This window comes from Malus sylvestris, chromosome 16 (assembly GCF_916048215.2).
Source record: "Malus sylvestris chromosome 16, drMalSylv7.2, whole genome shotgun sequence".
Lineage (NCBI taxonomy): Eukaryota > Viridiplantae > Streptophyta > Magnoliopsida > Rosales > Rosaceae > Malus > Malus sylvestris.
Genome location: NC_062275.1, coordinates 15,267,665 through 15,338,038, shown reverse-complemented (window position 1 = coordinate 15,338,038; position 70,374 = coordinate 15,267,665). Strand labels below are relative to the sequence as shown.

The window sequence follows — 70,374 nt, the reverse complement described above, 5'->3', positions numbered from 1 at the left end:
CTCTTCTTCAAGTTGATGACTTGATCTTTAAGGATTATCGAGACTTTGCTCTTTGGCGATAGTGCCAGCGAAAGATTGTTAAAGCTTCTCGAGCTCTTTGATTATAGCAACGATGGCAGGCTTGGATTTGACTTAGACCCTTCCGTCTGGATTATACAGTTCTGCCAAGAAGGGTGTTCTACCATAATGATTTGTTCCGGCTCATCGTGCTGCGTTTTTTCTTTGCTTGTTTCTTTCGCCTAGCCGAAGTGGTGCACAACCTTTTGCCTTTAAATGGTCCTTCAGAGCATCACTTTTCAGCCACTCATCCATGCTTGGCAGCTTCAGTGTAAAGAGCCAACACCATATCAACTGTTTTAAAATATTTGCTAAGGAAATTCGAGATCCGTCAACAGTTGAAGATGAGTACTTGAGAGCAACGCTAGGTAAGCAACCAGGCAAAGGTTCCGGGCAATCAGTTCCTGATCGGTCGTTTAATTTCAGGTTCCGACTGATTGCTTCCTTTCTCCTTGTTCTGCAGGCAAGAACAAGGGCAAATGAAAGGATAGGGAAAACGCATGATATGAGATACCTTTGCTTTCAACCCCGATGATATAAGATACTTTTGCTTTTGAAGAAGTAGCGGATGATCAGCACATGTATTTGTTGAGCTTGTCTCCACATGCTTCGATGCATCATTTTCACTCGTCTCTTCTGTTCTCCCGGCAGATGTGGTATCTTCTCTAGAAGCATAAGATGTTAAGATAATGGGTACTTCGAGAGCAATGCTAGGTGAGCAATCAGGAAAGGTTTCAAGCTGTCGGTTCCTTACCAGGAGCTTGAGTGGAGGTTCCGACATATTGCTTTCTTTATCCTTGTCTTTGTAGGTAAGAACAAGGACAAAGGAAAGGACAGGGAGAAAGCATGCTATGAGAAACTCTTGCTCTCAACCCCAGTGATATGAGATACCTTTGCTTCGGTGTGACTTGGTTGAAGAGGCGTTTCCAGGGAGGAAGAAAACTGAGTTTTGGTTGCAGATACATTCGGCAAGGAAGAAGAGAAGTTGGATATGTGTCTTGCTATAGAGGATGGAGGTCGAATTATATGGTGAGCTCTCAATGGCAAGTGGCAGGGTGGATGTGGCCTTGTCTCCCATGCTTTGTCGGCCAAAAGTCGGGTAGGTGGGTATGATGGACTCCACACGTTTTCAACTTTGTCAGTGATCTCTGGCAAAGTTGCACGTGATAGCCGAAAGCTGAAACTGCGTCTGAAAAGTGTTAACGGATTTTACGCAGGAAAAACCGGGTTTTGAAATTCGAAGAGCGGTGTCTCTTCGATATTTTTTTTTTTGAACAAGTGGTTGTGTTGCCTCTTCTTTTTAAAGAGGTGTCAATCGTTTTCAACCTGCACACTTTTAAGATTGCCCGCCTTTGAAAATTGTCTTTGCTGTATTTCTGAGATTTTTACTCACTCCAACCCTTTTCTTTTACCATCTTTTTGGAAATGGCTAACCCATCTAACATTTGTTTAGATTTGAGTCTCAGTAGTGACGTAGGTGCACCGCGTCAGGGTAATATATGGCGCCCGTCCTTCTCATCTTCTAATGGCCCTCTTACAGTTGAAGACTCTGTAATGAGGGATGCAGCAATGGCTACGGTTGTAGCTAGGAACCTTATCACTCCTAAAGATAATAGGATACTTTCACGACGGTCCGATGAATTAGCTGTTCGAGAGTCCCAGGCTCTCAGTGTCCAGTGTGCGAACTTTGTTTCCAACATGGGCCAACCCTTACTTGTTCGAACTCGCCAGGTTGAATCATTGACAGCCGAGGTGGTAGCTCTTAATCAAGTGATCAGACAGCTGAAGCACGAGAATAGAGAGTTGCACGTGCTTGCAAATAATTATTCGACGAGCATGAAGAGGAAGCTTGATCAGTTGCTGGACTCCGAAGGTCGGATTCAAAGTGACAATCGGAGATTTATGGATGTATTCCAGAGGCACCTTTTGCCTTCGTCATCTGGAGTTCGACCAAGTATTGCGACCCCGAATAATCCATCACCAGTGCCTCCCTCTTCCAGGGTTCCGCCGAGTACTAAGGCTTCAAGTACTGAGGCTTCACATAAGTGACATTTGTGAAGGCTTCCTTTTTTTTTTTTTTTTTTTTGCGCACTTGTAATTTCTTAGAGATATCAATGGACATGCTTTATTTTATTCAGTATGTTGTGCTAAAACGTATATCTGACTAAGATGTGTTACTCCTTTTTTTATTTTTTTTATTTTTTATTTAGATGGTGCCTGATGCACACTATTCTTTTACCCCCTATTATGTCTCCACCACCCTTTTCACTTTTTTATTTTTATTTATTTATTTTTTAATTTATTTTTTATTTTTTATTTTTTTATTAGACGGAAAACCTTCTTCCTTTCAATCATTATGTCTCCACCATTTTTCACTTTTTTTTTAATGACGGAAACCTTTCTTCCTTTCAATCATTATGTCTCCACCTTCCTTTCAATCATTATGTCTCCACCATTTTCACTTTTTTTTTTTTTTTTTTTAGATGGTGCATGCATCCATTTCTCCATTCTTGACTTGCTAATAGTAGCATGCATCATGACCTGTCTTTCTTGCTTATTATCATTTCCTTTGGATGGTGCTTGTCAATCACTTCTTTTCTTTGCTTTCGGTGATGTTGGCATCCATTTCTCCATTCTTGACTTGCTTGCTTATTATCATTTCCTTTGGATGGTGCTTGTCAATCACTTCTTTTCTTTGCTTTCGGTGATGCTGGCACAATCATTACTTCTCATTCTGGTTTTCTTTTCCAAGCACGGGTGGTCATTTGCACAGTCACGGACCTGCGTTTTGAATAGCCACAGCATTTCATTTGCTTCTCCGGGGACCTTTATATATATATATATATAGGATTGCTCCTTTGCTTGTACACTCATTATACCGCTTCAACCACTGCGTTGCTTGCTGCCTTGTATCGCCACTACACCATTGTCTAGCAATCCTGCGCTGCTGCTTTTACTTGGTGAGTCACATGAGTATATACATACATACATATATATACGGAAAGCTGCTGTTGTAGTTTGCTTTATCACCGTGCATACATACATATATGTAATATAATGTGCTTTGCCCTCTGCAATTCCTTCATGCTGCTTTTACTTGGTGAGTCACATGTGTGTATATATATATATATATTTATGTCTTTTGAGCCGTGCATACCATTTTCATCTTTTGTGCCATGCATATATGTATATATATATTTGTCCCATCACCATCACCATTTGCGTCTTTTCAAGCCATATATATATATATATGGAAGTTGATCGTCCCGTGACCATCTCCATTCCGTGCACTTGTCCCATCACCAAACCGTGCACACATATGTCTATATATAACATAATATAATGTGTTTTTTTTTTTTACACAATGTGTGTGTCCCCACTGATGGATTTATTTGTTTGTAATGTCAGGAATCTTTAATCTTGAGAAGGCAGAGCTTGACGCCAGGATCTTCGCGAAGCTTTTAGAGCCGTGGTAGCAGGCAGTGGGTGTGCTTATGCAAGAGACTGCAACGAGGTTTCGCTGTGTAGTGCCTTTTGACCACAGTTTTCCCTTGGTGGCGCACTGTGGTGTTATGCAAGAGACTGCAATGAGGTTTCGTTGTGTAGTGCCTTTTGACCACAGTTTTCTCTTGGCGGTAACGTCGATATGCGGTGCAAGAAACTGTTTGCGTAATCGCTGCGGGTTTACGTAGTGCGATTGCGTAGCATTTTGGTTTCCTTTGCCATTGTAGCGTGCCTTGAAGGACCATCATGTAGCTGCCATCTTTATCGTGCTGCTCAAATTTTGTGGCTGATTTGCGGTCATGGTATTTTTCAAATGTTTTAGGAACAACACCATCACCATTCTTGCGAAGGAAGGCGATTCACAAGATGAGGGAACAACGTTGAAGCTTTACTCGCCACTAACTGGTCCTAAGGCGCTTGCTTTTCTTGTGAAAGACAATTCCATGCATATTAAGTCGTGGTCTTCTGAAGTATTTTAGGAGGTGGTAGACACTGTTAAACCAAATACGAAGAAAAAGGCGTGCACATTGAGGGTTCTTATTTTGAACCATTCGCACCATGCTCGTGACCATCATCCGGCCTCGTTTAAGCTTCTTGGTGATCACATTCGCAGCGGAGCCATGGCTTGGAATGGTACCCTGTCGACTACTGGAGAAGTCGTCTTTGATGAGTTTTATTGGGAGTGGCTTGAAGATGTCCTAAGCCGATCTAAAGATGTGCTTACTAAAGCGGGCCTTTACCACGCTGTGTACGTATCTTTGTTTAGTTATGATCGTCACCCTTCCATCATTCGTGCGTTCTTTGAGTATTGGTGTTCAGCGACCAACACACTTCACACGGTGCAAGGGGAGATGTCAATTTCACTTTGGGATCTTCACAAGATAGGAGGCTTGCCGATCCAAGGTAAGTTTTATGACGAGGTCGTTCCCAGCGCGGAGGAACTTTCTCTTTGCAATAGCCGAAGATTGCCTGCGAGTTGCCGCTGTTTGTTTTGGGCGTATCACAAGCTTTTCCAGGACGCTCAAGGTAAATCAGGCGTGAGGATTTCCTCATGGATCCGATTTTGGTACTGGGAGGCCATGAGGTATAAGAAGTCTTTGAACAAAAATGGCCGTAACAAAACCACTAGGCCAAAGGGAGACTCAAACCCGTCTGGTGTTATTGGCTCAACCAGGCGCCGCTCTTCTGACGAGTTGAGAGCGTTTGAGGATCTTGGCATAGCATTAGAGCATGTGGATGAGTCTTACTTAGCTGCTTTCTTAGCTTGCTGGCTTTGTAAGTTTGTTTTCCCGACAGGTGACGTCAACTTAATTCGTCCTGGAGTTTTCAAAATTGCTAGCAAGATGGCTGCATGTGAGTCTTTTAGCATTGCTATTCCGGTTTTAGCCAACATTTACAATGGCTTGAGCATTGTTTCGAACTCGGCAAGCACTGAAGATCGTGCTGCGGTGCTTCCCTACCACTATGTGTATGGTTGGTTGGGTGAATATTTTGGCACTCACTTTTCTTTGACGACTCTAGACAAGTCAAGGCCTTCTTCATCGACTGCAGCCAAGATGGGGCCTTTGATGGCGAAGTATTCTGGCGTGCTCTCCGTGAAGAGCCTTGATGATTTGCAGGCACGAGCACTATTTGAAAGTTGTGAAGATTTGAGGATGGACCCCTTAGCGAGAGTTGGCTTGGTGCGGCGAGGCATTATAGACAACTCGCATCTCCGCTCGTCAGACTTGTCTTATCTTATAAGTCTTCGTTCGGGGTTTGTTTCTTTGCAGCAAGAAGACCGATGCATTGTTCAGCCATATAGTCCCCACCGTTTCAGCAGGCAATTTGGTTTTGTCCAAAACTTGCCAGGCAAGTTGAAGGAAAAGAACCAATCAGCATCCTTGCAAGCCGTGTATATGCATTGGGAGTCTTGTACCCGTGCATGTACAAATGCTGTTATCACGATGCCAGCCAAGGACGAGTTCAAGAGTAATCCAGTGACCCGCGTTTATGCTCGTTGGTGGTCAAAGGTATATTATAAGAACTTGGGGATGGCAAGTGGTACCAAGTCTTCTCACTCGGGCAATGATATGTCGAGAGAGGGCTGTCATGTGGTTCCTATGCAAGTGGTAGCTCTTGATTGCACCAGTGTGGCTCCCTTACAAGATAGACCTGTAGCTTTAGCTCCTCAACGCCCATGCTTGTCTCCTCGACATCCAGATGCTTCTGAAGAGGTGGGAGATGAAGTTGACTCGCACGAAGATGGATTTATTTTGCAACAGTGTCAACAAGTTTCAAACAAGCGACTACTTGAGGATGCTCAGGTTGACAGCGATGTCAATTTTCGTCATAAGAGGAAAGAAGTGTTTAGACCTCCTCTACTCGATGACCGTGTGCCATTTGAGAGAGATGTACGTACTTCATTTTCTCTCGTGATTTCTTATGCTTTCATTATTTTGGCTTTCGTTTCTAACATCTTTCTTTGTCTTCTTTAGGTTGGGCCTTCTTATTCTTTTGATTTGGCAACTGCAGATGTTTATTCCTATACAAAGATGCTATTTGCGGGTGAACTACCTACAGACAGGGAGATCGGGGATCCGCCTGGTGCAGAGCTTGTTCCAAATCCGCCGAACTTCCCAAGTTTGCCATGTGTAGGTGAAGGTATGCAAGAACCCGTCATGCGTCCAACACCTTTGCCAGCTAGCTCTAAGATCTTTTTTAGAGGGCCGAACCTTAACGGTACTAGCAAGTTATCCATCGCATCAGTCTTGGTGCGACAATGGATATCAAGAGCCATATAGAGAAGAGGATTTCTAATTGCCCGTTGGAAGACCTTACGTTGCTCAATGAGGATTTGTCGAAGTTTGTTTCTGTGATTGAGAACCTTAACGTTGATTGTTCATCCTTGAAGATCAAGATTGTCGAACTTATGGCCGCCTCGACTGAGTATTCTTCCTTGCGTGCTATTTCCTTGGAGAAGTTGAGTCCAGATGTTAGAGTTCATCAGCTAGCAACAATAAACTCGTCACTGGCTCAAGTCCAGTCTTTTCAGCAAGCTGCTTCGGGAAATTATCAAGTTATAGAGACTTCTTTAACTTCTGTCCAAGAGCGTCTAGATACGTTGGCGAGAGAGCGAAAACAGTTGGTAATCGAAGCATCGCAACTTAAAAGTGTTCTCGCGGAGCAGAGAACTACACTTTCTTAGTACCAGGAGGAGATTTCACGCCTAGAACGAGAGAAATGCATGACTATGGAGTTGCCCATCTTGTCTCCCACCGAGGCAGAGACTTTGAAGACTTTGGAAGGCTTGCTTGAAGATCGTCTTCGTAGTTTTGGGTAGTAGTGCTTCAAGAATCTTCCATTGATAGGGCCAATCTTCAAGCCGTCTTCTGCCATGATTAAGTAGTCGCTGTTGGTGTAGACTTCTTGTATTACGTATGGTCCATCCCACTTTGATGTGAACTTGCTTTTCGTCTTGTGAGTTGTGATGATAGGCATACGCAATGCGAGGACGAGATCTCTAGTTTGGAAAGACCTTGGGCGGACCTTTTTGTTGAATGCCTTGGATAGCCGTGCTTGGTAGCATTCCAAGTGTTGTTGAGCTTCGAACCTTCTTTCGTCGAGTGCTTCCAACTCTTGAAGGCGCAACTTTGCATTCTCTTCATCAGTCAAGCCTTCTTGTATAGCCATTCTCAGTTAGAGGATTTGACTTTCGAGCGGTAGAACAGCTTCCACGCCATATACAAGAGAATAAGGCGTAGCTTGGGTAGGAGTCCTATGTGTCGTCCGATATGCCCAAAGTGCTTCGCTTATTCTTTCATGCCAGTCTCTCTTTGTTCGGCCGATCACCTTCTTTAAGAGATTGCACAATGTTTTGTTGAATGCTTCTGCAAGACCGTTGGCCGGGGCATGATACATGGAAGACTTGTGTTGCTTGAACTTGTATTTCTCACAGAGCTCATCCACGAGTCGGTTGGAGAATTGCTTTCCGTTGTCAGTGATGATGTAGCGAGGTACCCCATATCGGTGGATGATGTGCTCCTTGATAAAACGGACGACAGTTTCCTTCTTTACTTCTCTTAGGGGTATGGCTTCAGCCCACTTGGAGAAGTAATCTGTTGCAGCTAGGATGTAAGCTTCTCCTGCAGATGATTTCAGAGTAATTGGTCCTACGACCTCCAATCCCCATGCATCAAATGGCCATGAAGCAGCTGTAGGGTGTAATGGCTCAGGTGGTTAGTGTATGAAGTTGGCGTGGAATTGGCAGGCTTGGCACATTTTGGCATGTTCCAGATAGTCATTCACCATGCTTGGCCAGTAGTAACCCATTCTTTTGAGCTGGAAATGTAGCTTTGGTCCAGATTGATGCGCCTCGCATACGCCTGAGTGTGCTTCTTCCATGGCTTGATTAACTTCTTCCTCACCTAGGCATCTCAGAAGTACTCATTCGAAAGAACGTCGGTAGAGTGTTTCTTTGTAATAAAGAAAGCGCGGTGCTTGTCGACGTATTTCGGAGCGGTGTCTAGGATCGTCTGGAAGTTTTCCATGCTCTAAGTAATCGATCAGTGGTTGTCTCCACTCTTCAACATCGACTGGAAGTACTAAGATAACATTTGTATCATCCAGTAGCATTTTGGTGACGAGGGGGATCACCCATCTTTGGCAAACTAGCACGTCTGCAGCTTCGTCTTCTCCTAATGTCATGCTTAAGGCTAGGTTGGCAAGAGCGTCTGCCATTTGGTTTTCTTTTCTTGGCACATGTTCTAGTGTCACAGTCTCAAACTCTTGTAGCAGTTGAGTTGCCAGCTGGAAGTATGGGACGAGATCATCTTTCCTCACCTCATATTCAGTTAAGAGTTGATTGATTATGAGTTTGGAGTCGCCAAATACCTCAAGGGCTGTGATTCCCATGTTGATCGCCATTTGGAGTCTGATGATCAGTGCTTGGTACTCAGCGACGTTGTTGGAGCATAATTCACTTAGTTGAAAGGAATAAGGTAATACCTGCCTTTGGGGCGACATGAATACTACTCCTGCCATTGCTCCGTCTACTCGTGCAGATCCGTCGAAGAACATCGTCCATGTCGGGAAGATGTCGATGTAGAACACTTCCTCGTCAGGCAAGTCGTCTGAGATTTTCCAATCAGCTGGGATTGGGTGATCGGCAAGAAAGTCTGCTAGCGCTTGTCCCTTTACGGCTTTAGCTGGGACGTAGATGATCTCATATTGGTTAAGCAGCAGCGCCCATTTAGCAAGTCGCCCTGTCAAGACTGGTTTGGACATGACGTATTTGACCAGGTCAGCTTTAGCAACCAAGTGGATGGTGTAAGCATGCATGTAATGCCTGAGTTTCTGGATGGCGAACACTAAGGCAAGGCACATTTTTTCTATTAGGGAGTAGTTTAACTCGGCGCCGGTGAGGGTTCAGCTGAGGTAGTAGAGCGCTCCTTCTTTCTGGGATTCATTCTCTTGCGCCAAGAGTGCTCCAACTGAACTTTCCTGAGCGACGATGTATAATATGAGTGGTTTCCCGGGCATAGGCGCACCCAAGACAGGTGGACTTGACAAATACTTTTTTATGCTTTCAAAAGCATTGTGGCATGCTTCGTCCCATACAAACGGAACATCCTTCTTCATGAGTCGGCTAAACGGGACGCCCTGCAAGGTTAGAGATGAAGCATCTGATGAAGGCTAGCCGTCCTTATAGACTTTTCAGCTCGTGCAGGTTTCTTGGCTCAGGCATGTTTTGAATGGCCTTGATTTTTTATTGGTCCACTTCAATACCACGGTGCTTGACGATGAAGCCTAGGAACTTTCCGGAGGTGACACCAAACGCACATTTTAACGGGTTCATCTTGAGGTTGTATTTTCGCAGCCTTTCAAACACTACTCGCAAATCCTTCAAGTGATCTGATCTTTTCTTTGTTTTGACTACCACATCGTCCACATAACATTCTACGTTCTTGTGTAGCATGTCATTGAAGATTTTCTGCATTGCGCGTTGATAAGTAGCTCCAGCTTTCTTTAGACCAAAGGGCATCACCTTGTAACAGTAGATACCTTTTAGAGTGCGGAATGCTGTTAGTTCCTCGTCTTCAAGAGCCATATGAATTTGATTGTATCCAGAAGAGCCGTCCATGAATGACAGTGCCTCGTGGCCAGTGGTTGCGTCCACCATAATTTCGATGATTAGCAAGGGGAAGTCGTCCTTCGGGCAAGCGTCGTTGAGGTCCCGGAAGTCTACGCAAACACGTATTTGTCCAGATTTCTTAAGGACGATGACGATGTTGGAGATCCACTTGGGGTATTGCACTTCTCGAATGAATCCTGCGTCGATTAGCTTGTCAATCTCTACCTCAATTTGTGGAATGAGCTCAGATCGATAACGCCTTTGAGTTTGCTTTATTGGTCGCGTTCCAAGCTTAACTGCAAGATGATGCACAGTGATGATAAGGTCAAGGCTGGGCATTTCTTTGTAAATCCAAGCAAAGACGTCTTTGTACTATGATAGCAGTTGGTAGTACTCCTCTATCTCGTCTGCTCTTAGCAGTGCACTTACAAACATAGGTTTTTGCTCATCTTTTGTGCCCAAGTTGAGCTCCTTGAGATCGTCAACCGTGGCTTGCCCCCCATCCTCAAGTTGCGGTGGTGTAACAGTGACATCTTCTTCGAGGATCTCGTCTTCTTTGCCTTCTTGGATCGTGATGGGGAAGACATCTTGGACTTCCTCTTTAGTGTCGTCCTCTTGGGCTTGTTGGTATGAAGATTATCCAGTATGGATGATGGTGCGCATTCTCACTATCAGCGGTCCATTTGCATCAACCTCCAAGATTGATTGGCGTTTCATCCTTGAATGAATTGAGCTTCGAATGTCGCTTTTTTCTGCTAGCCTGTCGAGCTTTTCTTCCTTTGACGTTGTCTTCCTATTTCTAGAAAACTTCCTGTTGTCTTCAAGTCTTTCCAAAGCTGACTGACGAGGAGGAGAGCTAGCCTTGTTGCTTTGCTTCTTAGGTTTTGACAACCTTTCAAAAATAGAGCTTCGGGAGGTTGGCCTGTTAAGCCTCTTGAAGACGGAGGTTCGGTTTTGACCACCAATGTGATCAAGGGTTGACGTTCTGGGTCTTGAACGATTCATCCTATCGAAGACTGGCGTTCGAAGGGTGGATTTAGGCTCCTCTTGATCTTGTTCAATGCTCACGCTGATATGTTGAGTGCTAGCATTTTTTACTTGGCTTGAAATCTTCACGGGTGCATTTGGTGTGAAGCTAAGTCTAGCTTTGTTGTTGTTAACTCCGTAACCATGCTTCTTCAACTTCTTTTGAGTCTCGGTGAGGTCACGTTCTTTATTGTTGACGGTGTTTGAAACCTTTTTCCCAGGATTCGAAGAAGAAGCGAAGTCGTATCCAGCTTTTGACATGAGTTTGTAGGCGTTCGGATCAAAACCTTCTTCGGTCCTCTTGGTTGGGAGAAAACTTAGTTCCGCCCTCTTTGGTAGAGCTTTTACGAAGCCTTGTGGTAATCTTGCAACCTTAACGTTGCTTAGCTGTGTCAGAGGTAGAACTGCATTCGTCTTGAGCAACTTTACATTATCCATGTGCCGCTGTGCATCGGCATTGCTTGCTTCAGTTTCGAACGGGGATTGACCATTCTTTCTTCTTGACATTGGGATGTATCGGAAAACGGGTGTGTTTGATCCATTTGTGGGCGTCCTACTCCCTTTGGTTGTTGCAGGTTTAGCAAGCTCATCATCGTTCTTGTTTGAAGACGGCATGGTTTCTCCTTCTTGCTTCTTGGGCATGGCTTGCCACTCCTATTTTTTAGGTGTTGCTTTACCCATGGTTTTGATCTCTTTTGGAAGAGCTTCAGGCACCATGTCTTCATCCATGTAGAACTTGGCGTCTGCAAAATGTGATTCGGCTTCGGTGAATGGTTTAGTGTCGCCATAGATCACCTTCACTCTTTCTCGGTAGAATTTTAAGCATTGGTGAAGGGTGGACGGTACTACTCCATTCGCATGGATCCAAGGCCTTCCTAAGAGCAAGCCGTAGGAAGTTCTTGCATCAATCACGTGGAATATCATGCTTGACTTGAGTTCACCAATAGTCATCTCCACTCGGATCATGCCCATCGCTCTTTGTCCTCCTTGATTAAAACTTTGGATTAGTAGACGACTTAGGGACAGTTCATCTGCCTTGATGCCGATTGTATTCATTGTTGACTTTGGCATGATGTTAATGGTTGATCCACCATCCACAAGCATGCGGTTGACTTTGTGCTCTCTTACGTACCCAGAGACGAAGAGATGACGGTTGTAAGGCTTGGATCCTAGCAGTAAATCTTCATCGGTGAAGTGGATTGCGTCCTCGATGGCACAACATGTGGCACATTCATGTGGCCGAAGCTTCAAGCCTTCGTCTTTGCCTTCTTGCGCTTCGTGGTCATTGGGACTTTCCAAGACCGCTGCTAATGCTCTTCACATCTTATTTGGCAATTGTAGCGCTTCCTCAATGCTAAAGTATGTTGGCAGACCTTCTTCGAGCGTGAGAGTTTTTTCTCCCTCAATGGTGATATCTTTGCCTTTTGAAGGTTCTTCCATTTCTACTTCGACCATGTGGCATGCAGCGATAGTGCACTGCTGGAAGAAGTCATTCGGGAAGTACTCGTGCAAGAAGATAGGAATGCGTGGCTCTTGCTCCATAGGTTCCCCAGCATACGTTGGCTTATCAACTTTTACGTTTCTTTTGGGCTTCCTACTGTTGCGGCGACGGTGCTTTCTCACTTGTTCCACATTTGGTCTTATGGCTTGTGGTTTTGGTTTCCTTGTTTTTTTGTAGGTCACCAATGTTCATCCTTCTTCATCCTCGGTATGTGCATCATGTTCGTTTGCCCTCGACGATGGTTGTGCAGAAGGTATCGTGCAACTTGAGCATTGATAGGAACGGTCAGGTGTTGTTTGGATAGGTACGGGATCGAAAGATCCAAATGCAATTGTAGTATGCAATTGTAGTAGTATGTGTTGCGGCCATGTCTTCGAGGTCGAGCTCGATTCGCCCTTGTTGTGCTAGCTTCATGATGAGCTCTTTGAGGACGAAACACTTACCCACAGAATGGCTCACGATTCGATGGTACTTGCAGTATTTAGGATCGTTTATGCGATTCATTTCTTCAGGCCGCTTGCATTCGGGTAGCTCGATTACCTTCTTTTCTAGCAAGTCGTCTAACATTGCATCCATGTCTGAGTCAGGAAAAGGGTACGCCTTCTACTCCAATTCCCTCAAGGTGCTTTTGTACCTTTCTTGGGTGCGAGGAGGCTCACCTCTCTTTATCTCATTTGCTTTGGTTTTGGAGGAGATCTTGATAGGCGCGGAGGCATTCTTGACGGGCGCTGTGTTGACGGTGAACGCTTCCTTGGGGGGCTTCTTCCCAATCTTGTCTACATTTGAGAAGAACACCTTATCCTTCTTGAAGTCGGTGATCGGCTCTTTCTTCCCGTGATGGGCAATACTTAACTCCATGTCGTGGGCACGGGTGGCTAACTCTTCAAATGTCTGTGGTTTGATGCCTTGAAGGATATAGTGTAACCCCCATTGCATGCCTTGGACGCACATCTTGATCGAAGAGATCTCCGAAAGCTTGTCCTTGCAGTCGAGGCTTAGATTGCGCCATCGATTGATGTAGTCCACGACTGGCTCATCCATCCATTGCTTTGTGCTTGTCAGCTCTAGCATGCTCACTGTGCGGCAGGTGCTGTAGAAGCGGTTAAGGAATTCCTTTTCCAATTGCTCCCAACTGTTGATGGACTCAGGCTCTAGGTTCGTGTACCACTCAAAGGCATTTCCTTTCAGCGAGCATACAAACTGCTTAGCGAGGTAATCTCTTTCTGTCCCCGCGTTGTTGCAAGTCTCAATGAAATGGGCGACGTGTTGCTTCGGGTTTCCCTTTCCATCGAACTGCATGAACTTTAGTGGCTGATAACCCATTGGCATCTTCAACGCGTCAATTTTCTTGGAGTAGGGTTTTGAGTATAGTACAGAGTCATGTGAACTTCCTTCGTACTGTGCCTTGATGGTGCTGGCGATCATCTCTTGCAGTTGTTGGATAGAAAGAGATCCCATGAGTGCCTCTGCTTGGTCTGGCTCCGGCTTCACATCGATTTTCTCCACCAGAGGCTTTTCATCCTCGTCGTTTTCCTTCTTTACTGAACCATCCCCTTGCTCGATTTTCACGTTAGGCTTTACATCTAGTTGGTTGACGAGTGCGGCGATTTGCTGGTCTTTTTCTTCCACAATCCGTGTTAGCCTTGCGATCGCTTCATTCATATGAGCCAGCTGCTCATCGATTGAAGTCACTCCAGTAGTCATGACTTGCATGGCTGAGTTGCTGCTTAAGTCGGCATCGGAAAGCATGAAACTAGAGTGCTTCCTTGGGCTTTCCTTCCTTGGTGCCCTTAACGAGGCCAGGGTGATCACAGGTTCGTGCCTCAGGTGCTCTTGTTCCTTCGGCGGAGTTGATGCAGGGGTGGAAGAGGCGGCAAAAAGAGCTCTTGCCTTGCTTCGAGTTATGACGCCCGAAGTGACACTGCCTGCGGTGATGACGCTCTTGTTCCTTACATTGGTTACAAGAACAACTTGAGCCTTCTTTGATGCCATTTGTGCTTTTTGCGGATTCAAAGATAGAGATGAGAGGTAGAGATGGTCCCACTGGGCGTGCCAAATTTGTAAACACGGAAATTCCTGCGATGAACGAGACAAGAACACGTGTACAAAATAATATTTGTATTGATGATTTAGGGGTTACAATCTCTTCTACAAATTTAGCCTCTGATTCTATCTTTGTAATGGGTGGATTTGATGTTGTTGATCCAAAAGGCCGTCGGGGCTTGATCTTGGGATAAACAGTTGTGCGGATTTGTTGATGTCGTTGATCCAAATGACTGTCGGGGCTTGATCTAGGGATGAACGAATGATGAATGATGAACACTTTATTCAAGGGCCGTGGGGGAGGGCTTGATCTTGAATTAGTGGAAGTTCTTCAAGGACTGTTGGGGCTTGCTTTTGAATGAGGATTTGACGAAGAACGAAGAGAGCTTTCTTGATCCTTCGGGATTTGCTTGGGAGCTTTGGAGTTTCAAAGCTTCAAGGTTGTGGTGTAAGGTGAATTGGTTATGAATTGGTGTCTAAAATGAATGCCTTGGCCTCCTATTTATAGAATTCCAAAACTTGATTTTTTGGATTTAAATAATTAGATGAAATAAATCATTTCTGCCAGGTGTTGACACATGTCCTGTTTGATGACTTTTCCGATTTATTTTGATTTTTCGTTTAGTCACATGCTATGTGTAAAATTTATGTGACACATAAACGTTGAAATTTTAATTATTGAACAACATTTATTTTACCGAAATTTCGATGTCTACAAAAACATACCAAAAAAAAATAATGTACCAATATTAACAATATGTATCAAATCAAGCGTACCAAAATTGCAAATAAACGTACCAATTAATGATTTTTATAAATTCAAATGTACTCGCAGATAATATATACGTAATGTATTATACCTAATACTAATTCGTCAACAACTATACTTAAAAAAAAGCACAAAAAATATAATTTCACAAAAAAATTGAAAAAATTACACGAAGCTTTTATGTTGATCACCACTTTGGAAAAAGAAATAATATTAAATAGGTACCAAAATGGCTCAAAAGTGGCTATCTTAGTCTCAAGTTAGCCACTTTCGAGTAGTTTTTTGGCTAAACCACGATGATTTAGCCATCGAAAAAGGTACCATTCTCTTTGTCTCATCAAGAAGTATGATTTTCATTTTTGAATCACTTGATTTTATTGAGTATTAAAGAAGTTATGAACGTTTAAAGTTTACCTAGTTTCCGGCGAGTTTTCTAGTTTTAGCTCGGACCGGTTAACTTTGAGGCTATTTTCTGACCATCTCCGGCAACCAGTGGGCATTTAAATAGGTATAATCTTATTCTACACTTTCCTATCTTCATTTTGATATATTATGGGTCGAATTTGGTATAGAAACGATTGAGTTACGAAGCTTTGAAAATTGCCCAAACTTTCGGCCAAGAGCTCCGAGACACTTAACGGAGTTTTTAACGGAAGGACCAAAATGATGGATGGTGGACAATCTCAGGAAGCACTTTTATTGATTTGGAATCTCAGGGACCAAAGTGATGAGTTATGCAAATCTCAAGGACCGTTTTGGCTATTTAGCCTTTATTAATTTTGGTTTTGAAAATTATGAGGAGTTCATTTACAAAGAGTGCTAGTTTTAGGAGTTGTGTCAAGTATGTTGTCTTGATCAATGATAAATGGATTAATTTCATACTCAAGAGAACACGACCTTGGCTAGGCGTATATAAGTCCATGTAGTTTTAATTATCTTTGTCTTTTTAGCTAAAATTGTCCATGAGATTTGCATAACACATTACTTTAGTCCCTGAGATTGAAAATCAATAGAAATGGTCCCTGAGATTGTCCCCCATCCATTATTTTGGTCATTCTGTTAAAAACTTTGTTAAGTGTCCCAGAGCTCTTGGCCGGAAGTTTAGGCAATTTTCAAAGCTTCGTAACTCAATCGTTTCTTAACCAAATTCGACCCATAATATATCAAAATGAAGATAGGAAAGTGTAAAACAAGATTATACCTATTTGGAAGCTCAAATGGTTGCCAGAGATGGCCGGAAACTAGCCTGAAAGGTGACTGGTCCGCGGGAAAACTGGAAAACTCGTCGGAAACTCGGTAAACTTTAAACGTTCATAACTTCTTCAATACTCAACGAAATCGAGTGATTCAAAAACGAAAATCATACTTCTCAATGCGACGAAGAGGGATGTGTTTGTAGAATCATAGGGGCATTGTGCATTGAGGATATGTTATCCCCTCTACATAGTGCATTTCTTTATAGTAGTAAAATGAGAGAATAAATCCTTCATCCACAAGGAATACAGGTCCATATAGGAAAGAACAACTAGAATAAAATCTAATCTAGGATTTACACAATCACACTTAAACTAGGAAAGTTCATAACACTCCCCCTTGAGTGTGTAAATGCTTAAGGTAGATTTCAGCATCATACAAAAGTTGAGGAAGTCGACTCGTAGGCACTGATTCTGGGAACAACACTTATTCACAATAAGGTAGGAACTTGCATAAAGTAGTAAGTCTCACTAAAAAACCCTAAGGTTATGGGAAAAACCCGAGTATAGACAAAATCCATAGTCTAAAGAAAAATGCATGAGCAATGCAAAAGTCAAAGAAACGTCTACGGAACGTCATCAGGGATATGACCAGCCTAAGGTGGGTGCCACGTTAAAACCTAGTTAGGTAGGAAAAACTCAATGGGAAAAATGCTCATAATTGTATGGAAAAAGAGTACATTAAGATCAAGCAAGTATCTTCAGGATACTCCTCATGAGTTTGACACAATTCCAAAGAGAAATAGCAATGTTACAACTCAGAAAGTTTACGCATACTAATTCTTTGAACAAGCTTTTGAAACGTCGCATTCGGCAGTGATTTGGTCAAGAGGTCAGCTAAATTGTCATGTGAACAAATTTGCGTGACTTCAATATTCTGATGTTCTTGTTGTTGATGTGAGAAGAAGAACTTCAATGCAATGTGCTTGGTGTTGTCTCATTTGATGTAACCCTTCTTGAGCTGTTCGATGCATGTTGCATTGTCTTTAAAGATCGTTGTAGGGACATCCAATACGGGGTAAAGATCTCAAGAGCTTCGAATATGGCCCACAACTGCTCTTAACCAAAAACATTCCTGAGTTGTTTCATGTAAGGTGAGAATTTCAGCATCGTTAGACGAAGTGGCAACTAAGGTCTGTTTAGTTGACCTCCAATAGATTGCGATGCCTCCAACAGTACAGACATAACCCGTTTGAGAATGCGCCTTGTGCAAATCAGATAAGTATCCTACGTCGGCATAACCAATAAGGCGAGAATCAACTCGAGAAGCGGGGGGTGCGGCATCACTCGAGGATACGTAGGGATAAAACAAGCCCAAATCTGTAGTACCCTTAAGGTAACAAAAGATGTCTTTCACGCCAGTCCAATGTCTGCGTGTTGGTGCATTACTATATCTTGCCAAAAGCTTAACAACGAAGGAGATGTTGGGTCTAGTGCATTGAGCTAAGTACAATAAAGCACATATCGCACTTAGATAAGGAACTTTAGGCTCCAAAATCTCTTCATCATCTTCATTCGGACGGAAGGGATCTCGTTTTGCATCTAGCAATCGAACGACCACATGAGTACTCGAAGGCTGCGCTTTATCCTCATTAAAGAGGCACAACACCTTCTGGGTGTAGTTCATCGAACGGTGCTCTATCTCGAGACCGAGACAGTATCGAGTCTTACTTAGATCTTTCATCTCAAATTCTGACTTAGGTGCTCGATAGTTTTTTCTAGCTCTTCAAGAGTTTCGATAAGGTTCATGTCATCGACATATACTGCAACTATCGCAAAACCGGAATGTGACTTCTTAATGAACACACAAGGGTATAGTTCATTGTTCACATATCCCTGACTAGTTAAATACTCTGTAAAGTGAACATATCAGTATAATTGAGAGCATGTTCTGGGGTTTGGAAATATTTGATCCAGTCAATGTAAGTCATACGGGAACTTTCATATAAATTTTTGTATCAAGATCCCCATAGAGATACGTAGTTACTACATCCATCAGTTGCATACTTAGTTTTTTTAAAACTACCAAACTGATAAGGTGGCGAAAAGTAATCACATCCATAACAGGTGAATAGGTTTCATCATAGTCAATCTCGAGACGTTGTGAGAAGCCTTGTGCAACAAGATGAGCTTTGTAATGCACAATTTCATTCTTCTCATAATGCTTCCGAACGAAAACCCACTTGTAGCTAACGGGTTTCACATGTGGAGGAGTGGGAGCAACAGGTCCAAACACCTTACGTTTCGCAAGCGAATCGAGTTTGACTTAGATTGCTTGTTTACAGTTTAACCAATCGGTTCTACGTTGACATTCATCAACGGAACGCGGTTCAATGTCTTTGCTCAACATGATTTCAGTAGCTACTGCATATGCTAATTCATCGTCAACGATCATCTCATTTCTACACCACACATCATCTAAGCTAGCATAATAGACCGAAATCTCATGTTTCTTGGGAGGTTGATTCGTCTCTTCAAGGATGTTTCTGTAATCTAGAATTTCCTCATAAGTTTGATAGAATGAGTAAGCGATAATCGGATTCACGGTAGACTCTTCAGGTACTTATGCCGTGGGTTTCCTCTTCCAGAGGTGTGAATCCTTTAAACTAAGAGGTCTGCCATGCTTTTGTGTAAGGGCAGATAATTGGCTAGCCACTAATGTACGTGGATCACCAAGATTGGCATCCCGGGCCTTTAGGAGGGAAGTTCGTTGTACATTTGGTACATCTATCTTTGCAAGCGCATTTGAGGCTGGAATATGTGATTTGTCACACGCGCTAGATCGGTGAAAGCATTTGGCATGCTCTGAGCTATACTCTAAAGATCTAATATGTGTTGCACTTTAGTTTCAGACTGAACGGTGCAGGGATCTAAATGAGACAAAGTGGGAGTCATCCACGATAATATGCGTCATTCTTCAAGAACTTTGATGTTCTTATCTTCCCCTAACGATAGGAATACTGTCTCATAAAAGTGACAATCCATGAAACGAGCGGTAAACAGATTGCTTGTCAAAGGTTCTAAGTAACGAATAATCGAAGAAGAATCATATCTGACATAGATTTCCATCCTTTGTTGAGGCCTCATTTTTGTACATAAGGGCGGCGTAATCGGCACATAAATCGCATAAGCAAAAACATGCAGATGAGATATGTTAGGTTTGTATCTGGTAACCAATTGAAGGGCTCTATATGGTTAGGTCGCAACAAGCCTCAAGTAGACCAACATGGTTGTGTGCAATATTGCATGTCCCCAAGCAGCGATCGTGAGCTTGGTATGTATAACCAACGATCGAGCAATCATTTGTAAGCGTTTAATAAATGCCTCTGCCATGCCATTCCAGGTGTGAACATGAGGTACTGGATGTTCAACTTCAACCCCAACCAACATGCAATAGTCATCAAAAGTTTTAGATGTGAATTCTTCAGCATTATCCAATCGAATAGATTTGATCGGATAATCAGGATGATGAGCCCTAAGCTTGATAACCTGAGCCAACAGTTTGGAGAATGCAGCGTTCTTTGTGGACAACAAGCACACGTGTGACCAACATGTGGAAATGTCAACCAAAACCATAAAATATCTAAATAGTCCTCATTGAGGGTGAATTGGTCCACAAATGTCCCCCTGAATTCGTTGTAGAAAAGTGGGAGGATTTGAATGAATATTGTCATAAGAAGGCTTGGTAATAAGCTTTCCCATAGAACATGTTTGACATGAGATGCCTTGAATCGAACCTAAACTTCAGGTTAATGGATGCCCGTGTGATGGTTTGAGGATATGACGTATCGTTGTTCGTCCAAGAAGTCTCAAACAGTCATGCCAAAGTGTAATTTCATGCGCTGTATCAGAGGTAGGGTCGGCCACATAGTGGCATTCTATGGGGCGTAGGGTCGTAGTATACAGACCACTTGGGATACACTTTATCTTCTCTAGAATACGCTTCTGGTCATATTCGTAGGAAGTTATGCACAGAAATTCAACTCTGTTTTCTACGTGGGTTTCAACGTGGTAATTGTTATCTCTAATGTCCTTAAAGCTTAACAACGTTCTTCATGAACGTGGAGAATAAAGTGTCTCATTAATGGTCAAGATTGTACCATTGGACAACATTATATGTGCTTTACTGTATCCTTTAATCAGGTTGGATGAGCCTGAGAGGGTTGTCAGAGGTGCATTCTTAGGTATGAAGTTAGTCAAATAGATGCGTTCGCATAAAACGGTGTGCATGGTTGCACTATCTGCCAGACGACTAACTTGCCCACTAGTCATACCTAGAATGAAAAATTAATTTGAATCGGTCACATGTATAAAAGTTCTAAAAACAAATATCCATTCAAAATAATTTTAAGTATTCAAGGATGGAAATTAATTAAAAACTTAAAATCCAGAAACAAATCACCAACAAATAATCCAAACATAAAGGAAAATTGTTCAAAATTTAACCAAAAAACAAAATGGGTTTGGCCACTACTGTGAAATTCGGCCCCATGGTCTTATTTCAACTAAAAAATAAGTCTATGTCTAACATTCTAATCTTCCATAGGTGTGAGAGCCTCTTGAAAGTCAGAAACCTCTATCTTTGTACTCTCCGGATCGTCCACTTGCACAAAGTTTGATTCAAACTTCTTACGACAAGAATGATATTCAGCTACAACCTTCTGGGTAGCTCGACAAATATGGGACCAATGGTCATTTGAACCATAGCAATAACACATATCTGCATCCACATTTCAGGTGCTTTACCCTTATTCTTGAAGTTTGGGGTCTTGGGAGCGAGGTTAGGGTGCTTCTAGGCTTTGTTTCCTCCCTTAGATAGACCTTGACTCTGTTGACCTTGGCGGGATGGCTTCTGGCTGCCCTTACCACGCCTCTTTTGGTGTTGGTTTGTGCTATAGTGTGCTTCAGGCACAGTAGTCGCCCCAGTGGGTCGAGCTTGATGATTCTTCATTAATAGTTGGTTCTGTTTTCAGCGAGAAGTAAAACAGAGATCAAATCTGATAACTTAGTGAACTTATAAGCTCTATATTGTTGCTACAAGACAATATTAGTAGCAGAAAAGGTCAAATAGGTATTCTCCAGGATATCCTCTTCTGTCAAAGTTTCATTACAAAACTTGAGAAGTGATCGGATTCGACAAACTTCATAATTATATTCATTCACAAACTTAAAGTCTTAGAAGTGCAAATGTTGCTAGTCATGTCTTGCTTCAGGCAAGAAGATGTCATTTTGGTGATCAAAACGATCAGCCAAAGCGACCCATAATGCTCGTGGATCCTCCTCAGTAAGAGATATTCAGTTTGCAGAGTGTTATGGATATGTTTTCGGATGAAGATCATAACGGTGGCTTTCTCAGCTTCGCCAACAAGGTTATCCGTTTCATCTTCAATGGCAGGACATAAATTCTTTGCAGTGAGGTGGAGCTTCACATCTTGGACCCACTTAAAGTAGTTCCTTCCAGAGACCTCCAAAGCGGTGAAGTCGAGTTTGTTCAAATTCGACATGTTCCTATCACAAAATAAAGGACAAGATGTGATTAGTGCAATGGAGAAAAAAAAATCAATCCATTCACGTATGAGTAGAACATTCATGTTCTAATAGACATGTATTGGTTAATATTCGCATGAAAAAACTTTGGGTTTTCATGGGTGAAGTTTTTAAGTGAAAAACTTCAGGTTAAACAAGGCATTTTTATTGAAACTTCAGGTTTCAAAATAATTATGAACTTCAAGTTCATATGTTCCTGCAGGCAAACACAAATATACGCAAATATATACAAAGAAATATGCAACAAGGAAATATGCAAATAGAACATCAGGTCTAAAAGTATAATTGAATTAATTATTTGGACTTCGGGCCAAATTTAAAGTGTGGGTGAAAAATATAAAACCCAAATTGTCTAAAAATATTAAACAATCAAAGCTCGGGGCTAAAAAATATAAGCTAAAGCTCATGGGTGGGCTGAGCAAATGGGAACCGTGTAGCCCAAGCCCAAGAATGGGCTGGGATAGGCTCGGGTGAATCAGGCCCCAGGTGATGATGGGTTGCAGGCCCAATAACAACCAAACTAGTTTGCTATGGAAGTTGGGCCCAAGAAGATGGCCCAGACAGGGCGAGATCACATGTGACGCGACACTGGGGGGCAAAGAGGAACATATACGCCAGCGGACAACGTCGGGACACCATGGCCCTTCGAATCGGTATTGGGTCAAGCCCAGGTATTAGGTCGAAAGAGAGGGTGTGTGACAGGCAAACCCTAAAACCAAACTGGGTTTTATTTTGGGCTGAGACAACAAGTAGCAACAGCAAGCCCAACGGCGCTGTGCATTGCAGGCCGAGGATTCGAGGCCCACTTGGGCTCAGGTTGAAATGATTCGAGACACCCCAACGACGCTGGGTGTTGGAACACAACCAGGAGAACGTCGGCATCACTTCAGACGACTTTCCTCGGGGGTCATAACACGGCGAAGCACAGGGGTTCAACGAGGAACCCAAATCATGGAAGGAAACCTAAGTTTCAACGTTGGGGAGGTCTGAGAATGGTGAAGATTCGAAGAATTTCTTCGATGTTCATTGGATTTCTGAGAAAAATCCATCGTCTTCAACGATGGTGAAAGGCCCAATCACAACTGTAGGCGTGATTTCCCAGGAACATCGGCAGTGAAGTCGTGCCATAGGTTAGGGTTTGATGCCAAAGGCATCCTCTCAGATGGTGCAAGGGTTTTCCTTCGGTGCTTCGCAACCTATGGTGGGCTCGTGAGTCCAATGGTGTCGGGGGTTAGGGGTTCGAGGAACCCTAAGTTTTCCAATTTCAAAAAAAAAGTTTATTTTTTCAATTCAATTCTATGCATATTCTATGCAATAATATAATGCATGTACATGTATTTGATGCAATTCATGGCAATATTATTCACATAATTCAACAATTATGAATATAATGCATACACAATTTATGTAGAATCTAAAATTTAAAAAAAAACGTAAAGTTGGGTCATACATTATGGTGAATGTTCATGTTATCAGGGCTGCAAAAATATCGAGATAAAAACCATTGTTTTGGAAGAACCTGATTGTGTGATGATATGGATGAACTGATTTGATGCAGTAAAAGCTTCAAGGTCAAATTCCTAAGCATAGTGGTAGGAGCGTGCTGATAACGTGTTGTAGCCTATTTTATCTGACAAGAAGGAGAGAGCCAGCGGCCAGGGGAGAGAAAGAAGAAAGATGTGTTTGTAGAATCCATTGGGTATTGTGTATTGAGGATATGTTAATCCCCTACGTAGTGCCTTTATTTATAGTAGTAAAAGGAGAGAAGAAATCCTTCATCCCCAAGGAATACAAGTCCATATAGGAAAGAACAACTAGAATCAAATATAAATTAGAATTTACACAATCACACTTAAACTAAGAAAGTTCACAACATTTGTTTGTTTATAAAATGATCATACTTTTTTTTGGCAAACAGGATCATCATATTTTTAATATGCCAAACATATACGATATTTATGAGCAACAAAAACATTTGAAATTTATGACTTAATCCATATACACAATCTAAATACATGAGATCAATAACCTCTACATTGTCTTAGCCATGGTTTCTTTTAATACTAATTGGTGTAAAAAAGGTAGTTAAAACATGAGTTGGCTACTGCTCCCTTATTTTTTTCTTTCCGATTTTCTTTGTTACAAGATTGAATTTTTAAGTGCTAAACTTCTAATTTACCTCTAGACACTCCTCTATTCAATTATTTCTTGACAGATTATTCATGGTAATTTTACATGTGACTAATAACATATTGGAGGAAACTATAAGTTTATTCATGCTCCCAAATTGATTAATTTTCTTTTTTCTTTTTGGTAAAATGGAAATATTATTCCAGGGCAAAAGGCCAAGCAAAGTTACACAGAGGTCCAAAAACAACTTAAGTACAAAATAAAAAATTGGGCCTAAAAAGCACACAAAAAAAAGCCCAAAACAAGTTTTGGAGCCCAGTACAAACAAAAACAAAACAAGAAAACCCTATGACCTTGCAGTCCCTGCTGTCACCGGAATTCTCAAAAGCCACCATCACAAACCACCTATCAATCTAACCAATCAAAACCCCTGGAATGAAGGAAACCACTGCTTCATCGCCCTGCAAACAACACCACAAGATCCACACCCACAAAACCAAGGAATCCAATGGGAAAACATAACCCACCAAAAACAGAGCCAATGAAGGCAAATAGGAGGAATGAGGTGGTGTGAACACCCGAGCCATAACTCTACTCAGATAAACCCGCGACAAAACACGGTTAAGAGATGTGATTGCAGAACGTGGAATCGTGAGGGGATGAAGCAAATTGATCTGAGGAGGATGGAAGGAAATGAAATAGTGGAAGACGAAAGTGAAATAAATGAAGTGATGAGATACAGAGATGGAAGCATAAAAGTGGAATAGGATTTGGGGCTCAAATTGGTAAAAAAGACAGAAATAGGGGATGAAGGACGAGAGATCGGGAACGAAAACAGGGAAACATGCAAGTAGTATAGAAGAAAAGAAAATAACAGGGGGTTGCCACCGACCCTAGCCATAGCTAGGGCTGGCGACAAAAATGAGACCGGATTATGGAGCTAAACTAGCACAAACGGTGGAAGAAATCTCAAAGATAGAGTTCTCTCACCAAATAGGAGAGAATCACACAATCGAGTTGTGCTCCCAAGTTTATTGATTGAGAAACACAATTTGTTCCAACTCTTCATCAAGTGTAATACCTCCATTTTAGGCAACAACTTTGAAATGGTAGCATCAACATGAAAAAACATGTTTTAAAAAAAAGTCAAAACTAAGGTCGTCTCTAATGGGAGAGAATGCAAGGTTCTCTTCTCCATCAAGAATTGGCTCAGAAGGTTGCATGTCTGAAAAATTCAACTTTGTAATTGCCATATCTAAGATTTTTTTTTTTTTTACGGAAATTATCGATGGGGAAATACTGAGAAAAAATTTGATTAAATCTTGTAATGGTTGCTTAATGGTGGGGATTGGAGGAGTAGGGAAGAAGGGGAATACATGGGGAAGTTAAGCAAGGCTACCTATGATCATGCTGTCACACCCCGATCCTGAGATACGCTTGAAATCGACACACGACGATAGAATAGTAGTGGTACAATATAAAATACATAGAGTCACTAAGACTTATACGTATAATATACATCAGAGCTCAGCAAAGATAACTTATAACAAAGGGTGGCAATCCCTACTCTCAAGTGCACTGCCCTCACAGCTACACCACCTGAATCTTATCCTCTAACTGCTACCAGTTACTCTGCAAAATAACCTTACGCTGTAGGAATGGCGCACCGAGCAAAGCAAAACCCAGATAAGCTACGAAGCTTATGTTAGTGATAATAATACAACATATGTGAATAGAAATAACATCAAATGGTTAAATGAAAAGGTATTACTACGTCACACAGGACTTTCCTTTGAATAATGGGCCAATTTGGTCACCATCAATATCATTCTAACATTCTCTTTGGATTGTGACTCACCACTCGCCTTTCATCAATTCCGAGTCATCACAAGAGTCCGATTGCCACATATTTCATAATATAACCACCATGCGCCTTATTAACACGTATAGGAATGGTTATTCTTGAATTTCAAAGTCGTGTATGAATGACGCAAAATCAATAATACAATCGCGTGTAGGGAAGAAACTGGTATCTTTTTCCATCATTGCATCTCTTCGTTACGAGTACGAATGAGTCACATCCAAAATCATTCTCCTTTAGGCAACATCATCATGTAAACTATTTGATTCACACAGGCCTTTAATCTCATCTTTCATATATGTAATAAACAATATTCTAGGGCTATAGAAAGACATAGTTCGGCTGAAGCCTACAATAGGTAACCGATCAGGATGTGGTCCCCCATTGTGGATTAACCAAGCAGAACCATTCCTGAGAATACCATGTCGGTAGTGACCCCCATAGCGGATTAACCAAGCAGAGTCACTCATAGGAAAACTAATAGGTAGTGGATTAACCAAGCATGATCACCCCTAAATATGTATGGTCATACCTAAGTAATAAGGATCACCCATCGTGGATTAACCAAGCACGATCCCAAAGTAATATGGTTTCCCATTGCGGATTAACTAAGCAGGACCATCCATGTACCATTGCTAAATGGCGCAGATTCCGATTCTATCACACATCACCCTATGTACTGGGTTAGCGGTCCTCTACTAGCCCTCATATATCATAATCATTTCAAGCATAACATATACATATATTTCCGATAGCATCATCAAGTAAACATAGCATAGTAGCACACATTTCCACAAAATCATTTGCTAATCCATGTTATATCCACATAGTATATAACAAGGAATTTCATGGGTAATAACCATATCACATAATATTAATGTCACTCACCTCGGTTATTTACCCTTCTAGATTCACCAACTCCGTTCCAAGGGAATCTAATACAATACACAAAACCCACTTACGAAACTTAATAGGACTGACATGCAAACCAAGGCCAAGTGCCACTTGCACGTAAATCGAGACTTACGTTAACCAAGAATGACACGTCATCAAGATAAGCCAACTAATCTCCATCAAGCCTTAATAACATTCTTTAACAACGACACACTCTAGAATAGTGCACATTGACTAAAAATCCAAACATCGATCAAAGGTCCTATAAGGTCAACAAACCTAGGTTATTCAATCCAGAAGATTTGCTCATCAGATTTCCAATCCATAAGCTCTCAAAGGTCCAACAACTAATAACAAAGATGCTCACAAAACTGCACGACGATCCAACAGTTGGATTGTCATCAATTACAAAAATCGTACGACAGTACAATTTTCAATGATGGGATGGTCATGAGCCACAATGGTTGTTTAACACGTTGGGTTCTGATGTAAACATTTCCATTCGAATTTAATAAAATTCTTACCTTTGGAAAAAAAAATCATAATTTTAAAGGAATTTATGACATTCCATGTGGAGCGGATGAGACCGTCGAAGAAGTGTCTCGACGTGCCACGGCCACTATCTTGACTCCTTTTATGCAAATAGAGTTTAATTTTAAAGAATTTTAAAAAGTTGGGGAATTCGAGAAATTTCGTAGTGTAAAACATTCTCAAATCTCACTCTACCCCTAAGAATTTGAGGGAATTCACCCAAAATTTTAAGTAAAATCTCTATAAATCAATTAAACTCCATCAAAATCTATGAGATTTATAAATCCATTAAAATCCCAGTTAAATACACCCCTCTGAAAATTATTGAGGGGGTTATGTTTAGCCCCTTCGGTCGGTTGGAGATGGTTTATGACTATAGCTGACATTGTTCATTTAAAAATAATTCTTGAGAACTAAAATTTTGGACGCCACTATGTTTAACTCCTTCGATTTGGAGATAGGGGTTATTTTTCCATGTGATAAAGGGTACGTTTGTGGACAAATACGAGTTACTTTTGGGTCTCAAAATGAATTGGTTAGTTGTTGGAGATGGTTGCGTAAATGGAACTTTAGGTGATACCTGCAGATTGGGTTACTTGTAACGAGGGATTTTTGAAGTTCTTACAGATGCTACATGGTTTGTGCAGAAATATCAACTTTTGTGAATGAGAATTGAATTTGATGCCAAAGAAAAAAGGGAACTTCTTATGTTATGGGGACAGCTTACACGGAACGAGCTTACTGTCAAGTAGTGTTTCGATTTAATCATACATTGTCATGTGAAGAAAAATTTATATATGACATTACACTTTTCAACAAGAGACGCTACGTAACAGTAAATTCATTTTATGTAAGTTTTTCTTCTAGTCTATGACACTTGTACATATGCTCCAACCTCTCAATCATTAAACTCCTTCCAAACCATACCTTCTAGATTTAACAATTTTCGAAATCAAATTTAATGGGTAAAACATCTGCATCGTTGAATGATACATATTATTGAAGCCAAACTCAAGTAACTGTTTTTTTTTTTTTTGGTTAGATTGAATTTAATGAAGACTTCGAGAGAGATAGCGATTTAACAGTCTCAATTTGTTTCTAGCACTCCAACTATAGCGTATACAGGTACATATACTGAAATTATTGTGTTGGTTAATAGTTACAACTTGTCAACATGCACAAAAATCTCGTGTCGAGGGCTGCCCAGCATATTCTTTGATTCATAAATTCCAAGAAATCACGAGGGACTAATCTGTAATTACAAGCTTTTCATGGTGGGAAAAATACAAACACAATATGTAACTGGTGGATGCTGTTGAGTCTGGATAACGTGTCCCAATCCTCCAATAGCTATCAAGTAAGCTCTATTGCTTCCTTCCCCTCCCTGGAATTAACATCTGAGGGAAGAAAAATGGCAGTGTCGGCGGATCATTGCCGGATTTCACTCTCTGCCGCCAGCCAATGGCGCAGTGCGGCAGGAGTGCCAGGGAGGAACAAGAGGCTTGTGAAGTTTTGTAGTGGAGAGATAATGGGGAAGAAGCTAAACCTGCGTCAGCTTCAAGTTGAAGCTAATAAGAATGGTAGGGTTGGGCTGCATGTTTGCATGTCTGTTGCTGCTGATATAGCGGGGGAGGCCAAAGTGAGCTCTCGAACTCACCACATAAAAAAACATTACTTAATTGCAATCACGAATTTCATTTCATGCGTGATTGTTGTATTTTCATGAGATTGCTTCTCTCCATAAAATCATCGTGTCTAAAGCCTACTTGGCATTGTTCAAGTTCACGTGTACAACGAAGAGTCAAACGTTTTTACTTCGCTAGCGATTTTAACACTCATTTTCTCTAAGCATCTTGCAGGCGTCCAAGTTTCTATGAGTGCAGAAAATCTTATAAAACGTTCGGTTAAAAGTAGAGATAGCTAAATGAGGAGAGCCAAAAACGCCTGTATTTTTTTAGTGAAAACGAAAACAATAATACTAATCATATCACATTTTGTACACATTTGAAAATGATTTTCACAAGAATATTTTTTTTTATGCATATTTTTGTTTATTTCTGTCATTTGAATCAGATTAAAGAAAAAGAGAATCAAGAGACAGTTTTTAATAGAAGTGTGAAAGAAAGAGGGTACAAAAATTATTTTCCTTATTTAGGGGTTTGACAAGAAGCCCATGGTATGGTAATACTTGCCCAATTAACATTGCATATTTGCATATGTGGAATTGATATATGATGTTTGGGTGCATATCACAGTTGAGGGACATAGATATTGAGAAGAGGGATCCACGAACAGTCGTTGCAATCATACTGGGAGGTGGAGCCGGGACTCGGCTTTTCCCACTCACCAAGAGGCGTGCAAAACCTGCTGTATGTCTCTCTTCCTGTTACAAAACTTGAAGCTTTACTCCATCCGACTACGAAACATGCGTCCGTTCTTTAAACAATAGATAATTAATGTGTCGTTGATAATGGTCGATATTATTGTTGTGACAAAATGTATATATTCATACATTATCGATACTGTTGAATAGTGGACGTAATGCATTCTGCTCTAGTTTGTGTTCATATGTTTAACGTGTTGCTGTTAGCGCAATAGTGTATGATATTATATCTTGAAAAAACAAAAAACGAAATGGTTACTAAACCAATCATAAGTTGTTGAGGAATGCTCCCTCTTGTTCTACATTTTCCAATTTAGGTTCCAATAGGGGGAGCATACAGGCTGATTGATGTCCCAATGAGTAACTGCATCAACAGTGGAATCAACAAAGTTTATATCCTCACTCAGTTCAACTCAGCATCACTCAACAGGCACATTTCAAGAGCTTACAACTTTGGCAGCGGCACCTCCTTCGGCGACGGATATGTAGAGGTACGTAGTTAGATTAACATAATTAATCCCCACTTAATTAATCAGCACCGAGTAATTTCAACAAAATGTTACACACCCTAATATCGCTCTTTCACTCTATGCCAGGTTCTAGCAGCTACTCAAACTCCTGGCGAGGCAGGGCAGAGGTGGTTCCAGGGTACTGCAGATGCCGTCCGTCAATTCCATTGGCTTTTCGAGGTACTCAAAAACGACAATTTAATAAACAGAAAAAAATTCAGACTGTCCTCTTTGTTTCTTGAGCTTCAAGAAAACGCTAATACATATCAAATACAGAAATATCTATGTAAGCTATGGAGAAGTACATTTGAACAGCATAGAATGTCTGTAAGGCTTTCCTTTAGTCACAATTTGTCAAGCGAAATTTCGGTGATTCACTGCGTCAGGGAAGCCTCGAGTCTCCAAACCTAGTCCTGTGTGTCGGTTAGAAACAGATCCACCTTTTCCCTTCACACCCTTTAAGTTGTTACCGCTGTAGAACTGCATGCCTGAAGCATCTGTCCATAACTCCAACACTCTTCCCAATTTCTTTTTGTGCAAGAAAGCCATCATTTTCAGTTTTTTGTCACCCTTGAAACCATCAAGCACATAGTTGATATCATAACCGTTCAGTAATTTCTTGATCCTGCTTCTGATGGTGTGAGTTGAGGTGAAAATCATAAGGTATCTTTTCACAGGCACTTTACCAATAAGTATAAACTGGCTATCCACTGGTGTTGAATTTTGGTTTCAATATTTGTTGTATATTTCATTATGAAGATTACAAGAGAGTGAAGGCCACTCTTATAGAGAGCCAAGAAGCAAGCTACAAGAGATTATAGGCTTACTACCCCAACACAATCCCTAAAATCTGCCCTAACAAGTGGAAAAGCCAAAACCAAATTACAAGGAAAGAAGCTTTTACAAGCAACTAAGAAAGGTTGACAAAAGAAAGGTAAGGTGAATGACAAGTTATGGGAAGTCATGAAAGTAGGGTTAAGACCATCACTTTAGCCTATGACTTAGCTAAAGTGAGGATGACAACCCATACATACAACCCATTCCTGAGATCTTATACAAACCGGTTTCAATACACCTCATCAAGCTGGATCAAGGGGATTGATTAATCCAAGCTTGCACAACAAACATTGAAACTGAGTAGAGTCTAGTGCTTTTGTGAATAAATCAGCAAGTTGATCGTGGTTACGTGTGAACACAGCGGCTATCACCTTGGATTGAACTTGAGCATGAATACAATGGCAGTCAACTTCAATATGTTTGGTTCTTTCATGGAATACTGGATTGGAGGCAATGTGCATGGCAGCTTGGTTATCACAATACAAAGACATAGGTGTCATGCTTGTGAATTCGAGCTCGGAAAGAAAACCTTTCAACCATATGAGTTCACAGGCTGTTGCTGCCATGGCTCTATACTCAGCTTCGGCACTAGATCGAGCAATAATAGTTTGTTTCTTGCTTTTCCAAGTGACAAGATTCCCTTCAACAAATGTGCAAAAACCTGTTGTGGATTTTCGATCAAGTGCATTTCCAACCCAATCAGCATCTGTGTAGGCCAAAATGTGATTTGATCCATTGTTCTTCATAATTATCCCCCTTCCTATTGAGCCCTTGAGATATCAAAGTATTCTCTTAACGATTTTCCAGTGAACTAGAGTAGGATAGTGCATGAACTGACTAGGTAGGCTAACTGAATATGAGATATCAGGCTTAGTAATGGTGAGATAAATAAGTTTCCCAACCATTCGCTGATAAACACTAGGGTCCGAGAGAGGTTCACCTTTTTCATGCCACTGAAGCTTGCTAGCTAGGGGTGTCCGAGCTGGTTTACATTCCATCATGTTAGCTTCATCTAGAAGATCGAAAACATACTTTCTTTGATTCAAGAACAATCCTTTTGAAGAGGTAGCCACCTCAATTCCAAGAAAGTATTTCAAGGGTCCCAAGTCTTTAATGGCAAATTTTTGGTGAAATGACTGCTTAAGCACCTTGATTTCACTCATATTGTCACCTGTAATAATTAGGTCGTCAACATATATAAGCACAACCAATTTTTCAGCAATACCATTTCAAACAAACAAAGAAGAGTCAGCATGGCTCCTTTTGAACCTTGCAACTTCAAGGACTGAACTAAGCTTCGAATACCAAGCTCGAGGGGACTGTTTGAGACCATATATGGCTTTGTGAAGTCTGCAGACCTTGTTGGATTCATTTTCTCTTGGATGACTAGGAGGCAACTTCATGTACACTTCTTCAAGATCCCCATGAAGATATGCATTCTTCACATCCATTTGGAATAAGGGTCATGCATTATTGACTGCCACAGACAACAATACCCTCATTGTGTTCATTTTGGCAACAAGAGCAAAGGTTTCCCTGCAGTCAATGCCATAGGTTTGAGTAAAGCCTTGAGCTACTAATTATGCCATGTGTATCTCAATGCTTCCATTGGAGTTGAATCCACCTACTTCCCACAGCCTTCTTTCCATTTGGAAGGTCCACCACACTCCATGTCTGGTTGTTATTCAGAGTTTGAAGCTCTTTAGTCATAGCATCTCACCACTCAAGCATGCATGTGGCTTCATGAAAATTCCTTGGTTCAAAAGTGTGGGACAATTTGTTAAGGAAAGAAGCATTAGAAGATGAGAATATGTGATAAGAAATAGCTGCAGAGATATGGTGCCTTGCAATGTAAGTAACGTACTCTTGTAACCTCACTGGTGGATGTCTATCTTGTGTTGGATTTCTTCTTGGTGCACTTATAGCTTGCTGATTTGGTTGAGCTTCTGATGGTTCAGAGGAGCTTGGCACTGCATCAATTACACTCTCAGTGAGTTGAGAACTATCATTGTTGATATGAGCAGGAATGACTTCATGAATTTATGTTGGAATAGGTAGTGGAAATAGGTCCATAAGATCTTCCATATTAGCAGTAGTCTCCAACCCTTTGTGGAAATAAGGTGAATATTCATCAAATCATACATCTCTAGAGACTGCCAGCTTCCCTGTGTTAGGGTTGTACACTTTGTAACCCTTTTTAGAACTGGCGTATCCCATAAACACACATTTGACAGCTCGAGGGTTGAGTTTGTCACGATGAAGAGCTTGAATGTACACATAACAAGTACAACCAAAGGTCCTGAGGTGAAATAAGTCTATAGGCCTGCCCTTTATGACTTCAAAAGGAGATTTAGTATTCAACACCCAAGTTGGCAGTCTATTAATTATGTAAGTGGCAGTGAGTAGGGCTTGAGACCAAAATTTCTTAGGAACATTCCTTTGGATCATAAGTGACCAAGTCTTCTCTAATAAGTCTCGATTCTTTCTCTCTGCCACACCATTTTGTTGTGGTGTATCAACACAGCTAGTTTGATGCAAAATGCCATGATTGCTCAAGTAATTACTCATGTTATTGGAAGTGTACTCGGTGCCATTATCTGACCTTAACATATATAACTTAGATGAAAATTGATTGGTGATTAGGTTGTGAAAGTCTTTAAAAGCATCAAACAAATCATTTTTAAGTTTTAAAAGATACAACCAGGTCACTCTAGAATAGTCATCAACAAATGTAACATAATATCTATACCCATCAAAGGATTCTACACGAGAAGGACCGCAGATATCTGAGTGAACAAGCTCAAAAAGTTTATTAGTTCTAGAATTAAAGGAAACAAAGGAAGTCTAGTGGCTTTTGACATTTGACAAGTTTCACACTCAAGTGTGTTTCTACAAAAAAAGGGAAACAACTTGGTCATCACAGGTTCTGAGGGATGGGCAAGGCGTTGACGCTAGAGTTGGTGTTCCTGAACTTGACTTAAGTTGACACTGAGCTTCTTGACAAAATTGGACTCCTTTGAAAGATAGTAGAGTCCGTTCAAGAATAACCCTTCACCAATCTTCTTCTGAGTAACTCGGTCCTGAAACACAACATTGTGAGCTGAAAATATGGCAAGACAATTAAGTTTTTTGTGATTTTTCCTATTGACAAGAGCTGAAAAGGAAAATAAGGTACATATAGAGTAGTGGAATCAGTATGCTCACTTAGCAATCTAACCTTTCCTTTCCCTAGAATAGGTTCCTCTTTCCCATTTGCAACAAATACATGATCAATGGATCTTTGAAATTTGTGGAGACTAGAGGGTTTATTAGTTATATGATCAGTGGCACCAGAGTCAATAATCCAAAAATCATGTGTAACATTTTCCTTAAGAGCAGTGGAAATGGCATTGATAATACCTAGAATATTGCCTTTTGATGTGTTCTCCGAGTTAGCCAAGAATCCAGCAAATTTCCCTAGCATTGCAATAGGGTTTTCAGGCGTCATTTCATCAGGCTCAGTGCTTCCTTGTTTTTTTTTTAAGAAAAGCAGCAAACTCGTTGATCAAGGACACATGATTTGTTGAGAAATTAGCCATCCCATCAATTAAGGAACAAGCTGAGTGAAATGCTTTTGGAGTGACTTCTCCCTTCCCATCTTTGATCATCCTGCCTTTCCTATCAAACTTAGGCTTTAACTCCAGATGAAGAATCCAACATTTTTCTCTTAAATGTCCCTTTATGTTGCAATAAGAACATTTCCAGTCTGCTTTCTTCCCAAGCACCCTATCACCAGTTGCTTTATGATTTGTCGTGAAAACCCTAGCCTTAGAGTTGGATTTAGGCTCAACGTTCATCACTCTTCATTGAGTTTCCTCTCTCTGGACTGCATGACACACACTAGTAAAGGAGGGCAACTCTTGAATCATTAACAAATGACTACACAGGTCTTCATACTCAGCTCCCAAGCTTGCTAAGAGTTGAAACACCTTATCTTCATCAGCCCTCTTCAGTAGCACAGCAGAATCAGTCGTGTGTGGACAATACATATCAAGTTCATTCCGTATGGATTTCATACTTCCAAGGTGTTGAACAAATGAGTGATCACCTTACTTTAAACTAGCCACACTCTTCTTCAGTTGAAAGATGCGAACTGAGTTGTTTTGGCTGCCATACATGTCTTTGACAAACTCCTATAGGAGAAGGGAAGTCTCTGAGTAGCTGAAAAGCTCAGACAATTTTGGCTCCATTGAGTTAAGTATCCAGGACATGACCAGCTGATCAGTAGCGTGCCATGCATCATAGGTTGGTGAAGTGGATTATGGGGGGCTCAGAGCTTCCATTGATAAACCCTAGCTTCAATCTTCCTCCTAGAGCAAGTGACACAACTCTTGACCAAGGAAGGTAGTTGACATCGTTCAATAGCATCGAGCAGAGTCGTTGATTTGGATTGTTCTCACCCCCTTGGGTTAAGTTTGGGGAGGAGGATGAGGCACTGTTGGCACTAGACGCATTTTCTTCTGCCATCTCTATCGATGATGAGCAAATGAAGAAAAAAACGAACAGAGTCAGGACCCTATAGTTCCTGCTCTGATATCATGTTGAATTTTGGTTTCAATATTTGTTGTATATTTCATTATGAAGATTACAAGAGAGTGAAGGCCACTCTTATAGAGAGCCAAAAAGAAAGCTACAAGAGATTATAGGCTTACTACCCCAACACAATCCCTAAAATCTGCCCTAACAAGTAGAAAAGCCAAAACCAAATTACAAGGAAAGAAGCTTTTACAAGTATCTAAGAAAGGTTGACAAAAGAAAGGTAAGGTGAATGACAAGTTATGGGAAGTCATGAAAGTAGGGTTAAGACCATCACGTTAGCCTATGACTTAGCTAAAGTGAGGATAACAACCCATACATACAACCCATCCCTTGAGATCTTATACAAACCGGTTTGAATAACTGGTGTGACATGGAACCCGAATATCTGCACATAGTGGTGTAAAATGTTGCTGTTGTTGTAACCACTTAGGTTCCAGAAGGCATGGTGGACTAGATTCACTGGAGTAGGCTTGTTTAGAGCTGTGGCTTTCCTTGTTACAATCATTTGGTTGTTTCGAACGAGTTTGTACATCACAGTGACAAGGAGATCAACCGGAAATGCTTCTTCGCCATCAAAGCTGTGATGGAGAATTGGATGCTAGGGTTAGCACTATGGTTCATATCTTTTCGCTTTCCAAAAAACACGACTGAATCCTCTTGGACCAACATGAACCATGTCGTTGCCGTCATTTGGAACTAGCTTATAACGGGTTCCATTCATCGTAAATGCAGCGCCATGTATCCTGTTAGCAACCCGTCCAACAATTGCACCGAAGGGAGAGGAAGTGTTCATGTAATCCTTGACTGAATTGAACCCTAGGACAATGTCAGGCAGCTTTCCATTTTTGTCAGGGGTTGAAAGTGATACTATAGATGCACCCCAGTTTGTACAATTCACAGAGAAATTTCCTTTCCCAAGTTATAAAACCCCAACCTTCACCTTGGCCAGAGAACCGTTGACAAACCCAAAAGCTAGTAGGAGGAAACAATGCTGCATGGAGATCTTGGTCATTTTTCTTCAGAAAACAGAAACAGTTAAGATCAAGATCTTTCGATCGTCCCTGAGGGAACATCTGGAGAGCTATTGCGTTATATTAAAGAGCAAGAGCCATTAAGGACTAAGCATTTAAATCAAGAATTAAAAGAGTATAAGTTTCTGTCTGTCCTCTACTAATTTGAAGTAATTAGTTCTGGAGTTCCTTTAAAAATTTACGGAGCATCTATACTTCTCTTTGTTTCTCCCCTTCCTTTTTACTCTGCTTTTTCATTATCACATAAATAATTCGAGACAGATGGCCTAAAATCTGGAGGCATTATAATCTGTATCAAGGCTTTTCATGCTGCAGGATGCAAGAAGCAAGGACATTGAGGATGTGCTGATTCTATCCGGAGATCATTTGTATCGAATGGACTACTTGGACTACGTTCAAGTAAGGCGAAACATTTAGTTTTTCTTCAATTGAAAACATTCAAAAAGTCAATTCTCAAATACATCAAAACTTACCTCTCAATTCACCGCAGAATCATAGGCAGAGTGGCGCCGATATTACCATTTCTTGTTTGCCAATGGATGACAGGTACGCTTGCGCAACACATCTCTTTTGAACTCTGATTTCAGTTACAACTATTGCTCATCAACCTTATTGGACTTTCCTCTCTTTCACTTATAGCCGAGCCTCAGACTTTGGTCTGATGAAGATAGACAAGAAAGGAAGGGTCCTATCATTCAGCGAAAAGCCTAAAGGAGATGACCTGAAGGCAATGGTAATACTCATGCTTAAGCTACAATAATCTGAATTGGTATTGGAATATGAATACCTGTATGCTGAATTTGCTACAAACATCAATCTGCAGGCAGTAGATACGACCGTTTTGGGACTTTCGGTGGAGGAAGCTCTAAAGAAACCATACATTGCATCCATGGGAGTGTATGTCTTCAAGAAGGAGATACTTCTGAATCTCTTAAGGTGCTAATCATATATGAATTATGATTTATAAATAAAATTTCACATTTAAGCGGACAAACAAGCACCCTATGTTAAAAAAATTTGAGAAAACTACACTAACTGTTCGAGTCAGATGGCGTTTTCCGACAGCAAATGACTTTGGATCAGAGATAATCCCTGCCTCAGCTAAAGAGTTCTTCATAAAGGTCGGTATCAAATCTCTCTCTGAGAATTTTATATGTGAATTTGAACTCACTAACCTTTGGTTTTCACTTAGTATTTTGGCTCTGCCTTGGAGAGTTCACTCAGCATTCCATGACGTTTCTTTGTGTAAAACCGCTGCGCAGGCTTATCTCTTCCATGATTACTGGGAAGACATTGGAACCATCCGATCCTTCTTCGAGGCCAACCTTGCCCTCACCGAGCATGTAAGTACAAAGCTGATCCTCCGAATGGTGTGCTGTTTCCATTGTAGCAGTCTAGCAGAAGAAGCTTCTACTTTCACAGATGGAATCTAACACGCGTTTATTTTTTTGTACCTTTCAGCCAAATAAGTTTAGTTTCTACGATGCAGCAAAGCCGATGTATACTTCAAGGAGAAACTTACCTCCATCGAAGATTGACAACAGCAAGGTTGGCAGCTGTCTTTCATTTGCACTTGAATCTCCCTGAAACACGTACAAATATAAAACATGCCTCCTCCTTGTGCAGATTGTTGACTCCATCGTATCACATGGAAGTTTCTTAACTGACAGCTTCATAGAGCACAGCGTTGTCGGTATCAGATCACGAATAAACTCCAATGTTCACCTGAAGGTTTGTCTCATAAATTCCGAAGAATATTAATCTCAACCTGTTAATGCAACAACACAAAAGAGTAATTCAAACGGAGGTTGTCAAAACGCACGCAGGATACAGTAATGCTCGGCGCTGATTACTACGAAACCGATGCTGAGAGAGTGTCACTGTTAGCTGAAGGAAGAGTTCCCGTCGGAATTGGAGAGAATACAAAAATCAAGTACAAGCTGCTTAAACCTCCCTGTCTTTTATGAGTTTTACAGTGTTCAACAAAATTATTTGCTTATCATGGCTCTTGATGTCATGTGCAGAGACTGCATCATCGACAAAAACGCGAGGATCGGGAAGAACGTTGTTATTGCAAACTCGGAGGTACGACGTGCCCGCTGTTATTAGTTACCTCTAACAATCAACGACTGTCAATCACCAACACGCGTTATTCTAGTTTGTTCTCATTGTTTATGCATGAAATTGCAGGGCGTACAGGAAGCTGACAGATCGTCGGAAGGGTTCTACATCCGCTCGGGTATAACCATCATATTGAAAAATTCAACCATCGTCGATGGACTTGTGATCTGAAACATCCATCCGTCCTTCTAGTTTATGGGTATACCAGGAAGGAACTAAAAGAGAAAATGCAATAGGAATCAACATATATACTCATGTCAGTAGAGCAAGACAGTCATGATGCGGATGTGTATAAACCTTGTTATTTTGTAAACATTAAGCAGCTATAAGCAACTCTGCCATTTTTTTCTTCCTAAAATAACACAATCAAGTAACAACTCCCGTGCACCCTAATTCTGTCAATCCACTTTCGAGAACGAGTTATGATTCATTTGAAATGTATGCGTGTACAGAAAACGACATATGCAATTTTCCACATCGTTGTTTGAGAGGACAATCTTGTCCATCAAACGTTAAGACAGTGTATTACTTATGGTCACTTATGGTCCAAAGATTTATATATTCCTGAAACCCGAAGATAAGGAAAAAGGACTGAACAAGCATATGCAAATGTGGTTATGCTATGAAGCATTTGTGATTGCTTTGTGGTTTTCCTTCCGCAAGGAAAGTGATACATAATCTACTCCTTAGAGCCACAGACTAAGACTTACACTGGTTCTATACAATTAACTCTTCACAGTTAAACATCAATTCATTTTCATATTTTTGCAAAACAAACCGCTCCTCTGACATTATAATGTTGGTAACGGAGCATTTCTTGTCTGAAAACGGTTTCCTACCTGTTCTTCCAGCTCGATGAAGATAATCAACAGCAGTTCTTGGCAGATCAAGGTTGTATATATGAGTAGTGTCTGGCAGGTCAACCCCTCTGGCTGCTATATCTGTTGACACAAGAAGATAGCTTCCTCCTTGTCTGACTTCCTAAATTAAGTAAATAGATACATCAGAAGATTTCCACTCGAAATTATTGCATACAAAAGACCAAGAGTAAATTGTCGCATAAATGGAAATTTTGGATGCTTTCAAGAGGTAAGTCGGAAATTGAAAACAGAAACTGCATTTCTGTTCAGCATTCCGTTAGAACTAATATTACTTTCGAGGAATTGAAGTTATTGAACATGATTTACTGATTCAGACCAGAAGAGAAAAGCATATAACTTACCGATAGAGAAGCTGCTCGTGAATTGAAATTCATGTCTTCTTCCAAAAGGAGGATGTATGAATATCCCTCGTATGAAGCCTTCAGGAAATCAATTAAAACTGTTGTTGATGGAGCATTTCCAGCCTTCTTTGACTTCTCAGACTGACCAAATAGATAAGAACTACATATTACTAGAATGGATAGCCCATCTATATAATTCGAAAAATGAACTTATATTATATCAACAATTACAGATTATAAGTTTTAATTTTAAGTACATCTCTAGCACTCGGTCGGTCACATATGAACCATGCCTAAACGACATCTTCATGAGGTTTACCTTCTGGGTAAACCGTTGATACAATTATGAACTATGTATGCTACTAAAGTTTGAATCAGATTCATGCCCAGCTTCAGCATAAGATCATACGATTACTTCACCATGAAAAATAAAGTTACAAAGAAGGATATGCGATGTAAACCTGCTCGCCAACAAAAATAATAGCAGACTGTGGCGCGTCTGACTGTATTAAGGACAGCAAGGTCTCATTCCTTCTGATTTTACAGCATATCTGTCAAGTATGAACAGAATTAGCATCTTCGAAATAAGAACATTATGAACATAGATGTCTCTTATGCAATGTCATGATGACAATTGTTGAAAAAAAAGTATCAAAGCAGATGTATAGATGATTTAACGACAGGTAAACCAGAAAGCAGGATGGAGTGGGTTGCATATTTAAGAAATTTCTTACCACAAATCTATGCTGTAAACATGGTGGCATAGGCTGAACTGGATTGACATGGACATGAATTGCATCACTCTGTAAAATACGCACATAATTTTATATGAAATCTGTATAATGTTGATACGAAACTAGAACTATATCAACAAACCTTGGTCCATTTCTGCTGTATACAGTCATGTAAAAATCGTCTGTGCTGAGGGATGGAAGCACTGGCAAAAACAGTCTGTCGGGTATTGATTGAAGAGTAGGATGTCAACAGCTTCCGAAGAGAAGCGACTTGTTTGGAACTGAACATGAAGTCAACCTAAACAAACAGCAAATATAAGGCATTGTACATTCAATAGCATTTTCAGACAACCTTGGTTAGCCTTTTGGACAATACATTACTCTACTCATATAACAACTCATCTAGCACACAAAACTACCTCATCAATTACCAGCACTCGCATCGATTCAAGCTTAATCATCTGCTTCTCAAGCATTTGGCACAAACTCCCAATTGTTGCCACCACAATAGTAGGGGGCTCCGCCTGAGACAACATTTAAGCACCGAATAAAGCACATTACTAAAATACAATATTTCTTCGTAACATAATACAACTGCAGAAAACCTAAATCATTGCAAACATGTAAAACGAAACTAAAATGCGGCACCTTTAACCAACTCTTGTGCCTGGTCAACATTCCCCCATCTAAAAGAGCCATAACAGTACACGATTTCTTCTCCACTTCGCCTTCCTTAGGCTTCGCAGCCAACGTCCTAGCAACCTTCGTAACCTTGCTTATAAAGCACACGTAAATTCATCTTCTTAAACTCACTTAAACAAAATAATCATACATTACACCATACTAAGTGCAAATTACAGGCATTTTTTAATCAGTACCAGAGAACTTAACAACAAAAGACTTACTTGCATCCCAAGTTCCCTAGTGGGAACCACAACGATAGCTTGAACAGCCGATCTCCGAGTGTTCACAGCAGAAAATATCAAAAGCAGGTACGTCAGCGTCTTCCCAGAACCTGTCTAATTACCAGAAGTCACATAACAAGATTCAAACTTGGATACCAAAACACACCTATGACACCAAAGGGTCTACGAATTTTGACCTGCGCGTGAAGTATGCAGTCGCGGCCGGAAAACAGAGTCGGCAGAGCCTGCCGCTGTACGGGCGTCGGGACAACGAACCCCAATTCCTCCATTCTTTTGATCACGTGGTCGGGCACGTGGGGTTGGCAAATGCGGCGGAGAGTGAGGGGTTCTTGTTCGGAGTCGGCGTCGTTGGCGATAAGGGGAGTGTTGAGAATGGCCTGTAATGGCCCACAGTTGGATACGACGTCGTTGGAGGAGAAGAGCCTACGGTTAGGGTTTAGGAATTGAAAGGGGAAATGGGCATGGCGAGATTTTTGAGTTTGAAGAGGGAGCGGAAGATGGAGCAGCTGAGTAGCTGAAAGTGTAGCCATTGATGGAGACTCAGTGAGTCACTGACTCGGTTCGGTCTCTCTCCCTTTGTGGCCGGCCGATTATAGAGGGAAAATAACGTCTATAAGCACCAAAATGCAACGGCGTCGTATCCTATGTTTGGACGGTGTGCGGTTGGAGTTGTTGGACGGTCAGTCCAATGACGAGCTATTACTCTCTAAACAAATGGACCTTTGCATTAAGGCCCTCACACTTATTGTATTTCTTCCATAGTCCTTTCAACTTTCAAATTTTCATTCTCTCACTGAAAAATTAGCATATATATCATTCAAGTTATCTAGATTAGTTATTTGAGCAAACGTTGGTTTGAAATTTAGAAGGGACTAACAAGTCATCTAAATTAACTTTGTAGAGTCTTTCAAAAGCTTATTATTTTAGGACTGTATTTCCAAGTTAAAGTCATGAAACTTCGTTTGTCTCTCATTTGATGTTAGGTGAGATGGCACTTAGAATATCGATCTCACTAGTAAATCTTTTATAAGAAAGTTGAAGTATGTTAGCAATTGTCTTTACTTGCCCACGTTACTTTTGGTCAAGTTACTTGTTCAAATTGAAAATACAAAATTTGATAAAATAAATCGAAGCATTCCTTTGAGGCTGTTTTTTAAGAAATACATCTGCGTATAACTACTTATTTTTACTATGTGTTGATCCAATAACCAAAATTATGTGAGGGCTATTAGATAGAAAATATATTATTGGCTTAAAATTTAAAATTTTGTGGCTTAAATTTTGAAATCTGTAAGCCAACACCATTGAAAATGGTCTAAACACTTTGAAATTCAAGTACTTCATGTTCTTGATAAGTGTTTTTTAAAGAATATGTTGACATATACCTTACAAAAAACCTTATACAAGCTAGAAATACTTTTAAAAAATTTAGTATTTTGGTAGAAAATTGCAAAAGTAGTGGTTTTGTTAGCAAACTTTCCCTTGCACAACAATAAACCAAAACAAAAAGGAGGAAATGATAATTAGAGAATATAGAGATTGATGATATATTATTCAACACAAGTATTTGGTTGATTGATTCCATCAAGCCAAAGCGTGTGAATCGGTGTTTAGCTTTGCTGCTGCGTTTTCTGATCCTTTTTCATTTTTCTCCTCCCAAAAATACTTTACTTTGACCCTTTACTCTTTCATTCCCCACCAACACATTTTCTAGGGTTCCCTTTCTTCCTCCTCCTCACACCATTCCCCCTATTTCCTCCATTAAAATCACTCTCCCTCGGTCCCTCTGCACCTCTCTGTCTCCCTCCACATTGCTCAAAAATGGCGTGTTTCGCTCCCTCTTCTTCTCTTAATCCAAAACTCATCTCAGCTCCCCCGTCTTCCTCCCCGGATCTTCTCGACGACTCGTATGAAGACTGCTGCAGCATCTGCCTCGAGCCGTTCAACTGCGACGACCCGGGCACTGTATGATTCTTCAAAACCTGAAAAGCTTTTGAATTTTTGTACAGCTCAGTGTTTTGTGCGTACCCAACTGACAGTATTTACTGGGTCAGTCTCGTAATGCTGATTGTGATTGCTAATGTAAATGGTCGAAATCGGTTTTGATAGTCTGATTTCGAGTTCTTATGTTTGCTTTTGCAGTTTCTCTTGTTTTGGTAGCTGAAATGAACTGTGATCTACGGTCAATTCTGATAATTGGTTTCTTTAGCTAGTTTTCGGGGTTCTTTCAGTGTCTGGGAAACTTGGTTGATGGAAAAACAATGTAATCTTGTGTTTGATTAATGTATATTGTTATCATAAAGCATGATGATTCATTGAAGTATATCCTTTATTAATACAATCTTTCGGTTTCCTTGGTGGGATTTGATGGAATAAACGGGTGGGAATGCGCAAAGATTTAGATTGCAAGTGTTTTTGAGAACCAAATTGGACTTCCATCTTTTTCTCTATATGTTTTTGAAATATAAAAGAAGTTTCTGCGATAAGAGGATCTGCAGTGATGGTTGTGATCATGCTAAAGTTATTTCGCAAAAACTAGATATCTTGTATTTGCTGTTGTACCAGATCTCTATAGCACAGAATGGATAGTAAACAGCCCTTGTTGTAAAATATGTGCTGTCTGCAAGTATTGCACTCATAGATTCAGACGTTTATCTGAGTGTTTTAACCCTGAAAATTTCTCCTTGTTTCAGATAACCAGCTGCAAACACGAATATCATCTTCACTGTATATTAGAATGGTAACCCCACTTTATATATAGGTTATGTCTTTTTTATGGCCAAAGGATACATTACTTCCATCCTCCACGGTCTACCCATGAAAATTGTAATTTATTGTTTCTTAATTGTAAATGGTTTTTCGTATTAATCTTGATATTCTTTTAGGTCACAAAGAAGTAAAGAATGCCCAATTTGTTGGCAGTCATTTTCCCTGAAGGATCCTGCTTTGTATGTAACTTTCTCTAGTTCATGCATGTGCTACTTCTTGATTGCTTTCCGTTATGTTTCAATTAATTTTTTATTTTCTGTGTAGCCAAGAGCTTCTTGCTGCTATACAAAATGAGAAGAACTCAAGGTCAAGAAAAACATCTTCCATGGCACCCCAAACATATCATTCATATGAGGAGTTTGATGCTGAGCACGTGAGTTTTTATAATAAATTTTGTATACTTAATTTTTCTTGCTGATAACGGGTCTTTAGTTGACAGCAAACTTGAACTTTTCAGGAATCTTTCTCAGATGACTCCGATTTGGATGAGCGCATCATGCAGCATCTTGCTGCTGCTTCTAGCAGAGCTCGTTATGCTCGCAGAAGGGAAAGACAGAGATCATCTGGGCTAGGTCCTTCCTGTGTTTTTGTTTTTTCCAATCATGAAAGTGTGCCTGGTTTCCAGGAAACATACCCAACTTCTCCAGAAGATTCACCAACTTCTCAAAGACCATCTATTATTCAATCTCCACTGTCTTTTATCTGCAGCACTGCTGCCAATAGTGATATCTGTTACATGCCGAGGTTTGCACCTAAGGCCAAAAGTTATTCCCCAATGTGGACGCACATAAATTTTATTTTATTCTAATACATACACAAGAAGTGGATATATGTTACTGCCTTGTCCTGATCACCTGGAATGTAGTTTGCAATATAGTATGAAGTGCATAGATAGAAGGTGTTATCTCATGGCACATGAATATGATTTAAGCTTGTTTCGTCATCTTTGTTGTCTATAGTATTCATCTCTTCTTTTTATCTTCCGGTGGCTTACTATTTCTTGGTCATTCCAGAGTGATTTATGGCCGGCCATCACCTGATGGTCCACACAGACCAAGCCCATCCGAGACTATCAATTTCCCTGATTCTATCAAATCCAAGTTGTCTGCTGCATCAGCCAGGTAGAAATGCTACTGCTATACTTCACTTTGAAGTTGATGTTGACTCCTTTCTTATACACATGTTTGAAAATTGTGAAAGATACAAAGAGTCAATCTCAAGAAGCACTCGAGGCTTTAGGGAAAAGCTACTTGCTCGTAACAACTCAGTCAAGGAGATGACCAAAGGGGTTCAACGTGAGATGAGTGCAGGAATTGCTGGTGTTGCAAGAATGTTTGAGCGCCTCGACCTTACTCCAAAGAAACCTGGAGCCCCTTCTCCTGTTTCTGGCCACAGCGGAGGAGAAACTTCAAACTTTTCCTGCAAGGGAAAAGGTGTGCTAGAGAATGTTATTGTTCATTCTTGTAGTAACAGTGGGAGAGTTGCTGATGAAAGTTCAGATGCACCGTCACGTCAAAGCTGCTACAGCAGGCCCAGTTGAAGTCTCTTCTGCACAGGTTCTATAAATTGACATTTTGTACCATTTTTCTATTGATTAATTGCTGCTAATAATATTGAAAGATGAAACTACGTTTCAAAATGTAGAAGCAAAAATCATTTCATTCGTCCAACTTTATTTCCCTTTGTTTAACGTGTAAAGCAACACCTAACAAAAACCTGCTTTGCTACAGAGCGGACACTGTTGCCGTATGGAGTTTGGATTTGGCTCATCTCCAAATCGTTTCTGTTTTACCTCTCAAGCGTAATGAATGTGTTTTACCCTTCAAGCATTAGGCACCTCAGCAAGTGACGTTATGTGACGAGCCACACGCCGCGGGTTGGTTTTGCGTCCTGCTCATTGCCCATTTATGTAGTGTGAAATAGAAACCACCGTTCATTGTTGATGAGTTATTTGTCCACCCCCTTCACATTTTCCCTTCCTTTGTAGCTTAGTTGGTAAGCATTAAGTGGATTCTGGGGGAATTCCTGCTACCTAACAGTTGTCTCAACTGTTCAAACTTACTTAATATACGTGTCCTGCGTTTTGTTTTTATTTTTTTTTGTTAGTCCTGAAGCTACCAATATAATTAGTTAAGTGATTTGGATGGCACAACAGAGCACCGCCCAACACCCGCGCAACTCCCATCATACGAAATGAGTTTAACGATCAATTATGAAACCCTTGTCAAAAGAGGATGAACCGAAAGAGCTATACACCAAATGTGGGCGCAACGAACCAGCGAAAACTTACCTGGAGGATACACTAGGAATGCATTAAAAAAAAACAGTTGGACTGGAGAATGTGATTGCATTATATGGTAGGGGTCTCGGGTCCAATATGACCTAGGAAACAAAGGTAAAGATGCTAATGAAAAGGGCCCAAACCAGGAGCTTTTCATAAAAATGAACAGTACCAGAAGCTTTTCGTTAAAGTTCTCTAAAACCATAGCATCCGAAAACTTCATGCCGAAACACAACAGAATTCAGTTATTAAGGATACAAATGGATGACATGTCTCATCATGGATCGAGCACCGTGTAAGTCGTCTCAATAACTATCAAAACTAGATCTGCCCCAAAATGACGTCCCCGCCAGAAACCTTGAAGTCTGATGGCACTTCCTCCACATTTAGAGTTTTCACCTTCCCGTCGACCACATATGCTGACCATCTGCATAAAGAGAGCATCACTTTCTTCAAAACTGAAATTTGTATGGCTATAGTAAGATAGATTGTGGATAAAACCGAGGGAGGGTGACCCTTGAAATTATTGGGAAAAAAGGGATTATGTGGATAAGAGGACTAAAGAACAGTCCATGGATAAAAAACCGCATCCGATGCAATATACCCATCTAGGTTTTATTCAATAAATTCCCCTTTGTTTCTCCAAAACACTCAATTACAAAAAAGTACACAAATAAAACCGATGATGATTATACCTTTGAGAGCGATGTCCAAGCAAAGCACCGCTGAGATCTTTATCCAATTCCAAGCTTTTGTGGAAGCTCCCATCGAAGTCCCCATAGAACTCAATCTATTTAGCCAAATTTCAAAAAGTGAAAAAGATGTTGCAATAATTTACATTCAAACAATAAAGCACTGTTGCTACACTTTGAAGGAATTGCCAAATGCGATTTTTATGATGTACAAGCAGACGGAGTTATCAAGCTGAACCTACTTGCGTTGAGACTAACATAGTAATTTAGAAAAGAAAAATTCGCAAACATAAAAACCTCGAGTGTTCTCCAAGTAGTTAGCCTCGAGACCGACTTGTGAACTCTAATAGGCTATAGCCGCTTAGTACAAGGAGCTAAAATTTAGAATGTAGTTTTAGAACTGATGATCCAGACATCCATCTATCTACTTTTGGCTCCAAATTCAAGTCACTACGAGCGGCGCAATCTACAAAGTTACTTATTTCCGTAAATCAGAAGAAGGCACTTGATAAAGGGAACACTTACAGCTTCTTTGGCTTCGATTTTGGTTGCCCAGCCATTCATAACATATGGATCATTCACAGCTACGCAAATCACAGAATCAACCCCTTTGGCCTTAAACTTATCAATCTGGTTCTTGTAACTAGGCACGTGTTGCACAGAACAAACGCCGGTGAAGGCGCCCTGACATATTGAAAACAAAATACCCACTTGAATTCCTCTTCTAGGAACTCACAAAATTCATAAATTCAATGCTTTTGATTCATAATTTACTCAATTTTTCGGTGTTTTACTGACCCTAAACTTGGCATTTCTCACTAACATATTAAATTACATCAAACCCATGATATAAACAGAGAGATTAACTTACAGGGAGCCCAAAGATGACGACTTTCTTGCCCTGAAAACACAAATTTCACAAAATTTTCAGCCTCCAAAATCTTGAAATTTTACTGAAACCAGATTGTTAATAGAAAAATTAAACACATAAATGAAAAATGAAACCTTGAAAATGTCTTTGAGAGGAGTGGTGGCGAAGTTGGAGGAGACGCCTTCGTCCCAGGTGCGAGCTTTCTGGAGGGAAACATTGGGTGCGGCGGAGACTAGGTCGGTCCCGACTGCAGCGGCCGCGTAGGCTCTTGATTGAGCTCCGATTTGGAAGCCTCCGACCACTGATTTCATTGCGGAGAAGCTCATTCGCTTCAGAAGTGTGGACGCCATTGCTGAGTGCTGAGCAGTTGAGTCGACTCACTGAATTTTCGTTTCGCTTTGTTGGTAAGTTGTTCCACAATTGGAGGAAGGAATCGTCTACGCGGATGGAATGGTGACCTATCAGAGCGTAGGGCCCCAAGTTTACGGTCTGTACGGTCTTACTCACTTGGGCCTCTCGTCTGGATCTTTCATGGGCCGAAACATAATCCGACGCCATTCTGCTCTTGGGAATGGGAAGTGATTTTTATTCAGCCTCGCATTTTCTCCTCTGCACTCCTAGGTTTGTTTCTGTCCGTCTATTTTGCCTTGAGTTTGTAAACCTTACGCTATATTTGGATGAAAGAAATAAATTTGAAATTTTGGTAAAAGTCAGAATTTATAAATTGACATGCATTAATTCTCTTGTTTGGATTCATAAACATAGAAATTTAGAATTTCCGCGTGAAAAAAAAACTTGGAATTTGGGACCTCCAATTCCCAAGTTCAAATTCCATGTAAATATGTGTCATTTCCCAATTTCTATGATTCAGAGTTTAAAAATAACAAATTCAGTATTCAATTCCATTGTTATTTTAGATTAACTAAACAAGAAAATTTACAAATTATAGAAAATAAAATCTTGTCATTTCAATTTCCGTCATTTTAAAATTCCTTAGTAATCTTAAATTTCTTCATCCAAACATAGTGAAGTTAAGAAATAGGAGAGGAATAATTCAGTACTACGGTATAAAAATATTCTTTTTCACTTGTAAGTAAGAGATATTATATTTTAAATGTACAAAAAAATTATTATTTTTTTGTCACGTGGCACAAATTTGGTAGCTACGTTAGTACAAATGTAGATCCCATATTTGCCACATCATCACTTAACTGATTTTCTAACGGATGTATGAAATTGAAATAATATGGATCCCTTTTTTTTTTTTTTGAACAATCGATATTATCTACACTAAGGGGAGGGGCTGGCCTTAGCCTCACAATGGTTTAGGTTCAATTTTCATCAAAGGAAAATTTGAACTACATTATTTCTAACCTTAATTAACCCCTCCCCCCCCACCCTTTAGTGTAGATAATATTGTTTGTTCAAAAAAAAAAAAAAAGGAGGAGAGGAAGAGTGCAGGAAAATCACTACTTTCAATTAGAATAATTCATTTTCGAGATTGGATTAAAACAATTTATTTTTTGAGTTTGTATTTTAACCAGGAAAATATTTAGGTCCTCACATGTAAAAAGTCATTCATCCTTGTAAACAAATCATAGTTTGTTATATGCAAGGGCTAATGTATTCATGGATCTCGTTGGTCTCGAAACAACCTGGAAGTCCAAAGAAGCACCTATAAGGACCTTTGAGGGCCACCAATGGTCTGGCCAGGTGGTGGCAGAGAATGGTTGTGCAAATGTTTTGCAATAGAAACTTTGAACCAAGAAGAAGGATTTAATTTCAGACGAAGAGGAACAAAGAGAAGATCACCATGGCTTTATTTTTCTTGGACCTTGGTTCCAACAAAGAAGAAAGACGTTCTCTCCATTTCCCACGTGGCCAACTCCTCATTTTTTTTTTAATTATTGTTCAATCAGGTTGTGTCACCTAACATTTTAATTAATAGGAGAATGATGTATAACTCAATCAATACTTTTTAAACCACATATTTGACACCGTTATTTTCTTTTAAGTCACTATGAATTCATATGACTCAAAAAAATATTTCATAAAGTACATTAATTAGGATCACCTGATGCTAAAATCTTGGATCCGCCATTGGCATACAGTGCATAAGATTTTTCTTGATTAAATGATTTAGATGTACTTTCGCATATGTTTCAGATCCGTGATTAAAGAGACTTTTGGCAAACGCTAAGAGCAATTCCACCCCTAAGACTGGTTGTGTTGGAGATATGCCCTGAAAAGTCAATCTTTGGAAGAAACCTTTCAGGACAATGAATGAGTGTATAGATGACTCTTATACATCAAAGGGCAAAGATACTAATTAGGACTGTCTCAATAAACGATATATGTCCTAAATAGTGATTTCATGGACAATGGATCGATGGAAGAAGTAATCTAATGATGTTAGACTACAGAGACCTTCTTCACATAACCATCATGTCCAAAAAGGTTCCTGGTCATAGGATTGTCAGAGGGATACTAACAATGCATAGACTAGTACATACTATGTCCCCTTCAATTGGAAGGATGGAAAGTCTCATCTCATTCGTGTAGTGACACTAAGACAGGTATGTAGGTGCTCATTATGGGAATGAGTTCACTGAACACAATCGAACGAGAGTACTTGCATGGAGGTCTACTCACATGTCAAGCAAGTAACTCTAATGGTTGGAATAATGTAAGTAATCCTTTGACCTGAGACATCATAGTTGTCTTGGGGATACGTTGCTGATCATTTTGATAATGAGACGTGACCACACCTCATCTTGGGTGTGTTCTATGCATTGTTGGGGTCAGTGATTTATTCTCAGAGGCATGTGAATGATCAACAAGGGATCTCTAATCCTCGTTATGAGAGGATGAATACTCTAAGATATGATTCGGGAATCTTCGGCCGAAGTATCGAGCGTAATAAAGGAAAGCGTTCCTATACGACTCAATTGAATCATATAACATGGAATAATCACATTAGGGGTTTGACATAATATATCCATACCCTAATAATGTGATTAAGAGTATTGTTTTAGAGAATGATCGAATTACATTGTAATTCCAACTGAATAGGTTCTCCGAACAAATTCTACATTAGCTTGGGTAGCCATGATATATGGTTAGATGTCACTCATGGCTTGTGAGTTCTTCTAGATGATTAAATAAGTAGTCGTCAAAGAAGAAGGAGAATTAAAAGTAAGTTTTAATTCACTAAGTGATTGGATTAAATATAATCAATTGGATTGGTGCCAATCACCTCACTACCTTGCTAATTAGAACCTAAAATGATTGTACACCGATACACTCTTGTAATGAGACAACTAATGGATGATGGAATAAATTAATTGGATTAATTAAGTTTTATGATTAATTAGAAAGTCTAAAGAAATCATAGAAGCGATGAAAGATCGTTTTTAGACTTGTTGATGCACAAAACCGGAGGTCTTGGAACAACGTAAATCCGACCGTGAATCTGCATGAAATGTAAATAACACAAGAGTTATCGTGGTTCACCCTAATGTTTGGGCTACGTCCACACTGATTATATTGTATTTCTCTGAGAAGTGAGGGAGAGAGTGTTGTTGTATTTGTGAGGGTATTGCCCTCTGTTGGGTTCACTGAGTCCCCCAGAGAGAGAAGAGAAGGGAGAGGAGAGCCTCGGTGGTGTGAGGACTCTCTCTCAAGGCTTCTAGCCTTTGTTTTCAGCTCTAGCCCTTAGAAATGAGGACTTCAGACTTGGTTTAGAATGAGGAGGAGTCCCCTTTTATAGAATAAGGGGCTCCTCCTCTTTTACATTTGTCGTGGGCTTAATGTGTGAGGCCCAAATACGAGGCCCAAATATATGGTACCAACAGGAGTCCCCCAAGTCTTCAGTCAAGAGAGTCTTTTGGCTGGAGACTTCAAATTCAGTCCATGTGTGGGCCGAAGTGACTGGATGCTGTCTTGAAACAATACTCAACATGAGTCAACGCTTAACATAAAGTAATACTCAGCTAGAGGTAGCACACGTTACGAGGTTGCCCGGCCGGAGGTGATGCTCGTTGCGAGGCTGCTTGGTTAGAGGCTTACGCTCGCGGTGAGAACTTGCTTGGTTAGAGGCTTATGCTCGCATCGAGAGGTTGCTCGGCTGGAGTCGATGCTCATTGCAAGGTTGCTTGGCTAGAGGCTTATGCTCGCGGCGAGAGGTTGCTCGGCCGGAGTCGATGCCCATTGCCAGGTTGCTCGGTAAGAGGCTACGCTCGCAGCAAGGCGGCTCGGCTCGTGGCATTCCTGGTTGCAAGTACGTACTTTATGTTAACGTGTACTCAGTATGAGTTTGACTAGGGTCTGTAAGTTGGGTTTGATTTTGTAAGTGCCCAACATGAATGGTGTCTCAGCCCGTGGGTGTCCAAGCAAGTGGATGTTTGGTCAGGCAAGAGATCAATGTTGATCAGTAGAGCTGGTTGCTCGATAATTCCTGACAATAAATGACAGCATAAGTATGATTGTATAATGAATAAATCGAATTGACACAATTTGTCAAGGCAGAATATTGTACGATGTGCCTACTATAAATAAATGATTTATTCAGTTGTGTGGTAAATCACACGTTGCATAAGTGAAATAATTAGCTGAAACACTGGGCAATGAATAAATATTTGCACAAATAAATGCTTATATAAATATGCGCGATCCGACTAGGATTAGTGATATATATATATATATATATATACTTGTGAAAGGTTGTGTGCCCATAATTATGCCACGTGACTAGCCATTGTCTCAAGGTAATAGCCTTTGATGCAATAGTATATAATATATTGATCAATTCGGTGCATGTGTTTAGCACATGCAATAGATGGAGTTATGATCATTTACAATGATTAAGTACTGACTTTCTGTCAGCACAGTACATTTAATATGGTGTTACATGGCATATAAGTGATGCATTTGTATTGCACTACGCATACTGATATTGGTATGTACATAGCAGACTTAAGTTTACAACAGCATTATTTAATAAAAGCACAAGCACGCGGCCATATGCGGTTGCATTCTAGCAACAAGTATATATATATATATACTGTTGTGATGCCAACTATCATTATATACTAATAATGCTTTCTAGCAACAAGCACGGCATATCCTAATAATGCTTTTGTGAGTGCCGATTATAATGAAACACTATTGATAAAGAAAGAAGATGCCTTATCTTTATCCCGACATTGGCGGTCGACAGGAAAAAGTGGATGGAGACCTAACGTTTTTTGTTGTTGTCCAAGCCCTTTTGATGATGATTATCATCCATTGGCATATCCTGCTGTAACAAACTCAATTGGAGTGGAGCAAAGTGGCGGGGCCCAAATAAGGCTCAGGGTTCCACTAATAGTTAGGGCAGGATGTGCTACAGCCTTTTCGATTGTTTCTCCTTCCCGTCCAACTCTGTGAGTGATTAACTCGAACGAGTGTTTCTCCGGCCTGCAAAGCCTTTTCGATTTCGACATCACTCCGAGCAGCATGGTATGGCTGACCCCCATGCCCTCTCTCCGAATCTGGTTGCAGTACATTATAATTCTTTAAACTTGAATTAACAGGAGCTCCACTTTGTCTCTGGCCCCCAACCCACAGGGGATTTAGCGGGTTTCAGGGGATTTAGCGGCGGAACATGGCGGATGGAGGTGAGATTCTGGCTCTGTGGGGTTGAGAATGGCAGAGAGAGAAGTGGGCATCCAGGAGAGGCGGTGCTGTTTTTTGCAGATTCACGGTGGAGGTTGTGAAGTTTGATGAAAAAAAATGAAAGAGAACCGACGTAGCTTTTCGTGTCGTTTCCCACAGACGGCGCCAAATGTTGATGCACAAAACCGGGGCGGTCTTGAAACTACGTAAATCCGACCGTGAATCTGCACAAACGCTCAAGAACACGAAGAACACAAAGAACACAAGGATTTTATCGTGGTTCACCCCAATGTTTGGGCTACGTCCACACTGTAGTTGATTCTGTTTCTCTGTAATTGTATGGATACAAGTGTTTGAGGGGAAGTCCCCCGGAGAGAGAAGAGAAGGGAGAGGAGAGCCTCGGTGGTGTGAGGACTCTCTCTCAAGGCTTCTAGCCTTTGTTTTCAGCTCTAGCCCTTAGAAATGAGGACTTCAGACTTGGTTTAGAATGAGGAGGAGTCCCCTTTTATAGAATAAGGGGCTCCTCCTCTTTTACATTTGTCGTGGGCTTAATGTGTGAGGCCCAAATACGAGGCCCAAATATATGGTACCAACAGGACTTAAAGAAAAATTCGGGTTAATATAGGCCTATTAAGCCCAAACCCATTGGGCTTTTATTTAAGCATAGGATGACTTGAAATACTAAAAGCCCAAAGCCCAAACAACACTAAAGGGGCCGACCAAATAAGAGGAGAGAGAGGGAGTCAAGTTGTTGGCTAACTATCTTTGAGATATAAAAGGAACTTTTAGTGAAAAGTTTCATTAGGGTTTTGTGTGTTCATTTTTCACAAAAGAAGAAAACATCTCTCTCTCCAAAACACACACAAGGCCAGCCACCATAAGGGAGAAGTAGCTAATCATCTTCTCTTCCTTTTGGTTATTCCTCCATCCATCTTACTACACTAGTGGGTGTGGATCTTTAGAGGTCTTCAACCTTGGAGACTAAAGGAGAACCAAGGAGCACTCATTCTAGCAAGGTGGAGGAAGCAATGAGGGAGGCTAGGCTCAAGGAGTTCCAAGAACAAAGAGCTTGGAGGTGGTCAATCCTTGGTCTCAAGTCTAGATCAAGAGGTATAAAACTATACCTTCACTTTGTTCTTCAATAATTTCTTAGATGCATCATATATGAACCTATGCTTCTTGAAGGGGATTTGCATGATTATAGCTTTCATATTATGTGATAACATGTTTGCGTTGCTAATGTATATAAATTTTGAATTGTATATGCATGCTAGTCACTAGAAATCCCACATAAATCTCATTATTTCCCTTCAAGTGGTATCAGAGCCAAAGGTTTATATTTGATGTGTCCTTTTGGATTTTATGCATATGGGTTTTAATTTTATGTTTGACATATTATTTCTTCATTCAAAATATGTTTATCTTTTGTTTTTCAAATGTTGAAAAATGTGTTTCAAGAGTTGAAAAAGATATGTATGCAAAAAGTGTTTTGGATGCATGAATGAAGAGTGAGTTTTGAAACAAAATTTGGGGCTAAAGTACCATAGTGGAGGGCACGGTTTTGGGGGGAGGTTTTGGCTTGTGTTTGTGTTTTATTTTAAGTCACACACACACACTTTGAAGCTAGAAAGTAAAGGCCTTGTCACTTTTGTTTTTGGTTTAAAAGGTCACCAAGAAAGTGCAAATCTTGAAATTGTTTTCATGGTTTTGTTCTTGGTGTTCATGGTTTTGGTTTTGGTGTAAGAGGTTTTGTTTTGTGTTCATACTTCTTTATTTGAATTTAGATGGTATACTTGTCATCAATAGCCTTCCATTTGATTGAATCAAATCCTAGACTTGACTAGGAAACCTTACACCCTTACACCTTTTTAAGCCAACTTGTGCAAGTGGGTATTAATGTGAAAAACCTAGGCCTTTGCTTTATTTTGAACTCAAGGGGACATGTATGACACACTCCCTCTTCCCCCATCACATAACCGGCCACCCTAGTGGATTAGCCACTTGTGGGGCTATTTTGCAAATTTAAAAGTTGATTATACTTTCTAGTATTTACAGTTTGACCCATAACTTTTTATATTTGCATATTAGGCCCATCTCTCTAAAAAGTTAAAATATTTTGATTTTAATTTTGTTAGTTGTTTAAACTCATCATACAATTATGCCCATATGCACTAAATCTAATTGTTTATGTTGCATTCAAATTAATTATTTAATATGATTAAGTAGTTAGAAAATGGTTGACTATGGACTTATGCCTTAAACGATAATTGAGCTATGAGAAAGGGCGCTAAACTCAAATTGTTTGAACCTTGGGAATGTGTTTTAATTACTATTTCAATTGGACCTTGTCATAATAGATATTAATCTTTCTCTCCCTCTTAGTATATGTAATTTGTAGGAATTTGTACAAATCGGTTTGTAATTCTTATTACTTCTTAATCTCTTTCAATTAGTTGATTCTCTCTAGTACTAGACTAGAGTTTCTTTAACTATTGGTAAGGAGACATGATTAAAAGAGGGTTTTGACATGAGATTAAAGATTAATAGGGTCCAACGCCCTAATTAGCAATGAATGATTGTCTTTCATTTCTAATGGCTCAATGAAAAATGTTTTAATTGGATTGAAAGCACGTAATTAAAACGACACAACCTTCCCTAGATCTTATTCAACAATGTTGGCTCGTTGATTGAATTAACCCAATAAGTCCATGGTCATCCAAAGAGCCTATGATAACTATAAAGTCCAATTTCAAAGGAATGCAAAAACCATAGTAGTAGTAGTTACTTCCAATATTTGAAAAATTCGTTTTGATATTGATTTGTTTTTCTCAAAACAAATAGTGGGAGTATCATACGCTACTAAACTATAATGAATACAATTAGTAGTTATATATATCTCCAATATTTTGAAAAATGTTTTGATATTGATTTGTTTTATGAAAACGAATAGTGGGGATATCATATGCTACTAATTTCATTAACTAGTAGTTATAATAGGACACAATTTATTTTAATGTGATTAAATAAATAAAATGATGAGACCTTAAAATCCCTCAACCAACTTCCAATATTAAGTTGAAAGCGGAGAGGTGCTTTGAACACTTCTTCGTGGCCTTCCACCATGGTAGGCTTCAATCGTTTATGACTCGTACACCGCCTTCACCCTATCATAGGGGAGTGCAAAGTGCGTGCAACATTTGATGTGGTGAAGGTAGGCAACGAGTGTAGCCAACATCGTATCATCATGAGGTCATACTTGAACCCCTATCTAAACCGGCATGGTGGGTCAAAACTTAACTAAGAGAAATGGTGCCAACATCATATCATTGTGAGGCATTGTTCTCTAGAGGCCAACTAGATGGGTAATCACAAGAAGTTGTTGTGAATGGGTAATTGTACCCTCTCATTATTATTTTTGCTAGCCAACATCGTATCATCGTGAGGTGGGCTTGGTAATAGTGAGCCTCCCATAACCCGCTAGGAGCTTTCTTTGAAATCTCCCGGATTCCATCTTGAGGGATATGAGATTTGCCAAAAATGGTGGGTGGTGTCATTTGGTTTAAAGACCCGAATCGTTTGACTTAATCAACAATCAAACTAATTTATTTTATTGTTTATGTATTTAGATATGGTTGGAAGCACACTCGCGAAAATACTCGACAAACATTGCCTAGAGGGGCACAATTTCCCATCGTGGTATCGTAATGTCAAGATTCTCCTAACCTTGGAGAAGATTGTTTACGTACTAGACAAGGCTCCACCTCACATACATCTTGGCCCTGAGGCCACTGAGGATGAACGTGCTAAGTATGACAAGCACATTGAGGATGATACACAAGCCAAGTGCTATATGTTAGCGTCCATGAATGAGGAGTTGCAGAGACAGCGCGAGGGCATGGACAGTGCATCTTCCATCATACTTCATCTTACGGAGTTATATGGTGAAGGGACGTGCAACCGTTACTTTAGCACTATCAGTGAACTTGTGAAGACCAAGATGATCACGGGAGCTCCAGTGCATCAACATGTACTGAAGATGATTGGACTCATTGAACAATTGGAGAACCTAGGGACTCCACTTGACGGGGAATTAGCCCAGGACTTTATCTTGGCTTCTCTTTCTGACTTGTTCTCGCAGTTCGTTATGAACTACAACATGAACAAGATGGATAGCACTCTCTCTGAGTTACTAAACATGTTAGTAACCGCTGAGAAGACTATGAAGAAAGAGAACGTTGTAAGGACTGCTGCAGTAGCCTACAACAAGCCATCCTCCTCCAAGGCCAAGCTGAAAGGCAAAGGCAAAGGGAAGGAGAAAAAGTCACCCACTCCTAAGCCGCAAGGAGGAGTGAGGAAAAAGAAGGCAAAGGAGCCCAAGGGGACTTGCCACCACTGTGGAAATGATGGGCATTGGAAGAGGAATTGCAAGTTATACCTTGCAACTCTTAAGGACAAGCCACAAGGTATGGTTTATGTTCTTATCTTCAATTCTAATTGTTAGATCTTCTAACCTTTATATTTGATATAAAATGCTAATCACTTATGCAATTGTATGTAGGTGATGGAGCCAAGTAGAAGATGAACAAGCAAGGAAAATGATGGAGAAGGGTTCGGCCACCAATTTTTTGCTAACTACTTAAGAAGTTTGTTAGGCACTTAAAGATAGTCTTTAAACTTTCTTATTTTGTTAAGAACTTATTATGTGTGGAAGACCACTATTGGTGCCTATATGAAGGTATATAATTAGTCTCTAAATGTATAGAGCTAATTCCTTTTGTATTAAACATTATGAATGTTTGAATTATCATATCAATGTAATGTGATGAATGCCTTCTACTATATTATTTCCTCAAAGTAGTGTTATGAATTGAATATTGTCTTGTTGTATCCTAGTTGAGATACAAGATTTATATCACTTATATAATGCAATATCCAAACTTTGGACTTATCAATTATGGATAGATCACACGTGTTGGCCATAGATGGATACAATGAATCTTTAGTTTTGGTTCCAATTGCCTACATATGAGTTCTATATGAATTGAAAAGGGTCTAGAGATTCCTTTCTTGAAGAAAAGGAAGATCACATTATAATGATATAAAATAATAAGAAAACGTTTCTTATATGGTTATCACTTACTTAACCACAATAACCAAGATCACTCTTGATTCAATTAGTAGTTTTGAACAACTAATTGGGCATTCTTAAAATTGTTTTTTAAAATGTCATGTGTGTTAGTGATTAAACCAAAAACAAAGTGTCTAAATCTATGAAATGTTTAAAGACTTTAGTCACTTAATAACAAGACATCAACTTAGTGGAGAATGAAACAAATAAGCTTGAAAGGTTTTAAAGCTACTCCACATTGTCATCTACCCGTATACTTCATAATTATACACTATGAATGTATAATGCGATTTCTCATTAAGGTCATGAGAAACAGTGAGAGGTGAGAAAAGGATATAAACTTAAATATGATTGGTTTATAGTTGTCTAAAATTAATAGTGCATGACTATTATTAATGAGTTTGTAATTTTAATTGTTAAAAGGTCTCAAGCTCTTCAAAACGTTGAAATTCTATGTTGTGTAACATTCTAAAGAATAGTCTATGAATGTTGGTTTCGTCAACCTAGCATAAAATTGTTATATGTTGGGAGTTGTCCATCATTCTCTTTTATGAGGACAAGCTAATAACAAAGTATATGGACAAATTGATGAAACAAAAGGGAATAGTTTCAAAATGAGTCACAACATATGATTTAACAACAAGACAATCCAAATTCGGTCCCTCATATAACTATAACGCTCTATGTAGTTTTGATAAAGAATTATATCAACCACCTAGAAGGTATGGTTGAGTTTCTATATCCTTAGTAGGAGCCATGCTTCCACTAATGACTTGGATAATTCTTATATGACTGCATTAAAGGTTTTAGTATGACTAAAACTTGAAGTATGGTGTATGACACCATATAATTTAAATGAATGGACTTGATAAAGCAAGTCATACGTTTCAAAAGGAATTACTTGAGAAAGAATTCTTTTGTGTACGTTCGTTTAAATAACTTGTGTTAGCTAGAGTTGTTGATAGTCCCAAAATTGTTGAGACATCATCAATAAGCTAATGGATCTCAATGATTGTCAATAGATCCAAGACAAGTTAGTGGGAGCAATAGGCATTCAAATCAAGAAAATATAAGTGTTAAATTTTTGAAAGAATGCTAAGTTACAACAAGGGCAGTGGAAGTGATGTCATAATTTAAGCAACAAGATATGAATAAAGTCTATTTGATAGACTTGATAAAACATAGATGTTACTCAAAATGACAAAACGTGACACGGTCAATTTTGAAGTATAGATTTAAAATTGGACTTAATGATATAGCAAGGCTATCTCAAGGATGTTATATGGGGAAATTAAATCTCAAATGTTGAAGGTTTGAGAAAGTATTTTCCTATATGATAGAAAATCACTTTCGTGACCCTTATAATGAATGTGTCGCAAAATCACAAAAGGGACACATGTATGGACTTGTGAGATGATATCCAAAAGTGAAAAACCATTGGGGTTGTCACTTTAAGATATTACTATAGCCCAGGATCAGAACCGTAGCAACTGATAGAGTATTATTTCCTTTAAGAAAGGAACATCAGAGTCGGACTTTGGAAGCGTGCATTCACTTGGGTTATAAACCAAAGTGAAAATAACCCATTTTAACAAATGGAACTTCATAATGGATGAAGTACTAATCATATGAAAGTATTGTTAGTATTGTACTACAATGGTCTCAAGGTTGGAGCAAAGTATGTATAAAGTATACAAACGAAATATATGTCGATATATAGTTTTAGAAACTGCTTCAAAAGGTGTTTTGAATAGAAGGGGTTCTTATAGAACCAATGATTGAATCCAAACCATAAGGTCGTTAGTAGGACACTACGACGTAATGGGGTGATAGCAAGGTCTTATCAAAGTATTTGAACACAAGAAAGAGACATCATCAAATGTTTTAGAAACGTTTGATAAGTAAATCACTTTTATAAATTAAAAGGATTAATACATAACCAAGTTTACCTATGAGCATAAGTTCACTCGACTAGTATGTATAAGATACACTAGTGATTGACTTTAGTGCAAGTGGGAGATTGTTGGAGATATGCCCTGAAAAGTCAATCTTTGGAAGAAACCTTTCAGGACAATGAATGAGTGTATAGATGACTCTTATACATCAAAGGGCAAAGATACTAATTAGGACTGTCTCAATAAACGATATATGTCCTAAATAGTGATTTCATGGACAATGGATCGATGGAAGAAGTAATCTAATGATGTTAGACTACAGAGACCTTCTTCACATAACCATCATGTCCAAAAAGGTTCCTGGTCATAGGATTGTCAGAGGGATACTAACAATGCATAGACTAGTACATACTATGTCCCCTTCAATTGGAAGGATGGAAAGTCTCATCTCATTCGTGTAGTGACACTAAGACAGGTATGTAGGTGCTCATTATGGGAATGAGTTCACTGAACACAATCGAACGAGAGTACTTGCATGGAGGTCTACTCACATGTCAAGCAAGTAACTCTAATGGTTGGAATAATGTAAGTAATCCTTTGACCTGAGACATCATAGTTGTCTTGGGGATACGTTGCTGATCATTTTGATAATGAGACGTGACCACACCTCATCTTGGGTGTGTTCTATGCATTGTTGGGGTCAATGATTTATTCTCAGAGGCATGTGAATGATCAACAAGGGATCTCTAATCCTCGTTATGAGAGGATGAATACTCTAAGATACGATTCGGGAATCTTCGGCCGAAGTATCGAGCGTAATAAAGGAAAGCGTTCCTATACGACTCAATTGAATCATATAACATGGAATAATCACATTAGGGGTTTGACATAATATATCCATACCCTAATAATGTGATTGAGAGTATTGTTTTAGAGAATGATCGAATTACATTGTAATTCCAACTGAATAGGTTCTCCGAACAAATTCTACATTCGCTTGGGTAGCCATGATATATGGTTAGATGTCACTCATGGCTTGTGAGTTCTTCTAGATCATTAAATAAGTAGTCGTCAAAGAAGAAGGAGAATTAAAAGTAAGTTTTAATTCACTAAGTGATTGGATTAAATATAATCAATTGGATTGGTGTCAATCACCTCACTACCTTGCTAATGAGAACCTAAAATGATTGTACACCGATACACTCTTGTAATGAGACAACTAATGGATGATGGAATAAATTAATTGGATTAATTAAGTGTTATGATTAATTAGAAAGTCTAAAGAAATCATAGAAGCGATGAATGATCGTTTTTGGACTTAAAGAAAAGTTCGGGTTAATATGGGCCCATTAAGCCCAAACCCATTGGGCTTTTATTTAAGCATAGGATGACTTGAAATAATAAAAGCCCAAATCCCAAACAACACTAAAGGGGCCAGCCAAATAAAGGGAGAGAGAGGGAGTCAAGTTGTTGGCTAACTATCTTTGAGGTATAAAATGAACTTTTAGTGAAAAGTTTCATTAGGGTTTTGTGTGTTCATTTTTCACAAAAGAAGAAAACATCTCTCTCCAAAACACACACAAGGCCGGCCACCATAAGGGAGAAGTAGCTAATCATCTTCTCTTCCTTTTGGTTATTCCTCCATCCATCTCACTACACTAGTGGGTGTGGATCTTTAGAGGTCTTCAACCTTGGAGACTAAAGGAGAACCAAGGAGCACTCGTTCTAGCAAGGTAGAGGACGCAAGGAGGGAGGCTAGGCTCAAGGAGTTCCAAGAACAAAGAGCTTGGAGGTGGTCAATCCTTGGTCTCAAGTCTAGATCAAGAGGTATAAAACTATACCTTCACTTTGTTCTTCAATAATTTTTTAGATGCATCATATATGAACCTATGCTTCTTGAAGGGGATTTGCATGACTATAGCTTTCATATTATGTGATAACATGCTTCCGTTGCTAATGTATATAAATTTTGAATTGTATATACATGCTAGTCACTAGAAATCCCACATAAATCTCATTATTTCCCTTCAGGGTGCCGACGCCCAACGCATTTATCCACTCAAATGAACAGTATTCCAAAAAACAGTAATAAGTCAAAGTATCTCCACTCCTAAAAATACGCCGGCACCCAGTCAGTCTAATATATATTATTTTATTCATATCAATTAATATTTTATCATTTAATTTATTTCTCTCCTACTTCCATTTCATCTCCGGCAGGGCACTTTCTCTCTACCCTCTCTTTTTCCCCCCTTTTTCTCCATGTTTTCTTCTTCAAATGAGCTGATGCACCTGAAATGGACCTCCTCCCCCAAAAATGGGAGCTCGCCGTGGAGGTGCTCCACACCAACGGATGGGACCTTGCCGGAGCTCCACACAAACGCTCGCAAGCACCCCGTTGTCGTCTCCTCACCGGAGCTCGCCATGGAGGTGCTCCACACCTAGGGAGTCGGATCTCGCCGTGGAGGTGCTCCACACCAACGCTCCTCGAAAAATGGACCTCCTCCTCCTGCGCATGACCCCGCTAGCGTTAGCATGAGTCAGATGTACCGGGCAACACCTCAGTCAATTTTGGATTGGGCTAGAGACCAACTTGGGCTGGGTGCCAGTCAATTGGGTCGGGTGGAGGGGTTTCATAGGGTGCTGGGCAGTTTTTCAGCTGGGTGCTGGGGAAAATACCCTCCGCTGGAACTGCTCTAAGACAACGTCCAAACCTAAATTTTGTATGCCACCTTCTCATATTTGCTTGGATATTTACGACAGTAAAATTCTGAGGCAACAAACAACTTCATCTGAACATATTATTGAAATTTTGGCGGGGAATGACAGACAACGCATTTTTCAAAAACTCGTTCATCAACCGTTCTTACATCCGTTCTGAAGTAGTCTATCTAAACAACGAAATAAATCCACTAGAAACAAAATTCAAAGGGTATCAAAAGAAATCTCAAGACTTGTTTTAATTTCCTAACAAACAGAGATTACAAAACAGCATTTAACTCCAGGCATCTATCATAATCGGGAATGAATATAGACGATACTGAATGCCTGGAAAACCAACAGTGTCAATTTAGGAATAAGGGGACTGGTGACCGAAAAGTTTTCCTCAAGTAGCGACGCCGTTAATTCAACCGGTAAACTCCACCTTGGATGAGGTCAGAGACTCGAAGAACCAAAGTAACCCACTACAGACAACTGCACTCTAAGTGCAATACAAAGCACCGCGAATCTCAGGTCCCTGAAATTAAAATCATTGAAAAAACAAGAAATGGTGAAGTTTCACTCATAACTAAACATGCAAGGGTGTCAGCACAGAAAAAAAGAAAAGAATCGGATTCCCAGACTGCTACTTTAGATTAGAGGGAAAGGAGGTTCTTAAGAATCTAAGATGCCACCATTTGGGTATATTGGTTACAAAAATCGGAAACCAGTGTTAATATGTAACATTCTACGACAGATGAATAAGCAGCAGCAGCAGCACACAGGTATAATTTCGCTTTGATCTCCTACTAACTAGCAATGACAACAACACAATCTTATCCCAACCATTCAAGGTCAGCTACACCGGTGCTAGTCCTGCAATCCGCCGATCATGGACCATATTTTCCTTGGTCAATGATTCATTCTTTTTAATCGATGCATCTATTCGTCCTCATTATACTTTGTCAGATTCGGATCAGAAACATGAAACAGGGAAATGACATTAATCTCTCTAGCCTATTAAGATTGTCTTGAAATGCAAAGTTGGATACACAATATGAGTAATTCAAATGCAGGAAACATCTAAACCCGGCAGCACCATTCATTAAACTAGGCAGTTGGGATAACAACAGGAAATATACAAACAATTGGCAACTATGCCTAGGAAATACAATTTCTATGCAGTAAGATCAAACCGAAAACTAAAACATAATCAGTTAAACCGTGATATGAAACAATACTCACTCTTGTTCTGTGCTTGCCACTTCTGTATGCTAGTATACCAATTCCACTGAAAACACAGAGCAACGAGACGAACCAAACCGGCTGCAACCACCTCGAAAAATGCCATAACAAACGACCTCTGAGGAGACAACCCAGCAGTGGCAATGGACAACAATAACCCTTCAAAGTTGCAAGGCACAATAAAAGAAGCAGACTTAATCCCATCCAAAGCCCTCTTCGCAACATCTTCGGCTTTCATCGCCCCAGATGACTCCGCTATAATGCCAGTCAGCGGCGGCCGCCTCTTGGTCTCTACAACAATTGAATATTAAAAATTAGAGCAAAATCCCGCGTAGCCAAACCCACATTGGCTAGAGCGGATGCGCTCCCCAATGCACCAAAGTTCGGATCTCCCTACCCGCATTTAACATTCTAATGCATCCAGGTTTAAAAGTTTAAATTAGTTTAAAGTAGAATATCGCTTGTATAAAAAAGAATCAAAATCGAAACAATCAAATTCCACATCGAACATTTATAATTTTTTTTACAGTTTTACCTTCAGCGAAGCCAGGGGTGTCTGTGTCCGGCGGGAATACCAGAGAAACGTGAATGTCGTGAGAAATCACCTCTTGCTGCAGAGCCTCGGCCAAGCCACGGAGCCCGAACTTGCTGGCGGAGTAGGCCGTGTAGCCGTAGATTCCGACCTGGCCGGCCTGGGATGACATCAACGCGATCGAGCGGGGCCCACGGTCCTCTCCCTTCTTCATTTCGGGGAGAGCGGCTTTGATCATGTTGAAGCTCCCAATCAGATTCACGTCCACCATGAACTTCACCTCATCCAATCCCTGCTTCTCGAGCTCCTCGGGGACGAAAACCCCCTGGTTCACAATCAGCACGTCGACGGGACCCGCCTCCTCCGCCGCCTTCGACACGGCGTCGTAGTCGCGGACGTCGGCGGCGAAGATTGACACGTCGATGCCGGTGGAGAGCTGGATGTAGTTCTTTGCTTCCTCGAGCTTGTCGATGGAGCGCGCGAGGATGGAGACTCTGGCGCCCTCGGTGGCGGCCTGGTGGGCCAGGGCGAGTCCAATTCCACTGGAGCCTCCCGTGATGAACACGTGGCGGTTCTTGATTGGGATCTTGACGGGGCGGGGCCGGACTATAACGAAGAGAATGAGGAAGAGGAGGGTGGGCGGCAGGAGGAGGAGGAGGGCGAGGAAGGAGAGGTCCGCCATTGACGGAGCTTCGAAATCGTTGATAACTTAACTGCCAGTGTTGTGTTGTCACTTGTAATTCAGTTACTTTCTGTGATCTCCGCCTGTAATATGGGCCGGACAGACCCGGCTCGGAAATACATTTTTCGGGTCTTGGCCTACCTGAACTGAAATATGGCCAGAATTTGGGTCTGATGTTGTGCAATCAGGCCCAATGATATTAATAAACTCTCCCCCTTCATCAGAAAAAATAAAAAATAAAAAATAAAAAAATCTCCCTCTCCTGCGCATGATTTTGTCGAATGGGTCGCGATACAGACACTACACCAACAATCATAACAATAACAATCTAGCGCCTATAATGACTCTGTAACACATAGGAGAAAATCAGTGGAGCATAATCATATGAGACCTTAATTATGTATTTTTAACTTCAATTTTTAGGTTTTTTTATTAGCGTCCTACATATTATTAAATAGATCCCACACTAAATTTATTATTAAATAACTTACATATCTTAATATAAAATGATTATTTAGGCCCCATAAGGTTAAAAAAATAAAAATAAAATTTTTTAATACATCTCAAGTCACTTCCAATGTATACCAAGATTATTTTTCTACTCCTTTTCTTTAAAAAAAGAGACCAATTATTTATTTATTTTTTAACAAATGATATTATCTACATTAAGATGGTAGATGAGTGAGCTAAGTCTCACAATGAGCTAACACTAATATGGTGTCACTCATAAGTGAAAAAAAATACCACTAGACCGTAATACTAAGCAGCGTTAAAAATAAGACCAATTAAGAAAATGAATCGTTAAATTAAGCATGCTATGTTAATATTGTACAAAACAAAAACCTAGCATACCCTCAATGCTTAGATTCACTATATATTACAAGAAAAATAAATTAGTTTACCTGTATCTAAATTCTTAGCTCGGCCATTGATTGCATCCAGCAGTTGGGTCGGTCCGGAGGTTGAATTTTCAATCTACTCCGTTGAAAGCAAAGGACCGTCGGCCGACCTAAAACAAGCCGTAAATGCGGGCTGTTGACTTGTCCAAATGTATATGGTGTCGGTCTTTATCGGTGGACCACAACCCGCTCCTAGGTCGTAGACCACTGAAAATCTCCCACTTGCATAAAAATTCGATTGCGATTTAACCAAAAGTCAGTTCATTTGTGATCACTGCCTAACCAATTTAATAAATCAAAACCATTTTACATCGTCCAAATAACCACAAGTCAAAAACCAAATGTTGAATAAAAGTTGGCTAAAAGTTGGGCTGTTGAAGACCGAATTTTCTCGTACACTTTTTTACAAGATTATATGCGATGAGTTTGATGTCAGCACTTCTAGATAGTAATGGTAAGCCTCATTAAAGTTTATGCGTCGTTTTAAGATTTAGAGTAGAATATTGCTGTATAAAAAGCATTAACAGAAGGTTTTTATTAGCACCTCACATATTATTGAATTAGTAATGCTAGAGAGAATCTATTTAAACCATATTTTGTAAACTATATGACGTGTTTGTTGATAATTGGATTATTATGCAAGTGTTGATTAATCAAGGTATGTTGAAGCAAGAAACTGCAATCAACTTTCACATTTTATCTAAAAGTTATATGTATCTCTTTCTTGTGACTAACATGAAAAGTAAATACATATATTACCGAAAATAGCTAAGAACTTTCATATTGTTACCTATCATAAGTTGTGACTCGTGATTTTTTATTTTTTTATATAAATTACCACTATTGAGGAGATAAGAGAGAGTTAAAAATTATTACATTAATATAAAGGAGGGATGAGTTTCAAATTCGGAAACGCATATATAAAATCCAACCCCTTATCCACTAGGATTTTTTTTTTCATTTTTCTTTCCCTTTAAAAATGAGACCAGCATATGATTTTGTCACGACAGTCCACCATTCTAAAGACTCAAAAAACTCACAGAATCATTTCATCTTGTGACTTGGTCTTGTGTTTTAAAAGCAAATGTTGAGCTTTGAATTCAATTTTTAAGGTATGGATGGACATAAACTGTAAGTGGGGCACCACAGATTCATTCTCTTTCGTTAAATAATTCACCGATTGTTTTTGAAAGTTTGTGACCTCCACTGGTCAACAGATGGGCAAGTGCTGCTACTAGATCTTTGATCTCAATTCTCACTTCTCTCAACTCCCATCCAACAAAAGAGAAAAAGGACAAAATAAAAGTGAGAGCTAGCTAGATCTCAAAGAAAAAATCAACGCAAATATTCCCTGACAAATAATATTTTTATTTGTTTCAACGTAATTTCTCATTCTCACTATTTTCAAGAAAATTGAAGTTCCACCACAGGTTCACAGTACATTTGACAATAGGATGGTGAAATCAACATGTAGAAAACATGTTTTAATTGGCTAATACCATAAAAGAAATTGATACTTTACTACAAAACGGAAAGTCATTCAACTCCTTATAAGCTCAGGTAATATTTCTCAGTTTCCTGATTTATGATTCACCCTCTCAACTCTCAGTTCACCTCAGCCGACAGCGCATGTATCAAAAGTGAGAGGTCATGTGGCCTGATGGGCTGCCAGTATGGAAGGGACACAAAAGTTGAAAACTATATAAGAAAAAGCAATGAAACGGATTGCCCAAAAGAAAGGGAAAATATATAGTGTTTAAAGAGATAACTCAAACATGACATCGAAAATGAAAGGAATGCCTTCTGAAAGAAATGCATGCATGTAGTTGTACCATCGAAACGTGACATGCTGAGGGAAGATTAATCAAAAAGCATGTTTAAGAAATGAATTGACAGTAGTTGTCGAACTAGTTTTATGTTCCACGTTGAGAATGTGATGCCTCTTGCACCACGTATTCGTCGTTATTCAGCCATGAAAGTCTGGCCAAGAACCATATTAATTTGTTGCTAATTGATTTTCCGTTAGATGCTTAACTTCATAACAAAAGAAAAAGTTTAGTGAATGATGATAGTAGGGTTTGGTGATTAAGCTTCAATCATACTACTCTAACGACTTTATAAATATCAATCACAAAACATCACGCAAAGTTCAGATAAGGAATAGAAGTGGTCAATTATGTCAAGACTAAAGAGAAATTTGAAAGTCGATGCCTGCAATGATGCAGCTCCTTTGCCAACGGGCCTAATAGATTCCAATAATTTAAGCAAGAACATATATTTATAGTCAAATGAATAGCTTTTCCTTTTAGGTTGATTTGCAACCAACCAAATTGCTCATATGTTTGTCACTTCCACCTCATCTGTTTTTACCTTTCGATATTTCCTAGCATAAAAACAAATCCAAGATATTTTCTTCCAATTTGCAGATCCAGCAAGCTACAAAAGCTTTGTTGTCTGAATGTTGCACCTCAATCTTTCTCCCAAAATCTTTGTTTTCTCAATTGGATTTATGCTCACCAACTAGGGTAACTTGTTTGGAGTACTTGTTTTACTACAAATGTAACTCTCATTAGATCTACCATGCACTTATGTTGCCTTCAATCGAAATTTCTTTTTTGGAAAGTCAATATTTTAACAAAACTAATTTCAACGCACCCAAGTATGAAGATGGAGAAAAAGGAATGTAGAAATCATTTTCTTATTCTAAACTACTCTAAATTACCGGAGAAATTTTGAACTTAGTTGGACAAACTACCACCACCAACTGACGTAACTCATATTTCTTGACTTAAATCAAATTAAGCTAATGTCATACAACATTTTGGACAAATAATCAAATTAAAATCAAAATAAAACAATTAATGAATAGAATTTAATGAATTAGAGAAAGCTCATCCTATATCCAACCTAACAATCCCCCATACACGTTCACAATTCAAAGGGTACAATACCCTTTGGTAAGCTCCCCTTGGCAGAGTAAGGAACAAAAGTAAATAGCTTTTCCTTGTCTTCCCATACATATAGACATCATCACCATAACAATAACAATATTAGTATCATAAAATCCTTGCCTTGCCATGTTTGGCAAAGGGACTCATCAGCAGAAATTTATTGCATTGTACAATACTTCTTGATAATTAGGGTTCCATATCTCATCCATTTTTCGGTCTAAAAGCGCAATCGGAAGATGCTTGGGAAACCATCGTTTTGTTGTGATCAGCTTGTGACGATCTGTGGGATTTTGTTTTGTATGAAGCAAACCTTCCCTGCCTGTGCTTTCTTCTTGGACGTATTGATTGGGGGATGAAAACTCCAGTTCCTTTGGTTTCTCTCCTGCAGGATTGCTCATACAGAAGGGCAGGATGTGCAGGTGGGTGGATTGCACAAGAGAAAGCCTGTAAGCACAATTAAAAACATGTTAGGAAATAAGTCCCTTCATCTCCTAGATAGAACAAG

General features: G+C 39.9%; 6 protein-coding genes across 8 annotated transcripts in view; 2 read left to right on the top strand and 4 right to left on the bottom strand.

Moving 5' to 3' along the window:
* Positions 1-28,569: 28,569 nt before the first annotated feature.
* Positions 28,570-39,064, top strand: LOC126608088 (glucose-1-phosphate adenylyltransferase large subunit 3, chloroplastic/amyloplastic). Its single transcript, XM_050275854.1, has 15 exons — positions 28,570-28,867; positions 29,484-29,597; positions 29,929-30,102; positions 30,208-30,300; positions 36,882-36,965; positions 37,057-37,112; positions 37,206-37,299; positions 37,390-37,502; positions 37,615-37,687; positions 37,829-37,909; positions 38,028-38,114; positions 38,193-38,297; positions 38,393-38,499; positions 38,591-38,651; positions 38,757-39,064. The coding sequence occupies exons 1-15, from the start codon at positions 28,640-28,642 to the stop codon at positions 38,856-38,858; spliced, it is 1,572 nt and encodes a 523-aa protein (XP_050131811.1). The 5' UTR covers positions 28,570-28,639; the 3' UTR covers positions 38,859-39,064.
* LOC126608089 (DEAD-box ATP-dependent RNA helicase 58, chloroplastic) lies at positions 35,543-42,235 on the bottom strand. 3 transcript variants are annotated; one of them, XR_007617751.1, is made up of 11 exons: positions 41,746-42,235; positions 41,549-41,662; positions 41,292-41,414; positions 41,063-41,167; positions 40,786-40,941; positions 40,644-40,712; positions 40,371-40,460; positions 39,910-40,050; positions 39,527-39,668; positions 37,354-38,334; positions 35,543-37,224 (listed from the first exon to the last, which is right to left on the bottom strand). XR_007617751.1 is itself a non-coding variant. In XM_050275856.1 (9 exons), the coding sequence occupies exons 1-9, from the start codon at positions 42,097-42,099 to the stop codon at positions 39,405-39,407; spliced, it is 1,416 nt and encodes a 471-aa protein (XP_050131813.1). In that variant the 5' UTR covers positions 42,100-42,235; the 3' UTR covers positions 39,292-39,404. The 3 variants fall into 3 exon arrangements, 2 of the variants coding, with proteins under 2 accessions (XP_050131813.1, XP_050131814.1); XM_050275856.1 differs by lacking the exons at positions 35,543-37,224; positions 37,354-38,334 and having other exon boundaries at positions 39,292-39,668; XM_050275857.1 differs by lacking the exons at positions 35,543-37,224; positions 37,354-38,334 and having other exon boundaries at positions 39,292-39,668; positions 41,549-41,658; positions 41,746-41,887.
* Positions 42,236-42,592: 357 nt separating this feature from the next.
* LOC126608098 (E3 ubiquitin-protein ligase RHF1A-like) lies at positions 42,593-46,430 on the top strand. The gene is made up of 8 exons (XM_050275869.1): positions 42,593-43,534; positions 44,263-44,309; positions 44,455-44,517; positions 44,603-44,711; positions 44,796-45,082; positions 45,352-45,459; positions 45,539-45,894; positions 46,069-46,430. Exons 1-7 carry the CDS (start codon positions 43,391-43,393, stop codon positions 45,876-45,878), a joined length of 1,098 nt encoding a protein of 365 aa, XP_050131826.1. The 5' UTR covers positions 42,593-43,390; the 3' UTR covers positions 45,879-45,894; positions 46,069-46,430.
* Positions 46,431-46,671: 241 nt separating this feature from the next.
* LOC126608099 (peroxiredoxin-2F, mitochondrial-like) lies at positions 46,672-48,631 on the bottom strand. The gene is made up of 5 exons (XM_050275870.1): positions 48,317-48,631; positions 48,183-48,212; positions 47,837-47,995; positions 47,315-47,409; positions 46,672-47,046 (listed from the first exon to the last, which is right to left on the bottom strand). Exons 1-5 carry the CDS (start codon positions 48,530-48,532, stop codon positions 46,941-46,943), a joined length of 606 nt encoding a protein of 201 aa, XP_050131827.1. The 5' UTR covers positions 48,533-48,631; the 3' UTR covers positions 46,672-46,940.
* Positions 48,632-63,683: 15,052 nt separating this feature from the next.
* Positions 63,684-66,150, bottom strand: LOC126608602 (3-dehydrosphinganine reductase TSC10A-like). Its single transcript, XM_050276556.1, has 3 exons — positions 65,341-66,150; positions 64,806-65,096; positions 63,684-64,098 (listed from the first exon to the last, which is right to left on the bottom strand). The coding sequence occupies exons 1-3, from the start codon at positions 66,017-66,019 to the stop codon at positions 64,091-64,093; spliced, it is 978 nt and encodes a 325-aa protein (XP_050132513.1). The 5' UTR covers positions 66,020-66,150; the 3' UTR covers positions 63,684-64,090.
* A 3,630-nt stretch (positions 66,151-69,780) lies between these two features.
* LOC126609035 (uncharacterized) overlaps positions 69,781-70,374 on the bottom strand; it is a 1,288-nt gene continuing 694 nt past the window's right edge. Inside the window, exon 2 of the mRNA XM_050277054.1 lies at positions 69,781-70,313. Coding sequence (XP_050133011.1) covers positions 70,071-70,313 — 243 coding nt within the window. The 3' untranslated portion in view covers positions 69,781-70,070. The remainder of the gene's footprint in view (positions 70,314-70,374) is intronic.

Bases quoted from the DNA above. Each gene is read 5' to 3' on its own strand.
- LOC126608088 (XM_050275854.1), top strand. From the start codon at position 28,640: ATGGCAGTGTCGGCGGATCATTGCCGGATTTCACTCTCTGCCGCCAGC. The intron at 37,688-37,828 runs GTCGGTATCAAA...ACCGCTGCGCAG, and splicing joins CTAAAGAGTTCTTCATAAAG to GCTTATCTCTTCCATGATTA. The intron at 38,652-38,756 runs GTACGACGTGCC...ATGAAATTGCAG, and splicing joins TTGTTATTGCAAACTCGGAG to GGCGTACAGGAAGCTGACAG.
- LOC126608089 (XM_050275856.1), bottom strand. From the start codon at position 42,099: ATGGCTACACTTTCAGCTACTCAGCTGCTCCATCTTCCGCTCCCTCTT. The intron at 41,415-41,548 runs GTAAGTCTTTTG...TTTATAAGCAAG, and splicing joins CTAGGGAACTTGGGATGCAA to GTTACGAAGGTTGCTAGGAC. The intron at 40,051-40,370 runs GTTTACATCGCA...CTATTTGGTCAG, and splicing joins TTATTTTTGTTGGCGAGCAG to TCTGAGAAGTCAAAGAAGGC.
- LOC126608099 (XM_050275870.1), bottom strand. From the start codon at position 48,532: ATGGCGTCCACACTTCTGAAGCGAATGAGCTTCTCCGCAATGAAATCA. The intron at 48,213-48,316 runs GTTTCATTTTTC...TTGTGTTTTCAG, and splicing joins CTCTCAAAGACATTTTCAAG to GGCAAGAAAGTCGTCATCTT. The intron at 47,410-47,836 runs GTAAGTGTTCCC...TTGGCTAAATAG, and splicing joins AAATCGAAGCCAAAGAAGCT to ATTGAGTTCTATGGGGACTT.
- LOC126608602 (XM_050276556.1), bottom strand. From the start codon at position 66,019: ATGGCGGACCTCTCCTTCCTCGCCCTCCTCCTCCTCCTGCCGCCCACC. The intron at 65,097-65,340 runs GTAAAACTGTAA...CAATTGTTGTAG, and splicing joins CACCCCTGGCTTCGCTGAAG to AGACCAAGAGGCGGCCGCCG.
- LOC126608098 (XM_050275869.1), top strand. From the start codon at position 43,391: ATGGCGTGTTTCGCTCCCTCTTCTTCTCTTAATCCAAAACTCATCTCA. The intron at 43,535-44,262 runs GTATGATTCTTC...TCCTTGTTTCAG, and splicing joins ACTGCGACGACCCGGGCACT to ATAACCAGCTGCAAACACGA. The intron at 44,310-44,454 runs GTAACCCCACTT...ATATTCTTTTAG, and splicing joins CTTCACTGTATATTAGAATG to GTCACAAAGAAGTAAAGAAT.